This window comes from Bidens hawaiensis, unplaced genomic scaffold (genome assembly GCF_021521415.1).
Source record: "Bidens hawaiensis isolate Kalapana, Puna unplaced genomic scaffold, B.hawaiensis_p1.1 tig00016829_1, whole genome shotgun sequence".
Taxonomy (NCBI): Eukaryota; Viridiplantae; Streptophyta; class Magnoliopsida; order Asterales; family Asteraceae; genus Bidens; species Bidens hawaiensis.
In genome coordinates this window covers 494080-558486 of record NW_027492551.1, presented here as the reverse complement: position 1 = coordinate 558486, position 64407 = coordinate 494080, and the positions used below count along the sequence as shown (strand labels likewise).

At 39.9% G+C, this 64407-nt stretch overlaps 3 protein-coding genes across 4 annotated transcripts; 1 reads left to right on the top strand and 2 right to left on the bottom strand.

The window, feature by feature from the left end:
• Positions 1 to 22043: 22043 nt before the first annotated feature.
• LOC143552250 (putative glycerol-3-phosphate transporter 1) lies at positions 22044 to 25675 on the bottom strand. Of its 2 annotated transcripts, XM_077042519.1 has the most exons (3): positions 25586 to 25675; positions 23481 to 24470; positions 22044 to 22746 (listed from the first exon to the last, which is right to left on the bottom strand). In XM_077042519.1, exons 2-3 carry the CDS (start codon positions 24451 to 24453, stop codon positions 22187 to 22189), a joined length of 1533 nt encoding a protein of 510 aa, XP_076898634.1. In that variant the 5' UTR covers positions 24454 to 24470; positions 25586 to 25675; the 3' UTR covers positions 22044 to 22186. The 2 variants fall into 2 exon arrangements, with proteins under 2 accessions (XP_076898634.1, XP_076898635.1); XM_077042520.1 differs by lacking the exon at positions 25586 to 25675 and having other exon boundaries at positions 23481 to 24487.
• A 10770-nt stretch (positions 25676 to 36445) lies between these two features.
• LOC143552248 (conserved oligomeric Golgi complex subunit 7-like) lies at positions 36446 to 42174 on the top strand. Its single transcript, XM_077042518.1, has 10 exons — positions 36446 to 36734; positions 37851 to 37940; positions 38055 to 38174; positions 38265 to 38366; positions 38444 to 38721; positions 38859 to 39004; positions 39130 to 39328; positions 39417 to 40080; positions 41135 to 41467; positions 41768 to 42174. Exons 1-10 carry the CDS (start codon positions 36450 to 36452, stop codon positions 42041 to 42043), a joined length of 2493 nt encoding a protein of 830 aa, XP_076898633.1. The 5' UTR covers positions 36446 to 36449; the 3' UTR covers positions 42044 to 42174.
• A 13178-nt stretch (positions 42175 to 55352) lies between these two features.
• On the bottom strand, positions 55353 to 59731 carry LOC143552247 (uncharacterized). The gene is made up of 7 exons (XM_077042517.1): positions 59603 to 59731; positions 58227 to 58355; positions 58115 to 58154; positions 57556 to 57631; positions 57009 to 57209; positions 56715 to 56927; positions 55353 to 55840 (listed from the first exon to the last, which is right to left on the bottom strand). Exons 1-7 carry the CDS (start codon positions 59643 to 59645, stop codon positions 55478 to 55480), a joined length of 1065 nt encoding a protein of 354 aa, XP_076898632.1. The 5' UTR covers positions 59646 to 59731; the 3' UTR covers positions 55353 to 55477.
• Positions 59732 to 64407: the final 4676 nt, after the last annotated feature.

Genomic DNA, 64407 nt, shown 5'->3' with positions numbered 1-64407 from the left:
AAACAGTTATACTATCAGTTATAGCATGGGAATCATAACAAACAGTTTTCCATTCTTGCTCGGAGCGATCTGTGGCGTATACATTGCTCAGGAGTATAACGTTCCGAACTTTCACAAGCCTAAGAAGCCCGACGACGACTTTTAGTATTAGGTACAGGATTATTGACAAGGAGAATACATGCAGTTTTGTTGATGTTAAGTTATTCAATTGGATATCAATTTCTGGCAGAATAAATTGTGTATTTGATGCATAAATAGTTGCATAGTAGTATGACACTGGACATGTGACTTTCAAGGGGTTTAAACTTAAAAGGCACAAATCAACGGAAACTAGATTCGAACTTGAGATCTCTACAATCCCTTCTAGCCAACGAGTTCGAGTCCAACTTCTTCAACATATTTTCTGTATGGACCACTTGAGTGCCACCTGCCTAGCGTAAGCTGCGTCTACCTGGTCCCACTAGTTAGCAGAGTATTGGTGGGACCCGTGAGTTTCCCTGGCAGGTTCTCATGGTCAACCAGAGGTAAAATGGTTCCTAAATATTTAGTGATTCTCATTTGAACCTGCTAGTATATACGAGTCGTGTATACGCAAAGTCATAACTCATAAAAACAAGCCTGAAGAAACACTAAGTGACCCGGTACAGATTATAGATAATCTGGGGGTTAAGTAATGTTTCCCACGGATGAGATCTAGCTGAGAAGGTTGTTCTTCAGGAGACCTGCAAAACAAACACCGTAAGCTCGTCACTGAGAAGGGGGGGTTCCTCCTTGTGACCACCCTCCGGCGTGAGAATCAGACTAGGTTGCTCTGAATATAAGTGTATATTAAGAGATTGCTAGATAACTGGATAGCAGATGATTTTACCATTCCAAGATGTTGGAGTATTTATAGCCGAAGGTAGGTTTCCTAGAAGGTACAGCCGGCTGAATAGTATTCCTGTTCTACTAACAGTGGACTATGCACAGGCCATACTGGTTGGTGGGTAGGTTACGGCCAACAGTAACAAAGTCGGCTGCACTATTCCACCGACTGTAGACTATGCACGTCCCACCTACTGTGGATTGTACGCAGGCCATGCTGGTTGGTGAATAGGTTACGGCCAACAGTAACACTATTCCACCAACTGTAGGCTGCGCATGCCCCACAGTAAGGGTTGGTGAGTAGGCAAGCGGCTAATAGTGACAAACAGTACTAGAGGGTGCTCCTCCTCGCACTGTTGTCGGTGAGCTGTCACCCTGTGATTGGCTCATGGGCTGTTCTGGTCAGATCGTCTGTCCTATCCATACCTTGGTAGGTATAGTACAAAAGATCTTTCAGAATCATACAGACTGGCTCATTTAGGCGAGATTGTTCCCCGCCTTGCTCATTCCTTCATGTGACTACTGAAGTATCTAGTGTCTTGTGCGTGTAGCCCTGCTGTCTGCGGGTAGCCTTCCCTGATGGCTTGTATCCGCAACTGCGGGAACAGGCGGGGTACTTTACCATTGGGAGGGCTTTCCCTGCGTGTACAGCTTGCGTACTGCGCGTAAGGTTCTCTGAGCATGGTGGGTCCTGCGGGAGCAGATGGCCTTTGCGCAGACGTCCCTGTTCAAGGTGAGTCTTGCGGGACCAACTGGGCTCTGCTGGGACCTACCTCTTCAAGTCCCCCCAGTCCAATGTTCTTCTCATGAATGTTCAATAAAGTGAGGTGAACTTTTGGACTTTGAGCAAGGGGTTTTGAAAAGGTTTTTAGTTTTAAGGTTCTCCGTGGGGATTCTTCCGCGGGTTTCCTAATGTCACTTGCAAAAATTCCCGATTTTTTTGCTTGATCTTTGGGTATGATGCGGGTAGGTATGTAATCTTCTCGCAAGTCAGGAGCGTTGAGTCTCACTTGTGTGGATTCTCCTTGAGGTTTTAGTGGTTTTGAACATAGTGATCAATTATGTTTAAACCACCAATTCCATCCTGGAGCCTCAAACAATGTAGTTCTCGACGTTCCCGCTATGCGGGGATGTTATTTCCGTTTCCACAAGCATTGCCCAAAAGATCCTTCTTGGTTTCAATTCCCTGCGGAGCGCTAGGTATGTGAAGGGTTTTGCCTTAACACTGTACCCGCGCTCGTCTTACAGTTACTTTACTTTCAAGGTACCCCTGGCGTCAATTCCCTGCAGGTGCTAGGTATGTGAAGGGTTTTGCCTTAACACTGTACCCGCACCCGCCTTATAGTTACTTTGTTGCCGGGGTTTTCTTGGCTTCAATTCCCTGCGGGTGCTAGGTATGTGAAGGGTTTTGCCTTAACACTGTACCCGCATCCGTCTTATGGTTACTTGGTTGCCAAGGTAAGGGGTATTTTCCCGCTTACTTTTGAATCTTTTTGAATTTTGAATTTTGAAATTCGAAAGGTTGGTAAGGATAAGAACAGTCCAAACATCTGAAACGTCGTGCGACGGTTTCTTCTGACTGTGTCAGGACGTGCAGGAAGTTATGGTGACATGACAGTACATGGTCATTCCAGACGCTTTTTCAGGCGCGTGGGCGCGATTTTTCGGGCGCGTGGCCGCGAAATTACTGGCACGCGTCCTTTTGACAGCTGTTGCCAGGTTGCTTTTTGCCACGCGTCATAGTTTCATTGCACCTTCAATTTCTCTCTCCTCCGCATTAAATTCACCGCATAATTGCGATTAGTATATAAAGGGGGTGGAGGATCCTTTCCAATTCATACTTTCACATTTTCTCTTCATCTTTACAGCGATTTCCGGTGAATACTCTAATTAGTCGAGCATTCCCCCTGAAATCGTTTTCTTCTTCTTTTGCAAGATGTCTTCACATGATTTCGAGCCTACGACCGATGATAGGAGTACTGCTGGCGAGTGCCAGTGTGCTCTGCCCGGCGATCAGTACCGGTATGTTGTTACGGAAGTTCATGCTCGATCCTCTCGAGCCTGAGTTTCCTGAATCCCACCAGACCGTGTACGATGCCCCCAGAGGCAAGATCGGGGTTTATGCAGCATTCTTTGTCTATGGGAATCTTAGGTTCCCATTGACAAAGTTTGTTTACCGTGTCCTTGAGAGGCACGGTGTTCATTTGACCGAGCTGCACCCTATGGCGGTCGCCAAGATTCGCCACTTCGAGTGGGTGTGCGGATTCTGGGCATCGAGCCCCATGTGGACCGCCTGATGACCTTCTATACTTGGAGGTGCATCCAGGGGTGGTACACCCTGACAACCCGTATCAAGGGTTTAAAGATTTGTGCGACCGAGCGCAGTCTCCGATCGTGGAAGCGGGAGTTCTTCTACATATCCGCCCGCGCCGTCCCCCTTGCCATGAAGTTTAAAAAATGGCCAAGCAATTCCGAGCCTTCACGCCCCCAACTACCAGGAGGCGGAATGGTTCTCGAAGATATCCCTGGTCCAATCTCCGGTTTACCGGTTTGCGGAGTCCGGGATGGTGATGCTGGGGATGAGCCGGGTGTGGAAGGAGGCGTCTTAGGTTCCCATCCTTCTCGAATACGGTTTGAACTCTACTCCTTATGGTATGTCTTGTCTTTCTTGCTGATATGAGTTTGTCTTCTAACTGTTTCTTTTCTTTCAGAGGGGAACAATTTGGAGTCGCTCTTGTACACGCGGGAAGCTGACGATCCTGTGCGGATGGGTACTCGTGCTCTTGATGAGAACGAGTTGCCCATCCTGGAGCAAACAGCGGATCGGTTTGTGGAGGTTTATCCGCTGGGCCACGAGATCCTGAGCCACCGGCGGCCAGGTAAGGCGTTATTCTCCCCTCCACCCCTCAGTGCTGTACCCGCTGCTGGAATTCCTTACACCCTGTCTTCTTCTGAGGAATCCGCAGATGGTCCTTCGTTAGTGCGGAAGAAGCGGGCTGCCGGCGGGAAAGGGAAGGAGAAGGCGGCCTCCACAGCCGATCCAGTGCTCCTATCTGACACTGAGTCAGATAGTGAAGAGGCGGGGGGGAAGCCCGGTGGTGAGAAGACCACTGTTCCGGAGGCTACAACTGTTACCTCTGGAGAACCAATGACGACGACGGTAACCGGCATCAAGAGACCGGCTCCATCGGGTTCGTCCCCGCCAGTCCGTACGTTCAAGCTGAAGAAACCCTGTAAGTACAACTCTCTTAGCTTTTATCTACGTAGTTTAATCTTCAAGTCTTTTTAACACTTTTCTTCTTTACGCAGGCGTGGATGTTGGCGCATTCCAGGGTGAGGGGCCGAGTACAACCTCTCCGCCAATGACGGTAGGCTTGGTCAGCCTACCTGAGGCGTCGACCCAGGCGCCTGCGCCTGCTTCCGCTGGTTCAGTTGCTCATTCTGAGCCGACTGTTCCAGCCGAGATGACGTCATCGCCGGCTGTGAGTGCAATTTTTACAGCATCCTTCACAGAGCCGGCGGTTACTTTTGCCGCGGATTCTGCGGCAGCGACCACGGCGGCGACTACGGCGGCTGCTACCATGCCCCCGTCATCGGCAACGACGGCCGGTCCTTCAGGTACGCGTGGGGCTTCTCGCATCTTTCCGCCACCTTCCCATCTGCCTGACCTCTTGGATGGATTTCCATTGGGTTCAGGTGATGGGTTCGGCGGCTATCGGCCTGTAATTGACCCTACAGGTGCGTAGGGTTCCTTTGGCCCTTTTTTACTTATATATTTTATCATCTTTTCCTAACTGCTTTTTGTTTTCTGCAGTTTCGGATTCCAATGAAGTGTATGTTCCTCGATGGAACATATGCCGAGGAACAACCCTTCGTACCCCTGTGGAGTGCGTGGAATGGGCTCGCCACGCTGCTCCCCATGGTGCGTTGGGGGAAGCCATGGCTAGCTACCAGGAGGGTAGGCTAACCAACGAGCTTCGAGTTCTCCAAGCCCAGATGCAGCCGCGCGTCGAGCTGCTTTGTCGTGAAAATGACAAGTTGAAAGCAGCTCGCGCCAAGGAAGTATCCCAAGCGCGGGCTCTTCGGGAGGAGAACCAAAAGCTGTCCGCAGCTGCTGCGGAAAAGGAGAAGGCCTTCAAGGCCCTCGAGGTTGAGGTTCAAGCGCCACTCGAGGCCCGCTCCAAGGCTGCCCAAGCTGTTAACGAACAGCTTCGGCTAGCTAAGGAGACTGCGAGGAACGCGACCGAGAGGGCCACCAAGGCTGAAGCCGTTGCTGAGCCTTTACGCGTGGAGAACGAGGAGCTCAAGGCCAAATTAGAGGCTCTCCAACGCGCTCATGATGCCTTGGCGATGGAAGATGCCAAGAAGCTCCAGGAGATCTTGGACCAGAGGGGCGTGCTTGACCATACAGAGCGGAAGCTTAAGGGCGTCGAAGAGGCTGCCGCAAAGGAAGTGCTACTTGCCAACCTTAACAAAAGCGAAGCCGAACGCGCCTGCACCCAAGCTCAAGCCGCCCTTAAAGAAGCTCTGGTTGCCAAGGAATGGCTTCTTCGAAAAGCGTTGTCTCAGGTAAGTCTATCTTCATGTCTTCACGCTTTTCTTTGTAGATAGGGTGTTGACACTTGTATATTTTCTTATGCAGGTTGTGCATCGGGTCTTTTCAGAGACATCTTACGACGATGCTATGAGCGCAGCCCTCAACGCTTCTCATGAGGATGGGGAACGGACCGGCTTCCTGCTTGGTCTAGGGTTTGCTGAGAAAGGCGTCCCGCCTTCCAACTTCCCTTTGTATAATGTGGATACCGAAACTATTTATGACCAAGCAGTGAACCAGTATGCTGCCTTCCCGCATCCGGTTGTGGAGAAGGTAAATGAAATTGCTGCTGCTGATGACGGGCTACCTATCCTTAAGGCTTATCTTGAACAGCCACGCTATACTGACGGCGTTGGTCCAAGTGGAAGTGGCCCTGAAGCCTGATCCTGAAGATCCCTTCCCGCTACTAGGATAGATTTAGTTTGTATAGATTTACTTTCTTGTAGGCGGGTAGTTACCCGGCCATTCTTGTAACGAATATTTATGAAATGTAAATCTTTGCGCGGCTAAGACCGCTTGATTCATTGGATTCCTTGCTTTATAAACGTTATATGACTGACATACTTAAGTTTAAATTAGCAATTTTCCAAGTGTTTAGAATAAGTTAACCTTTGAACGTGGTAGATAGGTGTGAAGTTTTGCTTCCTCTTCCGTGATTGTGCGGGTAGGACCGTCACTTGCACGTAGTAGGATGGCTAAACTTTACCATCTGACCTGCGTCTACGTTTACCTTATTTGAGGATAAGTTAACCTTTGAACGTGGTAGATAATAGGTGTGAAGTTTTGCTTCCTCTTTTGTGATTGTGCGGGTATGACCGTCACTTGCACTTAGTAGGATGGCTAAACTTTAACCATATCTGACCTGCGTGTAGGTTTTCCTCATTTGAGGATAAGTTAACCTTTGAACGTGGTAGATAATAGGTGTGAAGTTTTGCTTCCTCTTTTGTGATTGTGCGGGTATGACCGTCACTTGCACTTAGTAGGATGGCTAAACTTTACCCATATCTGACCTGCGTGTAGGTTTTCCTCATTTTTTTTTTTTTTTTTAGGATAACCTTTGAACGTGGTAGATGATAGGTTGAAGTTTTGCTTCTTTGTTCGTGATTGTGCGGGTAGGACCGTCACTTGCACTTACAAGGATGGCTAAACTTTACTTACATCATACCTGCGTGTAGGTTTCCCTTAACGTTGTGTTTATGCGGGTTTTGCCGCCTTACACGCGTAATGACTTACTTCTCCCCGTTTATGCGGTAAATACCGGCACTAGTGGGAAGTTCATAAGGATAAAGGTAAACACATTATGAAAGGAGAATCATTTCCATTAGAAGTGGCTCTAGGCCTTTTCTTTACAAGTTTTGGAATTGATCTACATATAACATTTGCGTAATTGAGCTCCATTCCATGTTCTTGGGATGGGAGTGCCATCGAGCCTTTCGAGCCGGTATGCGCCCTTTCCCAGGACTTCTTTGATAATGTATGGCCCTTCCCAAACCGGGGCCAGCTTTCCCGGGCGCTCTTGGTTTGAAGCCTCGTTGTTACGCAGTATGTAGTCTCCTATCTTGAAGTTGCAGAGTTTTACCCGCGTGTTGTAGTACTTTTGCATTTGTCGTTTGTAGTTCTCTTCACGCACTGCGGCTAAGTCTCTGCGTTCCTCGGCTAGCATAAGGTCTAACCGTCTTTCCGCATCATTGTTTTCTGGCTGGATCAAGACCCTTGGTGAGGGTAAACCAATTTCGACTGGGACCATGGCTTCAGTGCCATAAGTGAGACTGAACGGGGTTTCTCCCGTACTGGCCTTCTTCAGCGTTCTGTTTGCCCAAAGGACGTGCGGAAGCTCGTCCACCCAGCCGGATCTGTGTTTCAAGAGTCTTTTCTTTATGCCATCGACGATGCTCTTGTTTGCTCTTTCCACCTCACCATTACCTTGCGGGTGTGCCACTGAGGTAAAGGTGTGGGTGATTTGAAGTTCTTTTAGCCACTGTTGTAGCTTCTTGTCAGCAAAGTTGGTGCCGTTATCGCTCACCAAATTCTGTGGAAGTCCAAAACGACAAATAATAAATTCCCAAATAAATTTTTTGATATGTTTTGCGGTTGTTTGGGCTAAAGGTTTTGCTTCTATCCACTTGGTGAAGTAGTCGATGGCTACCACTAGGAACTGAACATTTCCTGCTGCCGTGGGAAATGGGCCTGTCACATCGATGGCCCATTTCTGAAATGGCCATGAAGAAGTGACTGGAACAAGTTCATTCTTCGGGCGGTGCGTGTTGGGTGCGTAAAGCTGGCAAGACCTGCATTTTCTGATGTATGCCAGTGCATCCGTATGCATCCCCGGCCAAAAGTATCCCGCGTTGTTTAGCTTGGCTACAACAGCGCGGGGACCTGCGTGTACCCCACAGATGCCTTCGTGTACTTCCCTTAGGAGGTAATCAGCATCTTGGTTGTCCACGCATCTTAAGAGTGGGCCAAGAAAGTTACGTCTGTAAAGGATGTCATTGACAAGTTGATAATTTAGTGCTTTACAGCGTAGTTTTCTTGCCTGTGTTTTTGACTCTGGTAGTGTTCCTGCTGCAAGGTAATTTATTATCGGTGTCATCCACGTTTCTGTACCGGTTTGGATGACACAAATTTCCTTGTGCGGGACTGATGGTGCTTCGAGGAGTTCAATGCGGATGTCCTTTCCCAAATGGGTGAAGGCTAGTGACGCAAGCTTGCTTAACGCATCCGCAGATTTGTTTTCGCTGCGCTTGACGTGTATGACTTTACAATCATTAAAATCACGCATGAGGGTTTTTGCCTGGGCGAGGTACAGGGCCATTGTGTCGTTCACAGCCGTGTACGTCCCATTTATTTGGTTGGCCACCAGCATGGAATCCACGTGGGCTTCCAAGCTTTTCACTCCCATCTTACGCGCAATTCTCAAACCGGCCAAGAATGCTTCGTATTCGGCTTCGTTATTCGTACTTGGAAAATCCAACCGAATAGCGTAAGTATATTCTTGGCCTGCTGGGTTGGTTAATTTTAACCCTGCGCCTGAACCCTCGTTACTGGCGGCTCCATCAGTGTAGAGTCGCCAGACATCATTGATGTCCTGTGCTGGGGAGGGTTGAGCCTCCTCCTGGCACTCTTTCTCCCGCGAAGCGGGGACTTCTGCAATAAAATCGGCCAGGACCTGGCCTTTTATGGCTGGTCTTGGCTTGTACTTAATTGCATATTCTCCCAATTCAATTGCCCATTTGGCTAGACGTCCCGATAATTCGGGTTTGCCTAGAACGTTTGAGAGTTTGAAGTTGGTGAGAATGGTAATTGGGTGACCCTGGAAATATCGTCTTAACCTGCGTGAAGCGTGTAACATCTGCCCTGATCCGACCCGACCCAGGTACCCGTTTCTCTTATCCGATCTCTTTCTTTTATGATTTAATATTTATTTATACTTATATTTTACTTTTAATAATAATATATATTTTCCTTCCCGCCTCTTTCTCTCTTTTTCCTTCCGCCGTCCCGTCCCTCTCCTTCTCTCTTTCCTCCTTCTTTTCCCTCTTGTCGCCGTCCCGCCCTTAAGCCTTGTTTCCCTCTTTTTCTTCTAACTCTTTGCTTGTCCTTTGTTCCTTCCCGCCTAAGGTTGTCTGCGCAGCTCCACGCGCCAGACCCCTTACAAGGAATCCTGCGTAAAGACCACCTGTTTCAGCGATACGCGAGACGAACTCTTCTCGCAGCGCGCTAAGAATTGTAATTCTTCTCGCAGCGCGCGAAGGACGGTAGTTCTTCCCGCGACGCGCTAAGGATTTGTAGTTCTTCTCGCAGCGCGCTAAGAATCGTAGTTCATCCCTCGACGCGCGAAGAATTATAGTTCTTCCCGCGGCGCGCTAGGAATTTTAGTTCCTCCCGCGGCGCGCTAAGAAATGTGATTCTTCCCGCGGCGCGCTTAGAAATGTAGTTCTTTCCGCGACGCGTTAAGGTTAGTTCTGTCTGCCTTCGCGCTCGCGCTCTCTTGACCTTTTGTGTCAGCCTTCTCGCGCTAAACCCTTTGAGTTTTCTTCTGTTTAATCTAGCCGTTTGCTTTTGTGTTGTCTTATCTTTTGAGCTGTTGACCTAATCTGCTTTATGTCTGAAAAGTTACTTTCGGCGCAGCATGCGCACCAACCCCATTGGTTGGCAGAAAAAGTGACTGACATTATCTTTGGAGATCTGCTTTTTCCATGCCTGACCTGCACCTTTATCTGATCCGCCCATGCTTTTTACTGTTCCCTGACAGCTTTATCTTGCCTCTGCAGCTGCCATATCTTTCCATATCTTTTGCTTTTGGATTCTTATGCTTTTTGATATCTTTTGCTTGATCCTGTTAAAGATCTTTTCCCCTTTTCTATGGATTATGTCTCCTAGGGTTTTCCTATAAATAATAATAATGTTTTAACACTACACACACAAAACACTTAATCTCTCCTGTTCTCTTGCTCCTTGCTCTCTCTGCCGTCTTCCTCTCTGCCTCCGTCTTCCTCCCTGTTCTGCCCTGCTTTTCCGGTAATATATATATATTATATATAATAATTTACTTATTAATTATGCTAACTTATAATCAAGACTTAAAACAAATCATTAAAACAATAATCTTATTTATAGGTTAACTTGTGCTTGTTTAAAGTTGGTTCTTGCTTTATCTTACACCGCATCGTTTATCAAGTGAGTAATCTCGTACCTAATCCCTTTTTGCTTTTAATGTTTTGGGATGTTCATGTGTTCATACAAACTTAGAGTCTTAAACTGTTTATGAACTTTAGTCGCGCAGTATCCCATGTGTTGAGGACGTAGACTTGGCTGTTTATTTGTATGTGTGGATCATTAACCGTCTTGTCGGTCTATTCCGCAGTTTTCATGGTACCATTAGATGAACACGGGAGAACTATCGTTTATGATTTTCTCTTTTGTTTGCACATGCACAGTTTGTCTTGTTTGTGAGCTCAATTGTGAGCACTGGCAGTCTTATGAATCTTAGAGTTGGTCCCGATCAGATTACACCCTTGTTGAAAACCAGACATACACATGTTGCGCGCAGATTTATGGTTATCTATGTATTGTATTAAACTTGATTTCTCACCAACACGCAAGTGTTTGACGTTTATTTTAACACATGTTCAGGGTTGCAGTAGCTGTTTTGGAGCTTGTGGACACATAGGAAGTTTTCTTTATTTTGGACCTAGATTAAAATGTATCAAGACAAGTTATTGCTGTTCGAATATTATGATTTATAATATATTGATTTATGATGATTTATGTTATCTTACTTTTACTTTGCGCGTGCGCGAATGAATGTATTTATTAAATATTGACACCCAATAGTGTCACGAGTAATGAAACAATATGTGGCGCCCCGATGTATAATCCGCCTTTGGTCGGGGTGTTACAGATTGGTATCAGAGCTCGTTGACTTTAGGATAGGTGGTTAGACGTAACGGCCTAGAATACCTAAGAGTCCCCTCTCGCGCATGAGAGAAATCTCATGTTTGCGCGCTTATTGTTAATTACTCGTTATTTATGAATATGCTCGCGCTTGCGCAGTATATGATTTTATGTTTTATTCCGCGATATTTCGATTTTTGTTGAATTTCGATTTTTATTGATTTTCTTACATATTCGTTTGTTGGGTTTGAAAATCCGAAAAGTCATGGTGATACATGAATAGTTGATTTTCAATTTCTATTTACGATTATGTTCTGAGGTTGGAGACTTGAAAAGTCATGGTGATACATGAATTGTCAACCTCCAATACTCATTTTCTTGTATGCTTTATATTGAAGATTGAAAAGTCATGGTGATACATGAATCGTCAATCTCCAATACTCGTTTGCTCGTATATTTTAAATTGGGAATTCGGAAAGTCACGGTGATACATGAATTGTCGATTTCTGATTCGAATTTGTTACCTTTATTAAGTCTGCATTTAGGTTCATTTATTTTACTTTAACTTTTGATAAGTATCTAACTCTGCGAAACCAAGCTTTATAAAGTTATGCTTTGCGATAAAACCAAGATATTAACTAAAATTAAAACTTTTATAGAATGCCTCCGCTATCTCGCCGATTTCAGAGGAGAGAAGCCTCGCGCATGCGTAGACAGCAACGTTCCCAGGAAATGGCCGCCGCAATAGCCCAAGCTTTGAGCCAAAACAATACCAACACCTCTGGTTACAACATTAAGTCCTTTAACGCGGGTAACCCTCCAAAGTTCACAGGTCTTGAAGGAGCCACCGTGATGCTCCAGTGGCTTGAGAAAATAGAAAACGCTTTCCTCCACACCCAATGCCCCTCAGACAGACGAACCCTATATGCTTCCAGTGTCCTGGAATCTAGAGCGCTTACATGGTGGAATGGAGTAGCTCATGCGCGTGGCGCAGAAGCTGCTTCCAGCATGCTCTGGGAGGAATTTAAGGAAATTCTGACGCGAGAATTCTGCCCTCCCAACGAAGTTAAGCGCCTGGAGGAAGAATTCTGGAACTTGAAGCAATACAGCGGTGAAGCGCGCGAGTACGCGACGCGCTTCCATGAACTAAGCCTGCTTGTCCCTCACCTTGTTACCCCTTCCCGCCGAGCCATAGAGAAATTCCTTGGGGGTCTCCCCATGGAAATTCAAGATTCTGTATGGGCCAGAAACCCAGTTACCCTCTCTGACGCCATCGAGTTGGCCGCTGTGCTCAGCGACAACCATGTCAGAGCAGGAACCCTGTTCCTGCGGGGAACTGAGAAGACCAAACTCACCAAAACTGTCCATGAACCCGCAGAAACCAAACCTGAACCCTCAAACCATAACCAGAAACGTAGGCGCAGACAAGCTTACGCGCTTACCAACCCGCCCATTGTCCAGCAACCCATTTATCAACCTCCAGTTTACGCGCCTAACCCTCTGTCAGCTTACCCAACACCTCCTGTAGCCCACAACTATGCCTTAACCAATCCAGCACTCCCTGCCCCGCCAACTAAGAAACCTTACACAGGAAACCATCCCTTTTGCCCAAAGTGTAGACTCCACCACCCACCTCAAGTCCCATGTCGACTTTGTACCCGATGTGGCCGCGCTGGTCACCTTGCAGAAAACTGTAGAGTCCTTCTCGCCAATCCAATTGCGCCAACACCACCAGTCTACCCGCAGAACCCACAACTAACCTACCAAAACCCACGACCCAGATCGTGCTTTAACTGCGGTGATCCCAGTCATTTCCGGAACGCGTGCCCAAGGCTACAAGTTCAGATTACGCAAGCGAATCCGGTGAACCAGATTTCAAACCAAGTAACGCGTGGACGAGCTTTTAACATAACCGCGCACCAAGCGCAAGCGAATAATGACGTAGTTAATGGTACATTTTTGCTTAACGGATTTTATGCTTCTGTACTTTTTGATACTGGCGCCGATCGAAGTTTTATCTCTCGCGCCTTCGAGCAGAAGCTTGCGCGACCGCGCAACGATTTAAAAGAAGATTTTTCAGTTGAATTGGCTAATGGCGAAACTGTTTTAATTAACTCGGTGATTAAAGATTGCACGCTTAACTTTAACGAAAACGATTTTCTGATCGACCTCATCCCCATGCCTCTTGGGAGCTTTGATGTTATCATTGGTATGGACTGGCTCTCGAATAATCGCGCCGAAGTTATTTGCGCCAAGAAGATGATTCGCATACCTCGAGAAAATGGTGATCTTCATATTTACGGCGAGAAACCCTCCCGCGGTCTTAAACTTATGTCTTGCGCCGAAGCCCGAAGGCTCATGCGGAAGAAGTGTATTGCATTTCTAGCCCATGTGGTTAAACCTGCTGAAGAGAAGAAGCTTCGCGATATCCCTGTTGTGCGTGATTTCCCTGAAGTTTTTCCTGATGATCTTCCTGGTATCCCTCCCGCTCGTGAAGTCGAGTTCCGTATTGATCTTGTCCCTGGTGCTTCCCCCGTAGCTAAATCTCCTTACCGTCTTGCACCCGCTGAGATGCAAGAATTGGCCAGCCAACTTCAAGAGTTGACTGCTAAAGGATTCATTCGCCCTAGCTCTTCGCCCTGGGGTGCTCCGGTGTTGTTCGTTAAAAAGAAAGATGGATCGTTTCGCATGTGTATTGATTACCGCGAGTTGAACAAACTCACCATTAAAAACCGGTATCCCTTACCGCGTATTGACGACCTCTTTGATCAACTCCAAGGTGCCTCTTGTTTTTCCAAGATTGATCTCCGCTCTGGCTATCACCAGTTGCGCATCCGCGATGAAGATGTTCCGAAGACTGCTTTTCGAACTCGCTATGGCCATTTTGAATTCTTGGTCATGTCCTTCGGTTTAACCAACGCACCCGCCGTTTTCATGGATCTAATGAATCGGGTGTGTAGGCCCTTCCTGGATAAATTCGTGATTGTGTTTATCGATGATGTTCTGGTGTATTCTAAGACCAAGGCCGAGCATGAGCAACATCTTCGGTTGGTGTTGCAAAAGCTTCGAACCGAGCAGCTCTATGCTAAGCTTTCCAAGTGTTAATTTTGGTCGGATGAAGTACAGTTTCTTGGTCATGTTGTAAACAAGATGGGTATTCATGTCGACCCATCCAAGATTGAAGCAATCAAGAACTGGATTACGCCATCCTCTCCTTCTGAGATCCGTTCCTTTCTGGGCTTAGCTGGTTATTACCGGCGCTTCATTTCGAACTTCTCGAAGATCGCTTTGCCTTTAACAGCTCTAACGCACAAAGGTAAACCATATATTTGGGGCTCGAAGCAAGAAGAAGCCTTTCTAACGCTCAAGCGTTTGTTGTGTGAAGCTCCTGTTCTTGCGCTACCTGAGGGTAATGAAGATTTTGTCGTGTATTGCGATGCATCCAACCAAGGTCTCGGTTGTGTTCTTATGCAACGAGGCAAGGTTATCGCTTACGCATCAAGGCAACTTAAGGTTCATGAAAAGAATTATACAACTCACGACCTCGAACTTGGTGCAGTTGTTTTTGCCTTGAAGATCTGGAGACACTACCTTTATGGTACTAAGTGTATCCTCTACACTGACCATAAAAGCCTTCAGCATATCTTTGATCAAAAGGAACTTAACATGAGGCAACGCCGATGGAACGAACTCATCAGCGATTACGATTGTGAGATCCGGTATCATCCTGGTAAGGCTAATGTGGTAGCCGATGCGCTCAGCCGAAAACCCTGCCAGCTTAACTGTATCTTGCCGCGCACCCAGCTTCACTTCGCGCCGATTCAAAGCAACCTTGAATCGCGTATTCGTGACGCGCAGCGCGCATCCATCAGTAATGGTAATCTTCGCGCCGAGTTAGCGTGTGGCGCGGAAGCACATTTTGTCCCTAATCTGAGTGGAATTCTCTGTTATCTTAATCGCATCTGGATTCCCTTTGATGAGAATCTTCGCGCTGATATCCTGAGTGAAGCGCACAAATCTCGGTATTCTATTCATCCTGGCGCTGATAAGATGTACAAGGATTTGCGCATTACTTATTGGTGGCCCGGTATGAAAAAGGATATTGCTGTGTTCGTAGCTAGATGTCTGACTTGTTCTAAAGTAAAAGCTGAACACCAACGCCCATCTGGTTTGCTCGAACAACCTGAAATTCCTACGTGGAAATGGGAATGTGTAGCGATGGACTTTATTACCAAGTTACCTTTGACAGCAAGCAAACATGATAGCATTTGGGTAATAGTGGATCGATTGACTAAGTCTGCTCACTTTCTGCCCATTCGTGAAAACTACCGTGTTGAGCAACTCGCGCAGCTTTATGTCAAGGAAATTGTCTGCCGCCATGGTACTCCTTTGAGCATCATATCCGATCGCGATGGCCGTTTTATATCCCGCTTTTGGAAATCTCTCCAATCTGCGCTAGGAACTCGCTTGGACATGAGTACGGCATATCATCCTCAGACTGACGGACAGTCTGAGCGAACTATTCAAACTCTTGAGGATATGCTCCGATCTTGTGTTCTTGATTTTGGAGGTAATTGGGATTCCCACCTGCCTTTGATCGAGTTCTCTTATAATAACAGCTATCATTCCAGTATCGGTATGGCCCCATTTGAAGCACTTTACGGTCGTAAGTGCCGCTCCCCGATTTGTTGGAACGAAGTGGGTGAAACTCAAATCACAGGACCCGAACTTGTTCAAGAGACAACCGATAAAATCGCCAAGATCCGTGATCATCTGCTGACTGCTAGAAGCCGACAGAAGAGTTACGCAGATCGCAGACGAAAGCCACTCGAATTTCAAGTTGGTGATCTTGTTCTCCTCAAAGTGTCGCCTTGGAAGGGTGTTGTCCGCTTTGGGAAGAAAGGTAAGCTTGCTCCTCGTTATGTTGGACCATTTAAGATTCTCGCGCGTGTGGGAAAAGTTGCCTACAGACTTGACCTGCCGCCCGCGCTCAGTAATGTGCATCCAACGTTCCATGTATCCAATCTCAAGAAGTGTTTAGCTGACGAGAACCTTCACATTCCACTTGATGAAGTTCAAGTTGATGAAACTATGCATTTCGTTGAGAAGCCTGTTGAGATTATGGATCGCGAGGTAAAGCAAACCAAGCGCAGTCGTATCCCTATTGTTAAAATTCGCTGGGAGTCCAAGCGCGGAGCCGAGTTTACATGGGAAAGGGAAGATCAAATGAAGATCAAGTACCCGCACCTGTTCTCTGCGCAACCTACTTCGAGATAAATTTCGGGACGAAATTTCTAAGCGTGTATAAGTGCTAAGACTAATTTTTCGAGGGTAGAGTACCGGGTTTCTACGTCTGTTAGTACACGGCTAACATAATAGATTGGCATCTGGATGCCCTTTCGTTCTACTAGCAGGACTGCCCCGGTTGCTCTATCTGTTGCGGAAAGGTATAGGATTAACTCCTCTCCTGCTTGTGGTGCTGTAAGTGTTGGAAGTTCGATCAAGCGTGACCGAATCTCCTGAAAAGCTGCTTCCGCTTCTGGTGTCCAGCGGAAGTGCGTTTTCTTCAAGCAGTTTCTCAATGTTGACACGAAAGGAAACGACTTATCCGCATGGTTTGCCAAGAAGCGATTAAGTGCGACTAGTCGTCCATTCAGTGTCTGAGCCTGTTTGATGGTGGTAGGTGATTCCATTTTAACAATGGCTTCGACCTTTTCAGGGTTCGCTCTGAAGCCATCTTTAGTAACAATGACTCCCAAGAACTTCCCTTCTTCCATCCCAAATGAACACTTGCTCGGGTTGAGCTTCATGTTTATTTTTCGGAGCGTGTTGAAAGTTTCTTCAATGTCTTTCAACATCGCTTCTGGCTCGAGGCTTTTGATGACCAAATCATCCATATAGACTTCCAAGTTTCTCCCGATTTGGGCATGAAACTCTTTGTCCATTAGTCGTTGGTACGTGGACCCTGCATTCTTAAGTCCGAATGGCATCATTTTATAACAAAATGTACCATCGGGCGTCCGAAATGCGGTTTTGTCCTGGTCATCTATGGCCATGTGGATTTGGTGGTACCCCTTATACGCATCCAAGAAGCATTTAAGGCGAAATGGTGCCAACGAATCCACCTTGAGATCAATTTCTGGTAACGGATAACAATCTTTGGGGCATGCTTTGTTCAAATCTTTGAAATCTATGCACATGCGCCATTGTTTGTCATTCTTCGGTACCATTACGGGATTTGCAACCCATGTTTGATATCTACTAACGCGTACGATGCCTGCGTCAAGGAGTTCCTTGACTTGGGTTCTACACGCGTTAGTTTGTTCAGGCCCCATTACTCTGCGCTTTTGTACGACTGGCGTAACAGCCGGATCGCACTTGAGCTTATGCTCCGCCTTACTTCGGGGTACACCAGTCATGTCAGCTGGTGCCCACGCAAAGATGTCAGCGTTTTTCTGCAGTAAGCGTTTGAGTAATGTGCGGGTGGGATCAACGATTGTTGGTCCAATGGTAACGGCCTGGTCGGGGTATTTGCCATTGAAGGCCCATTTTTCCGGTTCAGTGATGGTTGGTTTAGCCTTTTTCGGTTTGGGTTTAGATGAGACAGATGCAATGCATACCTGGGGAATGCCAGAGATCATCGCTACACCCTCAGCTGTTGGCCATCCCATCATGCCGTGGACTGAAGATACCACGGCATTGAATCTTGCCATCCCGTCTCTTCCGAATAGGATGTCGTACGTGTGGTGTGGCTTTTTCATCACGACAAAATCCATGTCTTCTGTGCGTGAATGATTCCCATCAGTAAGAGTAACGGGGAAAGATAGGATACCCAGGGGGGTTTCTGTACTGCCGTCAATCCCTTCCATTGAAGCGTAGATCGTTTCCAAGCGTTCTTTATCTTCATCATCCAGCTTATCAAAGAACTGCCTGTACATCACTGTCGACGAAGCGCCGTTGTCAGCAAGAGTGCGGGAAGTGATGTAATGCCCCAGCTGGCTTCTGATGACGATGGGGCCTTCTTTGCTGGGGCCTCCTGGCACTCGCGGGAAGCGCACCTCAGCTTCCTTCCACGCGCATGGTTCTGTCACTCGCCTTTTTCTTCCTCTGACCTTACCATGAACCATGTTGATGCTGATGTCGACGGGCTTTCGTCCGTTACCTCTGTACCGGTTGTCATTCCTTCCTCCCTTCCTGATTGATGCCACGAGATGTGCAAGTCTTCCATCCTTGACAAATGTCTCAATAATATCCTTCAAGGATGTGCACTCTTCAGTACCATGACCCTTTGTCCCGTGGAAATCACAGGATTTGCTTTGATCCGCATTAGGTTTCTGCCGGATCAATGGGGCTTTTGGCCATGGCAATTTTTCCGTGGCAAATATCTCCGTGACGCTCTTCGTGAGTGGCGTCCACCGGTGTTTTCGGTTTGAAGGGTGTGTGTTATCCCTTCCGCCAACAAGAGGGCGAGAGCTGGATGAGGTGTCAAAGTTTACCCTTGACTGCCAAATACCTAGCCTCCTCTTTTTGTTCTGCCGGGCGATCCGGACATTGTTCTCTCTTGTCCTCTGCGTGTAGAGGTGTGTACTCTGGGGAAGATCCCTTCCCAGTTGCTTTTCCGTCTCGGCAAAGCGCTTTGCCGCCGTCATGATGGCATCCCAAGTTGATGGCATGCCATCCTTACCCGTCAATGTGCGGATAAGTTCTGGGTATTCTGCGCCTTGGATGAAGGCGGCGCGAACCAGATCCTCACTTATGTTGCCGAGACTAAGCTTTTTGGAGTTGAAGCGAGTGATGAAGTCCAGTAAAGATTCATCCTCCTCTCTCACGCAGTTGAGGATCGTCCACTGCTCTTCAGTGTACTTCCTCTGTTGGCTGAAGTGCTGGCTGAACTTGTTCTGAAAGTCCGCCCAGTCATATATGTGGTGGATCGGTAAACGATCGAACCATGCCCTGGCCGCTCCGACCAGAGTCATTTGGAACATGTAGCACCACGTGGGTTCCGTCCAGTTGCTGACGGTAGCCCCCGCAATGAACTTGTTCAAATGTTGGACATTTGTTTGGCACTTCTCGGGGCGATTGCTTCCGCAATGTCCCTTGCGAATTTTGACTTTCCTGCATTTGTAGCAGTTGGTCTAAAGGTTTTGGAGAAGTCACGCGGGTTTCTCTCCGCGATTGGTTTAAAAGCTTCCCCAAAATTCCTTTTTGGTTGGACGTCCGTTTCCTTACGCTTCCCTTTCGCCTTATGGCGAGGGTTCGCGTCGGTATCGGACTCCAACTCGTCGTCTGAGTACTCGCAGTCACTGCTCATATTGAGGTGTTGGCGAGTACTGCCGAATTCGTCGGCCTGTTGAGCTGAACGCAAGCGTTCATCCAATTCGGCTTGGAATTCTCTTTGCCCTGCTTCGGCCCACGCCTTCACTTGATCTAGTGTTTGGCGAGGGACTCTCGTTCGTTTTTCCAGCTGGGTATCGGTGAACCCCAGTGGAATATTTACTGCACTTGCCCCGGCTTGGGTAGTCGGGGTAGTGTTCGTAAGGATTGTATAACCGCCGGTGTTCCCCCCAGTTGCTGGGGTTGTTATCGGGGTTTCTTGGTCGGTTACAGGCCTTTGGACCGGAGTAACGTTAACCATTTCTTCAGAAATTGTGAAAAAACTAAAATAGTTCTAGCTTTTATGCACGGATGGCGCCAATGAAGAAACACTAAGTGACCCGGTACAGATTATAGATAATCTGGGGGTTAAGTAATGTTTCCCACGGATGAGATCTAGCTGAGAAGGTTGTTCTTCAGGAGACCTGCAAAACAAACACCGTAAGCTCGTCACTGAGAAGGGGGGGGGGGTTCCTCCTTGTGACCACCCTCCGGCGTGAGAATCAGACTAGGTTGCTCTGAATATAAGTGTATATTAAGAGATTGCTAGATAACTGGATAGCAGATGATCTTACCATTCCAAGATGTTGGAGTATTTATAGCCGAAGGTAGGTTTCCTAGAAGGTACAGCCGGCTGAATAGTATTCCTGTTCTACCAACAGTGGACTATGCACAGGCCATACTGGTTGGTGGGTAGGTTACGGCCAACAGTAACAAAGTCGGCTGCACTATTCCACCGACTGTAGACTATGCACGTCCTACCTACTGTGGATTGTACGCAGGCCATGCTGGTTGGTGAATAGGTTACGGCCAACAGTAACACTATTCCACCAACTGTAGGCTGCGCATGCCCCACAGTAAGGGTTGGTGAGTAGGCAGCGGCTAATAGTGACAAACAGTACTAGAGGGTGCTCCTCCTCGCACTGTTGTCGGTGAGCTGTCACCCTGTGATTGGCTCATGGGCTGTTCTGGTCAGATCGTCTGTCCTATCCATACCTTGGTAGGTATAGTACAAAAGATCTTTCAGAATCATACAGACTGGCTCATTTAGGCGAGATTGTTCCCGCCTTGCTCATTCCTTCATGTGACTACTGAAGTATCTAGTGTCTTGTGCGTGTAGCCCTGCTGTCTGCGGGTAGCCTTCCCTGATGGCTTGTATCCGCAACTGCGGGAACAGGCGGGGTACTTTACCATTGGGAGGCTTTCCCTGCATGTACAGCTTGCGTACTGCGCGTAAGGTTCTCTGAGCATGGTGGGTCCTGCGGGAGCAGATGGCCTTTGCGCAGACGTCCCTGTTCAAGGTGAGTCTTGCGGGACCAACTGGGCTCTGCTGGGACCTACCTCTTCAAAGCCAAACTGTCTCAAGCTTCCTTGAACATGATCATTATGCATATGTAGTAAATGGATATAGTAAATACCAGTTTATTTTTATCCTAGCAATACTATCTATTTAGGGGACTGACTCCAACTATTTTTATCACACTGTTATCATATGATGTCCAAAGCGGTTTGCGTCAAGTAGAACGCAGCTTGCGTCAGACATGTGGAGTGGATATGAATCTGTTACGGATATCTTGATGATGATGATTGTAATTTGGACTTTCTTGATTATGTTCTAGTAACAAGATGGATAATAACCATTTGTTTTTATGCGTTATTTTGGGACCCACTCGCAAAATATGCATTCGCAGTTTCTGGTGGTCGATATTCGTTTAAACGAAAAGTCACTAAAATGCATTTTTAGTGTTGGAATGTAATCCAATCTTGAAAGAGAAGTACACTTTTGTTTGTTAGTCTTCTAATTCTCTCAGCCACAAAGTATATATGAAGTTAATTGCTGCTAATTACATCTTTTTGAAAGCTGAAACCGACGTGCTCATCGATCAGGAACTCGGGATTGTTGGTCACAGTCGGTCTCCAGGCGAGTCGGTCCACTAGCCAGCCTTTTTTCACCCTAGAGTTGGATACATATCTGTTACACACTTACACCATCAATAATATGTTACTATCATCAGAACCACACTAAAGAAATAGCCCAAAAGTTGACAACTTGACAAGTTGGTAAACAACCAACTTGGTCAGCCCAGTCAACTGGTTTTGACTTTTGACCCTAACAAGTCTTGACTTTAGGCTAAACAGGGATGGCAAATTGGCAATGAAACCCGAACCCGATGAGAAAACCCGAAACGTTACATAATTGGGATTATTTTGGAAACTTTTTGTGGGTTTGGGACGGGTTTGGGATTTGTAATATACCCGGCCTGACTACCTGATAACATTGACCCATTTACCCGATTATCTACCCGATGGACCCGAAACATTTTTTTTTATATTATACACCAATACACAAACATTTATATACAGTATATTATAAATATTTTAAATATATTATTTGTCGAAACTTGTTTACGGCAATTGCAATTATCTGAGACTTTTATTTTTATGGTAATCATTATATGTAATCTTTTAGTTATATTTTTGTCAAAACCCGATAGAAGCCCGGCGGGTTTTGTGTCAGGCATACCCTTACATGTATTTTTTCAAAACCCGAAATCCGATGGGAAAACCCGAAACCCGACGGGTTTGGGACGAGCTTTATGAATCGGGTATGGGTTTGGGAATACCTAAAGCCGACCCAAACCTGACCCATTGTCATCCGGCTAAACACGAATTTCACGGGTTTGAGTTTAAGCTAAACAAGTACAGGTCAGTTTTGGGTCGAACCCACAAGCATGTTTAGATAAACCAGTCGTGTCGTGTCATGAATACTCGAATGTCCACATAATTATTGTGTTAGTCAGGTTAAAGTTTAAACACCCATTTTGCTACTTCTATCTATATTACAACATTAATGTTTAAGAGTTTATATGCATTCATCCAAAACTTTACATACAAAATTGATTTAAATACATGATACATTATGTATGTATATGCACAAGTGTAACAACATCAAAACGATCACACATTAGCTATAGGAGACCTACGGACGCTAGTAGTCCCCCGTCGCGACTCTTGCCATTTTGCACTTATTTCCGCCACCACAAGTCTCGTAAGAAACAGCCCCGCCACTAAAGCCGCAGCCATAAGCATAGTGAAAACTGCACTCCAGCTCTGGGTCGAAATGTAACCAGTAAGCAACGGTCCTATTGCAGCACCAATGGACCCGGTCCCATCAATGATTGCAGTGACAGTTGCAAGGGCCCGTGAGTTGCCTTTCAAGGACCGGTGGGTCCCGAGGTCAGCTGAAACCGCAGTGGTTATGAGTGCGTAGGGCCCGTTGACAAACACGCCGGTTACTAGCATGAGTATGATGTTTATGGTCATGGATGCATGTCCATAGTTTCGGTAGACGTATAGGGCTGGGATAGCACAATACATGAAGCTTGCAGCTGTAATGGCTCGAGCGTTTAGCCGGTCTGAAATGTGACCGGCTAGGATTCCGCCCACTACACCGCCTACGTCGAATAGTGTGGATAGATTACCGGCTGCCACGTCAGATAAGTATTCTCCATCTATGGCTGCAAAAATATCATACATCCATAGTAAAGTTTAGTATTTCAACTTTTTTATTAACTTCAACTGATTAAACCGTCTAAAACCGATTTAAGCATTTGACCCATTTTAACACGACCCATTACCATACGTTAGGGGTGGCAAATGTGACCCATGGGTTGAGTGGGTTGTATTAAAATGTATATAATGGGTCAGAATGGGTCAAACTAAAAAAAGAAAATGACTGAAACGGGTCAAAATAGGTTGACATTTCTCAAGTTGTTTATATATATATATATAGAACGAGAAAAACGGATGAAACTTTTTAGTATTTTTACTTTTTTAGATTTTGATTTATATTTTGAGTTATGATTTTTAAATTATTTTTTTTTTTTGAATTTTTAATGAGGGGTTTTTGAAATGGGTCAAAATGGGTTGAGATTTCAAAAACCCCTCAATAAAAAGTTCAAAAAAAAAATTAAAAAATCATAACTCGAAATATAAAGCAAAAACTAAAAAAGTAAAAGTATTAAAATGCTTCCTCCGTTTTTCACGTTCTATATAAAAAATATTGAGAAATGTCAACCTGTATTGACCCGTTTAATTCATTTTCTTTATTTAGTTTGACCCATTTTAACCCATTATATGCATTTTAATACAACCCATTCAACCCAATGGGCCACAATTGCCACCCCTACCATTCGTCGATCCCACCCTTTCAAAAACAAAACTAGATCAAGATTCAAGAGAACAATTTTACCTGTATGACTAATGTAAAACGGGAGCCAATACAAAAACGTATACGCAACCAACTTCGCAAAAAACAGGCAAAACGCAAACGGTGCAACCCCGGGTATCTTCCACGCTTCTATAAACCCGACCGGTGATTCTTTCTCATCCTTACTATTCAAACCCAAAAGAGGCTTAGTAACTTCAGCCCCAATCTTTTCAGACAAAACCGGGCTATCCCCATCTTTACTAACCCCTGCTGATTCGGGATCAACCGGTAAAAACATAAAAAGCACCAACCCAACAAAAATAATCCCCAAGCCCGGAACAACCATAGACCAACCCCATCCATATTTCAAATAATAAGAAGCTATCAAAGAGCCCGAAATATTCCCAACCGACGTATGCGCGTTCCAAACGCCCATAACGAGCCCACGGTTACCTTTTTCAAACCATTTCCCGATCACTGCAACCACCGAAGGCCAGCCCGTTGACTGAAACAACCCGGCCAGCATTTGAACTATCAAATAATAATAAAACATATGAATGTTGGCCCAATATCCGACTCCAAATAATGAAGTGAATAAACCAGTTCCCATCATTCCAATGGTTAAAAATATCCTTAGGTTCATTCGGTCTCCAATATGGCCCGAGAAGAACATACCGATAGAGTACACGAATAAGAAAGCTAAGTCTAGGTCTCCGAGTAATGCAGTCCCGTTTGATCCGTTAAACGGGGCCCACCCGGTTCCTAGTAACCATGAAAGTGTTTTGCAACTTAGTAAAGACGAGTTTTCTAGTGTTTGAGGGTCGAGTGAGCTTTTTATAATGCTGGTGGTTTTACGAGTCGCGTGGTAGCTTGCGTATGCTAAGAATGTGATGATGAGGACTATGGCTTGGTGTGTTTTGAATGAGAGGCTTGATTTTTTTATGTATTCCAAGAATCGGATTCCGGGTGGTTTCGTGTTGGTGTGTGTGGTTTCGGGGTATGAGATTGAACCCATGGATGAAGAACAGCAAGCTGAAATACAAGAACAGTTGAGATCAGTTAATAAGTGGATGAAGGATTAACTTTATGACTTATGAATACATGATTACATAAAATTAGTTCATGAGGTATAAGACAAAATTCCATAAAAGGAATCAAATCCAACTTGTTAGATTATGTTGTCTTGCAGTTTATAGTAGCATTTTAATAAATTAAACCAATATCAAGTTTGAAATCAGGGTGGCCATGGTATATTAAGGGGTGCAAACGAGCCGAATCCGAGTTTGACTAGGCTTAAGCTCGGCTCATTTTGATCTATGGGAGCTCGAGCTTGGTTCGCTTCAAGCTGTTTTCTAACGCTCGAGCTCGTAACTCAGTTTGTGAATGGCTTGGCTCGTTTGTTATTTATTAATTACTCTACATGCGATTTTAGTTATTTAACTTATTTTTGTATACTTTTAATGTATATTATTATTATTATTTTATATATATCTAATACATTAAATAAAAGTTATATAAATAATAGGCTTATCTAGGCTCACGAGCTAACCCAATCTTAATAAATGAAGCTCGGGATTGGGCTCGTTTATTAAACAAGCTTATTTTAAGGCTCGAGCTTGTTTAAGCTGGGCTCGATTCGAGCTTTTAACGAGCCAATCTCAAGTAGCTCACAAGCCAACTCTGCTCAATTGCACCCCACAAATGGCTAATACTGATCTGGAAAACTTTCATAAAGCCATAAATTGAAACAATATGACAAATTAACTGAACAGAACCACTGCAAAACTAATAAGATGATGAGGAAGAACAATTTGAGGCTTAAAACAATTAGTTCAAAACTAATCGTTCGTCTTCTTCATCATCTCCTTAGTTTTGCAGTCATTTTGTTCGGTTGATTTCCACATATGGTTTCAATCAGTGGCGTAAAGGAAGTTTTCTAGATTCGTCTTCTATTAGTAATAACTAGTTCTCCGTAATAAAAACAGAAGATGGATCTGGAAAACTTCCTTAAAGTCACGGATTGGAACAATATGTGGAAATTAACCGAACAAAACGACTGCAAAGCTAAGAAGGAGATGACAAAGACTAGTCTAACTGTGAATATCATAAAACGATGATTATTCAATGAAATAATGATCGAATTGTACCTAAATATCAGTTTCAAGTGGCGGATTGCATGCAGAAAATTGGTGGATTGAAGAATTAGTTTATTGTTTTGTTCATGTGGTATATGTGAAGCCGTGAAGGTGGTTTACTTGCTTGTTGGTGTGAGTCGTCATGAATCTCGCATGATCCGTTTTTATAAACAGCAGTTTCTTACAGATTAAGGATTACGGTATTGCCCCTTGCTTATTTTTATAATTACTTCTTTGCCTAAACTTAAATATTTCAAATGTAATAATATTTTTCTTTTTTTGATATTTCAAATGTACACGTAAGCCAAAAGAAAAGGCTAACGTGACATTTTGATGACTTACAATCTTAAGCCACTTTTCTAATTTTGAATACAATGATTAGACCTGGTTGTTTAAAACTTAAAACCGGTTTGGATTGAAATCGGTTTGGTTTGGTCAACAAAAGTCAAAATCGGTTTACGATCGGTTTTGGTTCGAGTTGAAACCGGTTTCTTAATAGATTACGATTAGTTTCTCGGTTAACTAGTTTGGAATAGGTTTCAGTGTTGAAATTATAAACCGGTTCCGAAGCTACGGTTTCAATGGTTCCAAACCGGTTTTCACATAATTGATTTCAAACCGATACAGTTTCGGTTTGATTTTCAGATCGGTTAGATTACCGGTCAAGACTGGTCACCCCTATTTTGTCAACCCAATTTTGAACCCAACTCATGTAAGTTCTTAAATTTGTCACTAAAAGGATACCTAAATTGTTGTTTTAAAGCACCAAATGCAACTTTGATCACTAAAAAGATTATGACTAATCCAACAAAAACGAGATAACCGAATTTAGGTAATTTAAGTTTGGGTATAACCATATAACCAAAACTTTCTTATTTAAACACTTGAACGGACAAATATTTAATCCCGAGCTTAAATATAACTCAAAGAAAGCTCAAATCCACCCATTTAGCCATTTTTAGGTAAATTCACCCTCAATTATCAATGTTTGCTAATTTCCTAAGCAACCCATTTTATTAATTGTTATTATGTACTAGTATGTGGTGGAGATCTTTGGCCAAATATTGCTGATCAATTGTGGGCATGTTTCGTGTTGCTTATAGTTTTGCATGGTACAGGCCATATACTGCCGCATAATGCGGGTATAATAATATCATAGTTTATTGGAAAATTGGATTGTAATAATTCAAACTTAATACAGTTGACCGATAATAATCTCAATTTTGAAAATAACTGTCACTAGTCCCAACTTTTACACTATTTGTTTTCATTGAACCTCCGTTAAAAAAAACTTAACGACGTTAAGTTTTTTCCAAATTTAAAATTGATTTTTTAGGGCTTTTGATCGGAATGAGAATGTGAATCGATTGATATAAAATTTAACTTGAAATGACGCTTCAAACAGCTTGATTTTTGTTAATTAAAAGTTTAAACAACGGAATTGAAGCATCCTTTAGTCGTTTGGACCACCGTTTGGAAGTAAATTTTACATTAATCGACTCGTATCCTCATTCCGATCAAAAGCCCTAAAATATTAATTTGAAATTTCGAAAAAACTTAACGCAGTTAAGTTTTTTTTAACGGTGGTCCAATGAAAACAAATAGGGTGAAAGTTGGGACCAGTAACAGCTATTTACAAAGTTGAGATTATTATCGGCCAAATGCATTAAGTTGGGATTATTAAAATCCAATTTTCCTAGTTTATTAATATGGTTGAACAACTCACTTATAACTTAAATTCAATCTACTACTTTAATAAAAGAATACCACTTTATGCCACTTGTCATTCTCTCAATCATCCTCACCTTTTTAAACTCATTTTGTTATTTGGATCTCATGTGGGTCATTACCTAACCCAAAATAGTCTTATTTTTATGTATATATAAAGTAAGTGTGTTAATGTTTATTTATTTCTTTTTTTTAATATTTTAACGTCATGTTTATCCTTAAGTAATAAAATGGAACAATTTATCTATAGAAAAAGAACATGTCAAATGGGATTGAAGTGGTCGTAACATTGCTTTATTATTATTATTATTATTATTATTATTATTATTATTATTATTTTAGTACTTTCAGGTATATAAAATAAAAATCAATTAAAATACTTTCTTCCTTGAAAATTTTCATTATACATATTTGACTACATTTTCATAAATTTGTTTATCGACATACTAACCATTTAAATTTATTATTTTGGTTTATTTTAGAAAGATAGATTCATGAAACTCTTTTCTTAGCTATCATATATATAACTAGCTTTTATTCCTCTTAATACGGAGTTGTTTTATATTATTCATTTCTAATATTAATATATTTTTTAGATTTAAATTTTATTTATTGTAAAAAAAATTATTAATATACTTAGGATTTGATGATAAACGGGTTTCACAAATAAATGAGATGTTATAACCCGGTTTAAAAGCTATATGAGTTTGGTGAGACCCACAACCCGCTTTTTTTTACTATAAAATTGTTTATTAATTATAAATTATATCTTAAAAAAACGGATACTATTTGTTAGTATATCTCTATTTTATAGGATTTTCATATCAAGTAGTTGAAGAGATTAATTTTTAATATATGAGAGGTTATAACCCGTTTAAAAGGTTGTCTGGTTTTGGTGAGACCCAAACCCGTGAATTCGATTTAAATGCATGAGAAACTTTCATTTACAAATGAAGCAATCTAGTGGCTTGAGAGAATCTAAGGAGACTTCGTTTATATATATATATTTAAGATAAGATTAAGATTTTAAACATAATCTTGTTTTAGTATTTATGGTTGGCTTGTACTTGAAATAACATGTGTTTTCACACGGGCATCTATACGTCGTTTTGTCAAGATTTACAGGCAGACATTAACTAAAAATTTTGATTATTGATAAACTAGGTATACTGACCAACACAACCGCAAACATAGTGTACAAGAAAATTATCTCTTATTAGTAAATATTTGTGTAATGTTTCTTTAGTAATTCCTATATTTTTAATATAAATTGTAATTTTATTAACAATAAATGATAATTGTGTTGTCGATTGTATTTTGATAAATGTTTAAAATTTTAAAATTTTCATAAATTCCCATGTAATACATGGGGCTCGAACTAGTAATCAATATTCGTCACTATTATACACAAGGTTTATGTTTATAAAAAAAGTATTAACTGTATAAAGAAATCAATAAAAGGTTTATAGTTTATAAAAATTATTAATGTATAACAGTATAACAAGCTAAATCAAGAATTTGTAAATTATTTAAAAGCTTTGTAAAATTTCAAATTACTTGTAAGTTTTATTAAATCAAGAATTTGTTTTAAACTCTATGGTAGCATACTTGCATAGACATACAAGTCGGTTGCCCAATATTTTAGTTTGTAAAAAATTTGAATAAAACTTGTGAATTGGTAAAATTAAAGAATTTATTTAAAGAGTTGTAATAAATTTAAGAATTTATAAGCTCACATGATTTTTTAAATATTACAATTAGAGCTGTCACTTTTACCCGAAACCCGAAACCCAACCCGAGAAAACACGTTCCCGAACCCGAACTAACCTGGCCCGAAAACCCGAACCAAAATAATTCGGGTTGGTTCTCGAATTTGATTTATAAGTTTCAGGTCAACCCGAATAAACTTTTAGTTTGAAATTAAATATATTTTTAGGTATTATATGTTTAGTCTTAGCCACTAATTCACGTTTTTAAAATTTGGTCTTAATCAATTGTTCTCATTACAACTATTATAGATCGAATGTTTATTGTTAATTTATGTTTTCCATTTATCACTGATAGCAACCGTAATCGAACAACCAAATCACGTCCGACTGAAGACGATTATGATTCGAGTTAGTTTTACTCTTCTTTTGGATTTTTTTATCAAGTTATGTTGGTTTATTATTTGATTATTTGCTTACGAGCAAAAAATAATATGTTGTTTTAATTTTAGCATTGTAGTTTTTTAATTTTTTTTTTGTTTTGTTTTATAGGATACTTGAAACCCAATTAACCAAACCTGAAAAAACCCGAACCCGACAAACCCGTAAGCGATTCGGGTTGGGTTTCGGGTTAAGATTTAAAACTTTAAAACCCGAAGAACCCGACCCGAAAAACCCGAAAAACGAACCCGAATAACACCCCTAATTACAATAAATAATTTGGTTTATAATGTTATAATAAAAAGTTTATGACGATAATGTTGAAAATGTAAAGATAAGTTGATGATTGGTTAATTGTTTGAAAAACAAAATTATGAGCGATTGATTTAAATGTTTCACATATATACAAAGTGATATGGTCTCTTTCATGCACATACTAGTGTTTCATATTAAAAGACAAAAAGCCTCATTCATAAAAATTCTAAAAGGTTTGAACAGCTATTCAAATTTCAGACAACTCAAATTCTCGAACGTGCTAGTTACTACACATTTCAAAACTAAATATTTCCATCTTTTTTAACTTATTGTGGTTGGGCAACTTGTTATGCCCTAGCGCCTACTACGTTAACGAGTAGGGCCGGCTTCGAGAAAGCAAAAAAAGTTTTGGGCCGAAAGCGAAAATTTTTTTTTGCCTTATATAAAAAAAATATTTTGTTGCGTTTTAACAATTTAAATTTTATATGGGTTTACTTGGTTATAATTTGGGTTGTGTAAAAAGCTTTTGTATAAAAAAGAATTAAACATGTGTCAAATGGGACTTGAACATATAACCTTTTGGTTAGGAACTTAGGAGTAATACCCTTTGCCACTAGACCAAAATATTGGTTATGTAATTATATTTAAACATTAAATATACATATTGTATTTTATAAAAATACAATATAATTAAAAAAAATAACCGGGCCAAGCGGATGTCGGGCCTGTGGCCGTCGACCACCTTGCCTCACCCCATGGCCGGCCCTGTAACGAGCCAACGAAGCGCTATGGGGTCGTCATTATGTTCATGGCGCCATGCAGGTTTGTCATGGGGGTGAGCGGGAATTTTTTAATTCTTTTTTTATACAAAGCTTTGATATAACATTAATTAGGAAATAATTGCCTGCTAGATAAATAGTCATAGCAGTATAGCACGCTACTTAAGGTATTGGCTAGCTAAAGTTCATTGTTCACGTGCCAGTGATGTGACGTTTTAACCAGCAAAACTTATTAAACTATAATAAATAGCCTTAAAGAGACTTCTCCCATTTTCAATATTTTATCCGGTATTTCACATCAACGTCAAATTAATTTTTTATAGTTTTTTTCTTAATTTCTTTTTTTTCCTCAAATATCATGGTATCATACTATCATCCCACTTTGCCAATAAAGGCCAAAACCACTTAAAAATGAAAATGTAAAAAATCGGCATGTACTTCCCAGATTCTGTGGAAAAAATATACACAGGACAAACAAACCGAGAGACGGTACTATTGACCGGCCTCGTTATTTTCCACCCTTTCCCCGGCTCTCACGGACTCCACTCCGTGTGCTCTTACGCTGTGTTCCCAAGTTAAATTAACGAAAGAATGAAAGAGAAAGAAAAGGAAAACTTTCTTTTCCTTTCCTTTCTCACATCCTATCTCTTTTACTTTATTTTCCATTTAATTCTTCCCATTTTAAAAAGAAAATTTTTACCCTTTAAAACCTTACATTTTCTCCACTTTTCGTTTGCCCTTCTCCCTTTAAATAATGAAGCTCAGTGAACTCTATCTTTCCATCAATTTCCTTTTCTTTATCCGAGAAAGAGTTACAGTGGTTGTGGTATAAATGTAGTTTGTTGGCAACAACAAGGGCATTTGGGTAAATATGGAACTTGAAGTAGCATGGCATGCTGCTGACGTGTAAAACCCTCATTGGGTCCCACAAGCTTTGTAGGATTGCTACACGTATCACCAGTTACTTGGTCATCGGCTACGTAGATGTCCTGGTCATTTCACCTGTCCAAACGGATTTATTATGTCTACATTATAATTCTTTATTAAAATACTATTAAACAAATAATTTTTTTAATTTTTTCTAATAATTCGGCATGCGTATGCAACAGAAAAAATGAATTATGTAAAGGTAAGTTCCATGGATTGAGATAAAAAAATATAATCATTATGAATGTTTTGTTTATAAATTATAATATACTAAAAATTAATATATCGACTTGTATTTATAGACGCATATATGGTATCATCAACATGAGATTAGTGACAACTTTTCTACCTATGCAACATATTATCATACGAAATGTGCCACGTCACGTGAAGACTACACGATGCTAGTTGATAAAATGATAATGATATGGTGGATAGACAAGGTAATATTTGAGTGCTAGTATACATCTATATATGTTACCATCATTCATCAAGTTAAGCGAGAATGTAACGAACCCTTGGAGTTTCTGATAAAGCGTATTTTGACAAAGTGCAAGTGAATATTGTGTCACTTTGTTCTCTTACGAAACACTCGACTAAGTGTCAAACATGCGCCTAAATATAATGTTGACCAGGAAGTGTCAATAAAGTATGTACTCGGAAAAAGTATAACCTAGTTAAATTGGTAAATATCATATCATATACCATTAACACCCGATTGAGAAAAGCGTTGTATGTCAAACATCTTGACGTCTGTATTATAGATATTTTATTTGAAAATCATATGCAAAGGTTTTTTTTAAGGAAACTAGTAATTTCTAACCAAATTTTAATGACTAATAGCGAAAACGACTAAACGTATTATAGACTATAGCTTGACAACCAATGAGCTAGTAGTGGAGTGGTAAGGGAGAGACCCGATGTTTCATGTGACTCATGTTCGATTATTGCTCCTCCGTCATTTAGTTTTGCGGACGTTGGGTGATGATAGGATACCAGCCCCCCCCCCCCCCCCCCCCGGGGGGGTCATTTGAGCGAGTGATCACAGGGGTTAACCTTAGATAAAGGATTTTCCCGGATCGAAAGTAAGAAAGTAATAATATATTTATGAAAATAATAAATAATAAATAATATGAGTATGTGTATATTATAAAGTGACAATCTAGAGATGATTATAAGTTTTAACTAGAACTAGAATGATTGAGTGGACCCTAGTGAAGATGCCGCGAAGTTTCCCTATGTTCGTTTTATTCATCTTCAACATGACAACATCCTATCCATACCTTCTTGGTCATATAGTGTACTTCGGCCAAACGTCTCCTCACGTTACATTGGGTCACATAACATTTGCTAGCTTCCATGTTTGTACTTGACATATTAATTAGTTTTACGTGTCACGAGAATATTCTCAAGGTTTGTATATCGCGATTATAAATAAAAATGACACAGATGTTAACTCATCAAGAAATGATCATTAAAGTTACCAAATTAGTCGTTATTATTGTTAGACAATGAATGATTTACGTGTTATGTGGTCGTGTAGATAGAGAGAACGGTACTATCTTGCATTGTCCATATGTGTTTTGTGTATACAAATGAAACATGATTTGTATATTATTAATACAGGGTTGTGTATGAATGGTTTTTTTAATATATTATATAACATGTACTCGGGTATAGAAATAATTATAAAAACTTTATGAGTTTAAAAGGTGTATGATATTAGGTGAAATCCGTCAGATTACCCGCATAGTGCCGCATTAAACTTAAATAATAAGTAGCATGGTACATTTGTTATAAACATGAATACAATCAGATTATAGGGTGGTTATAACTATGGTTGAGCGTTGGATATTTCAAGTTGGTTTTATAGATAAGTATATGATCGGATTTCGACTAATAGGCATCCCAATGGATAATAAGATCATAAATGAGTACATCCGATACACGCGAATCCGATAAGTAATAAGTAACAAACCTGATGGATATGAGATCCGCACGAACCACAAATTTTCTCTTATGTTATTGTATTCTAAACATATTATATTTGATTCTAATGAAGTTGAACACACATATATATATATATTTCTAAGTAGGCGGGTGTTATAGAAAGTAACTTGTACATAATTTATAAAGCTTTTTTGTAATTAGGGGTCGAAATATTTTTGCCATACTGCCATGAAAGTGAGAATCATAGGATTGAAATGAACCAGAAACTATTGGGCTTTATATGCAACAAGAAACTATTGGGCTTTATACGCAATAAGCCCATTTCTGAGCCCGGATAAAAGAAGTTAATAAGGTATTATGTACCATGAGTTATCATAGTTATGTTAAAATACAAAGTAAAAAAATTGAGAAGTGTATGAAGTAATTTAGTACATTAATTTTATATTTGAATGATTGTGATTGATTTGAGAATAAAATAAATGATAGGAATGATATATATGGAATAGCCCATATTTGTTAATTTTCTCTTTCCACATGCAATACACGAGTTAATTCTCACACCATTTTAAACGCCCGCAACCTTTTCATACGGCAATTTGTTTTAAAAAAAATTAACCATAATAACAAGCGTTTTTTTCTTTAATATGATTATCATATTGTTGTAAAAAAAATAAAAAATATAGTGAGTTTTTATACATTGTGTTATTGGTTTATCATTGGTTTTTATTTAATTGAGTTTTCTACATTGTGTTATAGGTTATGATCATTGTGTTTTACAATCGTTACACATATTAAAGATAAAATTTAAAACAAAAAATACGTCATTTTGTCTGAAACACAAATAAAAACTATTAATACTGAAAAACATAAAAGCAACCATAAAATTTGAAAACTTGCCATGCGATGAAACACAAATCTGAAAAACATAAAATTAATTTAAGAGGAATTAGCAATTCAAATAAATAACTATTATTAATACTATTAAATTTGAAATACTATTAAAGAAACAAGTTCACGAAATTCGGGATTCAAAATTTGTATTAAGAAGATTGAGGGTAGAAATTTAATTTAAATAAAAAATATATACTCTATAAAAGCAACCCTAATCTAATCAAAGAACAATATGTGTTTCATTTGCTTTGGAAGCTTTCTAAGACCATCCGTCACGATTTCTTCTTGTGCAAGTGTAGATAACTCGACCATATAATGCATTGTTAACGATATGTTGTTGACATGAATCGACTTGAAATACGATTGTGAATTTCACACCGTATAGGTTTTCAAGGTGGAGACGAAAAGTGTAAAAGAAAAAAAAATTTTTGTTATGAGGAGATGAACAAGATATTCAAAAATCTTGATCATCTTCTCGACCACAAAAGCTATTCTTTTCCACATTTCGATGTCACCTTGTAAACTAATATGGCGTGAGACGACAATCATATTTTGAGTTGATTCACATCAACAACATTTCTCACTTCCATCCAGGGGCGTAGACAGCTTTTGGGAACGGGTTTGGCCGAACTGGTATACAATTTTATTTTAGTGTTATAAATTCGTCTATTTCGACATTGCGCGTGTATAAATTTTGACAAAGAACCCGAAGAAATGTTTACACTAACCCGTAGAAACTTTGACAACGAACCTTAAATCATATTTCAATTAATTTAACTTATTTTTGCTATTTATATTATGTAACTCGACTCGAACTGCTTAAGCGGACCGGACAGAAAAAACCGAACTTTAGTGATAGACAATCAGTGATCCGTCTCTCGGAAATTTGACTAGAAAATCAATTTTTCAATAGACATAATGATTATTGGGATCATGTTAAAGATAGATTTGAATAGGAAATCATTTTTTCAACATTACGAATGTTTTTCGAACAAGAAACTCACACAAACTCTAAATCAACATTAAACCGTTTTGACCTTTTTTCTTTCTAAATCTCGAGCTCAACTCGTGTGTTGTTTTTTTACCTCGAGCTCAACCCGTGTGTTGTTTTTTAAGCTCGTGCGTTGCCTTGGGCTCGACTCTTCATTATTTTTAATTAATTTTTATATGTTTTTAATTATTTTTATATATATTGAGAAAACTATAAATGATCTTAAACTTGGCTCGAGCTCGTATAGTGCCTTAAACACTATACATTTTACAAAATAATACATTTTAATACGACATAAATAAAAATTAAAAATCCACATGGCTCGTTAATACTCAGCAAGCCTAAATAGCTTCCAATTGTTCGGGCCCGATAACTAAAAACAACTCTTTATCGATCCGAGCTCGAGTAGCCCTCGAACAACTCGACTCGTTTACATTACACCCCGAGCCCCCGACCACCCTAAAACGAGAAAACTAAAAGTAAATATCGTAACAAACCCAGAACTAAAGAACCTATACCATAAACAAGCTTAACATCCACTCGAGCTTGTATATGAAGTGAGAAATTAACTAATACATCTAAATAAAATAAAAAAATTAATTTTAAAAATACACAACACTCGTTAAGGCTCGACGAGCTTCCCATACAACGCTCGAGTTCAGACTCGATAACTAAAACGAGTGTTGTTAACGTCTTTTATCGATTCGAGCTCGATAAATCAAAAACTAGATCATCAAGTTTGCTTTAGCATTGTGAATGCTCTAAAACGCTGTGTTCCCGAGTTCATTTAAGAAAAGAAAGGCAAGGAAAAGAAAATTTTATTTTCTTATCTTTTCTTTTGGTATCCCCTCTTTTGCTTCAGCTTATTTTCCTTCCTAATCTTTCCAATTTGAAAAGATACAAATTCTTTTATTTTACTCATCATTTTCTCTCCCTCCCCTCATTTTCTTTCTTTAAATGAAACTCGGAAATACCTCTTTTAAATTTTCCTTCCTTAAATGAAACTCGATAACATGACATGTCTTTTCCATCTCTCTTTTTCCTTCCTTTTCCTTTCTTAAATGAGAAACTCGTTAACACATGTTTTTTCCGTCACTCCTTTTACTTCCTTTTCCTTTCTTAAACGAAACTCTTAACAACAACCACCACCAAATACAGTTATAGTTATTATTCTCCGTCAGTCATTCAACCGTCACCGGAAAGATAAGATGATGATAGATCTCGGCCCATTCTCCGACGACAAATTCGACGCTAAGAAATGGATAAACAGCGCGTGTCAGTCACGTCACCCTCAGGATCCGTTAGACAAGCACTTAGTGGATCTGGAAATGAAGCTTCAGATGATGTCAGAGGAGATCGCCGCTTCGTTAGAGGAACAGAGCTCCGCAGCGATCCTACGCGTGCCACGAGCCACGCGTGACGTCATCCGGTTACGAGATGACGCGGTTTCGCTCCGTCAGAACGTTGCGGCGATACTGCTTAAGCTTAAAAAAGTAAGATCGCAGTGTTTAATTTGTTATTATAAGTGTTTAATTTGTTATTATGTTTGAAATTGTTATAGGAGGCTAGTTTTGTAATGCTGTTTCAGTTATGGTGCTAAATTAGGGTTTATAGAATCAAAATGTTCTTCAGTAAGCTCAATAGTAAGATCTCAGTATAGATTGTGATATATTGTTGTTGTAGTTGTTTAATTAGGTTTTAGGTTTGGACATGTTATTGGATTGTATAGATTTGGTGTGGTTTTAGGTGTTTTGCACGGTGTTATTGTGTATAGATGCTAGTTTTGTAATGCTGTTTCGGTTTTGGTGTTAAATTAGGGTTTATAGATCTACATTTGCCAGTATTGTAGCTTTAGAGTCAAAATGTTCTTCAGTAAGCTAAAAAAGGTAAGATCTCAGTGTTTAATTTGATATTAGGTATAATATGTTTTTATTTTGCAATGCTGTTAAATTAGGGTTTATAGAATCAGTGTTGATTGCTAATATATTATTGTTGCAGTTGTTTAATTTGTTGTTAGGTTTGAAATTGTCATGGTTTGTATAGATTTGGTGTAATTTTAGGTGTTTTAGGCGGTGATTTTGTAGATAGATGCTAGTTTTGTAATGCTGTTTCAGTTTTAGGTGTTTGGGTTTATAGAATCAAAATGTTCTTCAGTAAGCTTAACAGTAAGATCTTAGTGTTAATTGTTGATATATTGTTGTTGTAATTGTTTAATTTTTAATTTGTAGTTAGGTTTGAAATTGTATTGGATTATTATATAGATTTGGTGTGGTTTTATGTATCTCACACAGTGCTTTTGTAGAGAGATGCTGATTTTGCAATGCTGTTTCATTTTGCTGTTAAATTAGGGTCTATATATTTGTGAATGTACTAATCACCTTACAGTTTGTATTGTAGCTTTTGAATCAAAATGTCATTCAGTAAAGCATTATTTGTGCATTTAGGTTGATGTATGATAAAAGACATTTGGTATGATCATCATTGTAACTAATTAAAACTTTTAATAAATTGAGCAAGTATAAGTTAAAGTATAGCAATTGAGTTCAATGTCAGATATATCTAACATTTCTTAGTGAGTAATACTGTAACTCTTATTGTGATATCTATAGGCTGAGGGTTCAGCAGCAGAATCGATAGCCACCCTTGCTAAAGTTGATACTGTGAAGCAGAGAATGGAAGCTGCCTATGAAACACTGCAGGTTGAGTTATTGATCATTCATTTGAATTTATCAGCTACTTTTCCTTAATTTTGTGTTTTGTTTTATTATTTTGTCACTATAATATTTCAGAATTTTGATTTTCTTTATTTATAGGATGCTGCAGGGCTGACTCAATTAAGCTCCACTGTGGAGGACGTTTTTGCAAGTAATGATCTTCCCCGTGCAGCAGAAACATTGGCCAACATGAGGCGTTGCTTGAATGCTGTCGGGGAGGTAAATATCAACTCACTGCACATATATCATTTTATATTATAGGTCCCAATATTTATTAATATGGTTTTACTTTATCTTTTTTTCTTTCAGGTTGCTGAATTTGCCAATATTAGAAAGCAGCTTGAAGTCTTGGAGGACAGACTGGACTCAATGGTTCAACCCCGCCTAACAGATGCAATAACTAATTGCAAGGTGTAATTCAAAAATTCAAGTTTTTGAATAAAAGTTATAATGTGGCACCTATATTTATTTGTTTTTCCTGTTTTTAGGTTAATACTGCCCAAGATTTGAGGGAAATTCTCATTCGGATCGGAAGATACAAGTCATTGGAGAATCACTATACCAAAGTTCACTTAAAGTTTATAAGGAAGCTATGGGAAGATTATGAGCTAAAACAACGTACTAAGACTGGAAGCGAAAGGAATCAAGCTGAAAGTATTTCAAGTTCCCATGATTATCAACCAAGTTTGCCTACAGTTACATTTCCCAGCTGGCTGCCGAGTTTTTATGATGAATTGTTACTTTATCTTGAACAAGAATGGAAATGGTAAAGGTTTTCTTCTTCATTCTTGATTTCAGCATACTAAATTTGTCCTGATATCAGTTTTTAGGATTATGGTATACACGTTGACTATTTTATGGTCAAAGCTTGACTTGTATGACTAATTTTGTTATACTTTTCAGGTCTATGCTTGCGTTTCCAGACGATTACAAGACTCTTGTCCCAAAGCTATTAATTGAAGCAATGGTGGCCATTGGTGCTAGTTTTGTTTCCCGCATCAACCTTGCAACAGGAGATGTAGTCCCTGAAACCAAAGCATTAGGAAAAGGTTGCAATCTGAAAATCTTTTTGATGTTTAAGTTTGTATACATCACATGCAATATGTTACTATTCATATCGTAAACTAAAATATGCTGCATTATCACAATCTTAGCTTTCATGTTATTGTTTCAGGTGTATTGGATATCTTATCTGGGGACATGCCAAAAGGTGTTAAAGTGCAGACAAAGCATTTAGATGCATTAATTGATTTACACAACATGACAGGCAGTTTTGCGAGAAATGTACAACACCTTTTTGGGGAATCGGATCTTAACGTTTTGAGGGACACCCTTAAGGCAATCTACCTCCCTTATGAATCATACAAGCAAAGGTAAATTCCCACATCCCTTTACTATATTGTTCCACATTTTAACTATCATATGTTTATGTTTCTGTTTATGTTTATGTTCATGTTCTAGATATGGACAAATGGAGCGTGTTACCCTCTCAGCAGAGATCTCAGCCATTGATCTGAGAGGAGCAGTTACTCGTGGTGTTGGTGCACAAGGCATTGAACTCAGTGAAACCGTTAGAAGAATGGAAGAATCAATCCCACAAGTCATTGTACTTCTAGAAGCATCGGTTGACAGATGCATCAGCTTTACTGGTGGCTCAGAAGCTGATGAGCTCGTTCTAGCCCTTGATGATGTCATGCTACAGTTCATTTCAACCCTACAAGAAATCCTAAAAACCCTAAGAGTTGTATGTGGTGTTGATGTCGCCCCGGATAGTTTAAAGAAGGAAGCAGGCTCTGAGAAAAGAGACGGGGCCCGCAAGTTTGAGTTGTCAAGTGAGGAAGAATGGTCTTATGTTCAAAGTGCATTGCAAATATTAACGGTTGCGGATTGTTTGTCGAGCCGATCTGCGGTTTTTGAAGCTTCATTGAGAGCTATACTTGCTAGATTGAATACAAATTTGTCTTCTGCTGTGTTCGGGACAAGTATTAACCCGAATTCTACACATGAGACTCTTGATGGACATGGAGATTTATCTATGGCAGGAAGGGCTGCGTTAGATGTGGCTGCATTAAGGCTGTTTGATGCTCCAGAGAAAGCACAAAAGCTTTTTAATTTGTTGGAGCAGGTACACACTTTTACTTTTTATAATTGTTGTTGAGGTGGCAAGATGAGTGGGTTTGTTGGGTTGGGTGCCGAGGAGGCTTGTAAACGACCTGAGCAAACACGAACACGACATATTTGTGATGGTTGGTTTATTAAGAAAACGTGCGTGTTCGTGTTCGTATATTAAAAAAATGTGTGTTCATGTTCGTTTGTTTTTTAAATAAACGAACATAAATGAATCAACATAACTAGACATAGATGAACAAGAGCGAACACCAACTAAAAATTGAACGCAAACATCAATCTGCCGGGCCTAAAAATTCAGAAAACTAGACTAAATTGTATTGGGTAGTACTGGTATATAAATGCAAGAAACTGAACGGACTTAAACACACGCAAACTAACGAACATAACGAGCGTAACGGAATGAACATAAACGAATGTTCACGAACATTAATGAACGAATGTGGCATGTTCATGTTTATTCATTTAACTAAATGATCAAAAAATCTTGTTTCGTGTCTGTTCGGCTATTAAATAAGCGAAATTCCCACCGAACAGTTCATGAAAGGTTCGCTAAACGTTCGGTTTGTTTACAAGCCTAGTGATGAGTCAAAACGGGCTCAGATTCTGTCTAATTTTACTTTTTTCTTTATAAATATTTTTCGTATTAGTTTTGATTGCTAAAACAATATTATTACAGTAATAATATAAATCTTTAGTTTAAACAATTTAGGTGATTGTATGGATTAGAATAAAACAGGTTCAGATCAGTTTAGATAATTTTGTACCCGCTGGATTGAGTTTGGCCAAAAAAAATGTTCTATTTATAATTTTTTTCTTGTATATATTGTGTCAACATGGCTACATAAAATATATTATTTTAATAAGAAACTAAGTTCTCTAGTAGTATGATCGAGTAGGTTACATTAAAAACACACTTTGGAGTTTTGGGCGACTTTTCACCCATTTGATATACTTCCTTTTAAGCTCGGTTTTTCCATTTTAATCTGCATTTGTTTCTAACTATGCATATATTTGATATACAAAAAATAACATATTTTATATTTCAACAGTCGAAAGATCCACGGTTCCATGCACTTCCAGTTGCATCTCAAAGAGTTTCAGCATTTGTGGACACAGTAAATGAACTTGTATACGACGTGCTAATATCCAAAGTAAGAAAGCAGTTTAACGGTGTAGCAAATCTGCCCATTTGGTCATCTGTAGAAGAACAAACCGCTTTTCACCTACCAAGCTTTAGCGCATACGCTCAATCATATGTCACAACTGTTGGTGAATACCTTCTCACTTTACCCCAACAGTTAGAGCCACTCGCTGAAACCATTTCTAACAACGATGCCAATGCTGAGGAGGCACAGTTCTTTGCAACAGAATGGATGTTTAAGGTAACACTCATTTTCTTATTTGTTTGGTATACGCATAAAATATTAAATAATGTTTACCATAGTACCAGACTTGATCAAATAAAAGTTACAAACATAAAGTTGCGAGTTACTACTTCAGTACCACTAGTGAACTATCTCGTGTAGCCCAGAAAGTTCATAATATTAAATGGTTACACACATATTATTTACAGTATAAGGGGTGAACTTGGAACTAAAAAAATCATTTATTAATATTATTTTTGTACTGACAATGAATAGAAGTTTAATTCACATAACCAACACTACTCTATATTAATGTAGGTTGCTGAAGGAGCTGCGGCTTTATTTATGGAGCAACTACGAGGTATCCAATATATAACCGATCGTGGAGCACAACAGCTGTCGGTGGATATTGAGTACTTGAGTAATGTATTGTCGGCGTTGTCAATGCCAATTCCTCTGATTTTGGCCACATTTCACACTTGCTTATCAACCTCACGAGATCAACTCAAAGATGTCATTAAAAATGATTCAGAAAGTCTTCATATCCCCACGGCTAATCTTGTTTTCAAGATGCGACGTGTGAATCTCGAGTGAGAACAGATTAAGAAACTGTTTTGTTTGTTACCGAACAATGTAATTTTGCGTATGACATTAAACATTTACAGTGTATTTGATGAGGTTTTTACATACATCGTATATCGTTAGTGATAACAATTTGTTGACACATTAATCATATGCATAAGACGTAGTGTTTGTAATTTGTGTTAGAATAAAAAGGTGATCGATGCCAATGAGAATTTTATTAACGACACTGATGTGTTTTAGATACCGAATTTATGGAGTTCAAAAGAAACGAGCTTCCGGAGCCTAGAGGTTGTTTTGATTTCCTTAGCTTAGAATATTTTTGTGGCCCGAAACCAAAATCGAACTCTAGCTCGGTTCAGTTTTCACATCAAAAACCCATCGCTTATCGGTTTTGATTTTGAGTTCTTGGTTTAGTTCCTCGGTTCGATAATGGCTAAATGTTTAATTGTTTGACCAAATGGAAAAATTGATAACCCAATCTCTCTATAAACAGACTATCGTGATGAACGTTAGTGAGTGAAAAAGTGTGTTACGTCACTGCCTACGAGGCGGTGGGACTCTAAGTGACTCATTAAAAGCGTGTAGGCTGTAACGGACTAATGGTTTAGTTAAAACAATATAAATAAAGTAAAAACGGAAACAAAGGAGGGTATGGTGTGTAATTGTTTGATTGGCTACAAAAATCAAACTAACTCGCTCACACTTGTTACCAAGGCAACGCCCCCTTCAATGATTGGTTGATGTGGAAGTTGTGACATCTGCCCTGATCCGACCCGACCCAGGTACCCGTTTCTCTTATCCGATCTCTTTCTTTTATGATTTAATATTTATTTATACTTATATTTTACTTTTAATAATAATATATATATATTTTCCTTCCCGCCTCTCTCTCTCTTTCTTTCCGCCGTCCCATCCCTCTTCTCTCTTTCCGCCTTCTGTTCCCTCTTGTCGCTGTCCCGCCCTTAAGCCTTGTTTCCTCTTTTTCTTCTAACTCTTTGCTTGTCCTTTGGTTCTTCCCGCCTAAGGATGTCTGCAGCTCCACGCGCCAGACTCCTTACATAGGAAGCCTGCGTGAAGACATCTTGTTCCTGCGATGCGTGAAGAGAACTCTTCTCGCAGCGCGCTAAGAATGCATGTTCTTCCCGCAATGCGCTAAGAATGTATGTTCTTCCCGCGATGCGCTTAGAATTCTTGTTCTTCACGCAGCACGCGAAGGATTTGTGATTCTTCCCGCAGTGCGCTAAGGATTGTTGTGCCAGCCTTCGCGCTCGCGCACTCAGCCTTCCCGCGCTTAACCCTTTGAGTTTTTCTTCTGTTTAATCTAGCCGTTTGCTTTTGTGTTGTCTTATCTTTTGTGTTGTTGACCTAATCTGCTTTATGTCTGAATAGTTACTTTCGGCGCAGCATGCGCACCAACCCCATTGGTTGGCAGATAAAGTGACTGACATTATCTTTTGAGATCTGCTTTTGCCATGCTTGACCAGTACCTTTATCTGACCTGCCCATGCCTTTTTACTGTTCGCTGTCAGCTTTATCTTGCCCTCTGCAGCTGCCATATCTTTTGATATCTTTACTTTTCAGAACTTTTTACCGTTGATATCTTTTCTTTTACTTTTTGAAATCTTTTCCCCTTTTTCTAGGGTTTATGTCTCCTAGGGTTTTCCTATAAATAATAATAATATTTTCATAACACATCACACACAAACACTTAATCTCTCTTATTATCTCTTCCTCCCTTTTTGCTCTCTGCCGTTGTCCTCCTGCCGTCTCCTCTCTTGCCTCCGTCTTCCTCCCTGTTCTTCCCTGCTTTTCCGGTAATATATATATATTATATAATAATTTACTTATTAATTATGCTAACTTATTATCTAGACTTAAAACAGATCATTAAAACAACAATCTTATTTATAGGTTAACTTGTGCTTGTTTAAAGTTGGTTCTTGCTTTATCTTACACCGCATCGTTTATCAAGTGAGTTATCTCGTATCTAATCCCTTTTTATTTTAAATGCTTTGGGATGTTCATGTGTTCATACAAAACTTGAGTCTTAAACTGTTTATGAACTTTAGTCGCGCAGTATCCCATGTGTTGAGGACGTAGACTTGGCTGTTTATTTGTATGTGTGGATCATTAACCGTATTGACGGTCTATTCCGCAGTTTTCATGGTACCATTAGATGAACACGGGAGAACTATCGTTTATGATTTTCTCTTTTGTATACACATGCACAGTTAGTCTTGTTTGTGAGCTCAATTGTGAGCACTGGCAGTCTTGTCTCTTAGAGTTGGTCCCGATCAGATTACACCCTTGTTGAAAACCAGACATACACATGTTGCGCGCAGATTTATTGTTATCTATGTATTGTATTAAACTTGATTTCTCACCAACACGCAAGTGTTTGACGTTTATTTTAACACATGTTCAGGTTTGCAGTAGCTGTTTTGGAGCTTGTGGACACGTAGGACGTTTTTACTTTTGGACCTAAAATTAAAATGTATCAAGACAAGTTAATGTTGTTTGAATGTTATAATTTATAATATATTGATTTATGTTTGATTTATGTTCTTTATTTTCCCCGCTGCGCGTGCGCGATAAAATGTGTATTAATAAATATTGACACCAATAGTGTCACGAGTAATGAAACAATATGTGGCGCCCCGATGTATAATCCGCCTTTGGTCGGGGTGTTACAGATTGGTATCAGAGCTCGTTGACTTTAGGATAGGTGGTTAGACGTAACGGCCTAGAATACCTAAGAGTCCCTTCTCGCGCATGAGAGAAATCTCATGTTTGCGCGCTTATTGTTAATTACTCGTTATTTATGAATATGCTCGCACTTGCGCAGTATATGATTTTATGTTTTATTCCGCGATATTTCGATTTTTGTGAATTTCGATTTTTATTGATTTTACTTACATATTCGTTTGTTGGGATTGAAAATCCGAAAAGTCATGGTGATACATGAATAGTTGATTTTCAATTTCCATTTACGATTATGTTCTGAGGTTGGAGACTTGAAAAGTCATGGTGATACATGAATTGTCAACCTCCAATACTCATTTTCTTGTATATTTTATATTGAAGATTGGAAAGTCATGGTGATACATGAATCGTCAATCTCCAATACTCGTTTACTCGTATATTTTAAATTGGGAATTCGGAAAGTCATGGTGATACATGAATTGTCGATTTCTGATTCGAATTTGTTACCTTTATTAAGTCTGCATTTAGGGTCATTTATTTTACTTTAACTTTTGATAGTATCTAACTCCGTGAAACCAAGCTTTTCGAGGTTAAACTTTGTGCTAAAACTAAGATATTAACTAAAATTAAAATTTTTATAGAATGCCTCCGCTATCTCGCCGATTTCAGAGAAGAGAAGCCTCGCGCATGCGTAGACAGCAACGTTCCCAGGAAATGGCCGCCGCAATAGCCCAAGCCTTGAGCCAAAACAATACCAATACCTCCAGTTATAACATTAAATCCTTCAACGCGGGTAACCCTCCAAAGTTCACAGGTCTCGAAGGAGCCACCGTGATGCTCCAGTGGCTCGAGAAGATAGAAAACACTTTCCTTCACACCCAATGCCCCTCAGAAAGACGAACCCTATATGCTTCCAGTGTCCTGGAATCCAGAGCGCTTACATGGTGGAATGGAGTAGCCCATGCGCGTGGCGCAGAAGCTGCTTCTAGCATGACATGGGAGGAATTCAAGGAAATTCTTACGCGAGAATTCTGCCCTCCCAACGAAATTAAGCGCCTGGAGGAAGAATTCTGGAACTTGAAGCAATACAGCGGTGAAGCGCGCGAGTACGCGACGCGCTTCCACGAGCTAAGCTTACTGGTCCCTCACCTTGTTACCCCTTCACGCCGAGCAATCGAGAAATTCCTTGGGGGTCTCCCCATGGAAATTCAAGATTCTGTATGGGCCAGAAACCCAGTTACCCTCTCTGACGCCATTGAGTTGGCCGCTGTGCTCAGCGACAACCATGTCAGAGCAGGAACCCTGTTCCTGCGGGGATCTGAGAAGACCAAACCCACCAAAACTGCCCCTGAACCCGCAGAAACCAAACCTGAACCCTCAAACCGTAACAACCTCAAGCGCAGGCGCAAGGCCTATGCGCTTACCAACCCGCCCATTGTCCAGCAACCCGCATACCAACCCCCAGTTTACGCGCCTAACCCTCTGTCAGCCTACCCAACTCCCCCTGTAGTTCACAACTATGCCCTAACCAATCCAGCACTCCCTGCCCCGCCTCCTAAGAAACCTTACACAGGAAACCATCCCTTTTGCCCAACCTGTAGATTTCACCACCCAACCCAAACCCCGTGTCGACTTTGTAACCGATGTGGCCGTACTGGTCACACTGCTGAGAACTGTAGAGTCCTTCTCGCCAATCCGATTGCGCCAACACCACCAGTCTACCCGCAGAACCCACAACCAACCTACCAAAACCCACGACCCAGATCGTGCTTTAACTGCGGTGATCCCAGTCATTTCCGGAACGCGTGCCCGAGACTGCAAGTGCAAATCACACAAGCGAATCCGGTGAACCAGATTTCGAACCAAGTGACGCGTGGACGAGCTTTTAACATAACCGCGCACCAAGCGCAAGCGAATAATGACGTAGTTAATGGTACATTTTTACTTAACGGATTTTATGCTTCTGTACTTTTTGATACTGGCGCCGATCGAAGCTTTATCTCTCGCGCCTTCGAGCAGAAGCTTGCGCGACCGCGCAACGATTTAAAAGAAGATTTTTCAGTTGAATTGGCTAACGGTGAAACTGTTTTAATTAACTCGGTGATTAAAGATTGTACGCTTAATCTTAACGAAAACGATTTTCTGATCGACCTCATCCCTATGCCTCTTGGAAGCTTTGATGTTATTATTGGTATGGACTGGCTCTCGAAGAATCGCGCCGAAGTTAATTGCGCCAAGAAGTTGATTCGCATTCCTCGAGAAAATGGTGACCTTCACATCTACGGCGAAAAACCCTCCAGTGGTCTTAAACTTATGTCTTGCGCCGAAGCCCAAAGACTCTTGCGGAAGAAGTGTATTGCATTTCTAGCCCATGTGGTTAATCCTGCTGAAGAGAAGAAGCTTCGCGATATCCCTGTTGTGCGTGATTTCCCTGAAGTTTTTCCTGATGATCTTCCTGGTATCCCTCCCGCTCGTGAAGTCGAGTTTCGTATTGATCTTGTCCCTGGCGCTTCCCCCGTGGCTAAATCTCCTTATCGTCTTGCACCCGCTGAGATGCAAGAATTGGCAAGCCAACTTCAAGAGTTGACTGCTAAAGGATTCATTCGCCCTAGCTCTTCGCCCTGGGGTGCTCCGGTGTTGTTCGTTAAAAAGAAAGATGGATCGTTTCGCATGTGTATTGATTACCGCGAGTTGAACAAACTCACCATTAAAAACCGGTATCCCTTACCGCGTATTGACGACCTCTTTGATCAACTCCAAGGTGCCTCTTGTTTCTCGAAGATTGATCTCCGCTCTGGCTATCATCAGTTGCGCATCCGCGATGAAGATGTTCCGAAAACTGCTTTTCGAACTCGTTATGGCCATTTTGAATTCTTGGTCATGTCCTTCGGTCTAACCAACGCACCCGCCGTTTTCATGGATCTTATGAATCGGGTGTGTAGGCCTTTCTTGGATAAATTCGTGATCGTGTTTATCGATGATGTTCTGGTGTATTCTAAGACCAAGGCCGAGCACGAGCAACATCTTCGGTTGGTGTTGCAAAAGCTCCGAACCGAGCAGCTCTATGCTAAGCTTTCCAAGTGTGAATTTTGGTCGGATGAAGTACAGTTTCTTGGCCATGTTGTTAACAAGATGGGTATTCATGTTGACCCATCCAAAATTGAAGCAATCAAGAACTGGATTACGCCATCCTCTCCTTCTGAGATCCGTTCCTTTCTGGGCTTAGCTGGTTATTACCGGCGCTTCATTTCGAACTTCTCGAAGATCGCTTTGCCTTTAACAGCTCTGACGCACAAAGGTAAACCGTATATTTGGGGCTCGAAGCAAGAAGAAGCCTTTCTAACGCTCAAGCGTTTGTTGTGTGAAGCTCCTGTTCTTGCACTACCTGAGGGTAATGATGATTTTGTCGTGTACTGCGATGCCTCCAACCAAGGTCTCGGTTGTGTTCTTATGCAACGAGGCAAGGTTATCGCTTACGCATCGAGGCAACTCAAGGTTCACGAGAAGAATTATACAACTCACGACCTCGAACTTGGTGCAGTTGTTTTTGCCTTGAAGATCTGGAGACACTACCTTTATGGTACTAAGTGTATCCTCTACACTGACCATAAAAGCCTTCAGCATATCTTTGATCAAAAGGAACTTAACATGAGACAACGCCGATGGAACGAACTCATCAGCGATTACGATTGTGAGATCCGGTATCATCCTGGTAAGGCTAATGTGGTAGCCGATGCGCTCAGCCGAAAACCCTGCCAGCTTAACTGTATTTTGCCGCGCACGCATCTTCACTTCGCGCCGATTCAAAGCAACCTTGAATCGCGTATTCGTGACGCGCAGCGCGCATCCATCAGTAATGGTAATCTTCGCGCCGAGTTAGCGTGTGGCGCGGAAGCACTCTTTGTCCCTAATCTGAGTGGAATTCTCTGCTATCTTAATCGCATCTGGATTCCCTTTGATGAGAATCTTCGCGCTGATATCCTGTGTGAAGCGCACAAATCTCGGTATTCTATTCATCCCGGCGCTGATAAGATGTACAAGGATTTGCGCATAACTTATTGGTGGCCCGGTATGAAAAAGGATATTGCTGTGTTCGTAGCTAAGTGCCTGACTTGTTCTAAAGTTAAAGCTGAACACCAACGCCCATCTGGTTTGCTCGAACAACCAGAAATTCCTACGTGGAAATGGGAATGTGTAGCGATGGACTTTATTACCAAGTTACCTTTGACAGCAAGCAAACATGATAGCATTTGGGTAATAGTGGATCGATTGACTAAGTCTGCTCACTTCCTGCCCATTCGTGAAAACTACCGTGTTGAGCAACTCGCGCAGCTTTATGTCAAGGATATTGTCTGCCGCCATGGTACTCCTTTGAGCATCATATCCGATCGCGATGGCCGTTTTATATCTCGCTTTTGGAAATCTCTCCAATCTGCGCTAGGAACTCGCTTGGACATGAGTACGGCATATCATCCTCAGACTGACGGTCAGTCTGAGCGAACTATTCAAACTCTTGAGGATATGCTCCGATCTTGTGTTCTTGATTTTGGAGGTAATTGGGATTCGCACCTGCCTTTGATCGAGTTCTCTTATAATAACAGCTATCATTCCAGTATTGGTATGGCCCCATTTGAAGCACTTTACGGTCGTAAGTGCCGCTCCCCGATTTGTTGGAGCGAAGTGGGTGAAGCTCAAATCACAGGACCCGAACTTGTTCAAGAGACAACCGATAAAATCGCCAAGATCCGTGATCATCTGCTGACTGCCCGAAGCCGACAGAAGAGTTACGCAGATCGTAGGCGAAAGCCTCTCGAATTTCAAGTTGGTGATCTTGTTCTCCTCAAGGTGTCGCCTTGGAAAGGTGTTGTCCGCTTTGGGAAGAAGGGTAAGCTTGCTCCTCGTTATGTTGGTCCATTCAAGATTCTCGCGCGTGTGGGAAAAGTTGCCTACAGACTTGACCTGCCGCCCGCGCTCAGTAATGTGCATCCAACGTTCCATGTATCCAATCTCAAGAAGTGTTTAGCTGACGAGAACCTTCACATTCCACTTGATGAAGTTCAAATTGATGAATCTATGCATTTCGTTGAGAAGCCTGTTGAGATTATGGATCGCGAGGTTAAGCAAACCAAGCGCAGTCGTATCCCTATCGTGAAAGTTCGTTGGGAGTCCAAGCGCGGAGCCGAGTTTACATGGGAAAGGGAAGATCAAATGAAGATCAAGTACCCGCACCTGTTCTCTGCGCAACCTACTTCGAGATAAATTTCGGGACGAAATTTCTTAAAGTAGGGGAGACTGTGACATCTGCCCTGATCCGACCCGACCCAGGTACCCGTTTCTCTTATCCGATCTCTTTCTTTTATGATTTAATATTTATTTATACTTATATTTTACTTTTAATAATAATATATATATATTTTCCTTCCCGCCTCTCTCTCTCTTTCTTTCCGCCGTCCCATCCCTCTTCTCTCTTTCCGCCTTCTGTTCCCTCTTGTCGCTGTCCCGCCCTTAAGCCTTGTTTCCTCTTTTTCTTCTAACTCTTTGCTTGTCCTTTGGTTCTTCCCGCCTAAGGATGTCTGCAGCTCCACGCGCCAGACTCCTTACATAGGAAGCCTGCGTGAAGACATCTTGTTCCTGCGATGCGTGAAGAGAACTCTTCTCGCAGCGCGCTAAGAATGCATGTTCTTCCCGCAATGCGCTAAGAATGTATGTTCTTCCCGCGATGCGCTTAGAATTCTTGTTCTTCACGCAGCACGCGAAGGATTTGTGATTCTTCCCGCAGTGCGCTAAGGATTGTTGTGCCAGCCTTCGCGCTCGCGCACTCAGCCTTCCCGCGCTTAACCCTTTGAGTTTTTCTTCTGTTTAATCTAGCCGTTTGCTTTTGTGTTGTCTTATCTTTTGTGTTGTTGACCTAATCTGCTTTATGTCTGAATAGTTACTTTCGGCGCAGCATGCGCACCAACCCCATTGGTTGGCAGATAAAGTGACTGACATTATCTTTTGAGATCTGCTTTTGCCATGCTTGACCAGTACCTTTATCTGACCTGCCCATGCCTTTTTACTGTTCGCTGTCAGCTTTATCTTGCCCTCTGCAGCTGCCATATCTTTTGATATCTTTACTTTTCAGAACTTTTTACCGTTGATATCTTTTCTTTTACTTTTTGAAATCTTTTCCCCTTTTTCTAGGGTTTATGTCTCCTAGGGTTTTCCTATAAATAATAATAATATTTTCATAACACATCACACACAAACACTTAATCTCTCTTATTATCTCTTCCTCCCTTTTTGCTCTCTGCCGTTGTCCTCCTGCCGTCTCCTCTCTTGCCTCCGTCTTCCTCCCTGTTCTTCCCTGCTTTTCCGGTAATATATATATATTATATAATAATTTACTTATTAATTATGCTAACTTATTATCTAGACTTAAAACAGATCATTAAAACAACAATCTTATTTATAGGTTAACTTGTGCTTGTTTAAAGTTGGTTCTTGCTTTATCTTACACCGCATCGTTTATCAAGTGAGTTATCTCGTATCTAATCCCTTTTTATTTTAAATGCTTTGGGATGTTCATGTGTTCATACAAAACTTGAGTCTTAAACTGTTTATGAACTTTAGTCGCGCAGTATCCCATGTGTTGAGGACGTAGACTTGGCTGTTTATTTGTATGTGTGGATCATTAACCGTATTGACGGTCTATTCCGCAGTTTTCATGGTACCATTAGATGAACACGGGAGAACTATCGTTTATGATTTTCTCTTTTGTATACACATGCACAGTTAGTCTTGTTTGTGAGCTCAATTGTGAGCACTGGCAGTCTTGTCTCTTAGAGTTGGTCCCGATCAGATTACACCCTTGTTGAAAACCAGACATACACATGTTGCGCGCAGATTTATTGTTATCTATGTATTGTATTAAACTTGATTTCTCACCAACACGCAAGTGTTTGACGTTTATTTTAACACATGTTCAGGTTTGCAGTAGCTGTTTTGGAGCTTGTGGACACGTAGGACGTTTTTACTTTTGGACCTAGAATTAAAATGTATCAAGACAAGTTAATGTTGTTTGAATGTTATAATTTATAATATATTGATTTATGTTTGATTTATGTTCTTTATTTTCCCCGCTGCGCGTGCGCGATAAAATGTGTATTAATAAATATTGACACCAATAGTGTCACGAGTAATGAAACAATATGTGGCGCCCCGATGTATAATCCGCCTTTGGTCGGGGTGTTACAGAAGTGGGGTAACGCCGACTACACATGGTCTTTTTTAAGTTTTTGTATCGAGCTTTCTAAAACAAATGAGCTTCGTTTTGGCATCAAACTGAACCATAAACCCAAATTAAGTTTTCTAAAACCATCTTTTTTTTACAGAACCACACTCTCTGCTCTACTACTCTAACGCCAATTACCGTACTCGCTTTTGGTTTCAAACTGAGCCATAAAAGATTATGCAATTCGGTCAAGTAATCAGCGTTAAACCGAATATTGAAGAAGCTAGTTATAACAAAGTCATGGCTTCCTATTCGGTCATTCTTTTGCTACTTCAGCAACTTCACTAGAGGTTAAGCTTCTCAAGTCACATTTTCGCTTCTTTGATTAGTATACTTATTCTATTTAGAATTAAACATTCACAACGATCTCCTATATAAAAGATTAATGACAAATCGTTACTTTAATCGCAAATTTAATCTTTTTATATAATTGAAGTGTTAAAAAGAATACAAACTATATAAGTTTTCTAATAAGGTTATTTACATCTAGAGATGATCAAAAAAACCGGTTCCTGGAACCGAACCGGAACCGAACCGGTTCCTACCCGTTTTTTGTAGGAACCGGACCCTATCTGATTCAACCCGATGATCCGTGACCGGTTCTTGCATTTCTGAGTGGGGGCGGGTAGGAACCGGAACCGAACCGGAACCGGTTAGGAACCAGTTCTAGCCGTTGGATCGAGTATAGCCGTTGGAAATCGTTTTTTTTGGCCGTTTTTTTGACCGTTGGGGTCAAAAATAGCCGTTTTTTGGCTCCCCCAAGCACCCCACTACTAGTATAAATAGGTATTTGGTGTCATGGGTTCATCACAACACTCAAAACGCAAACCCGAACGCAAAAAAATACAAAAAAACGCTATTACAACGTTTTGAGTTCTCTAATCTCTTGTTTTCTCTTCTTCTATATTCATATTTGTTGTTATGGCTGCCTCACAATCATCGGTTGGTCAAGGTTCCAACGCCGAACCAAGTTTCGTTCGTATTGTACCTCATAATCGTAATCAAGAGATTTGGTGCAATTGGGATTTGGTTGAATTGAGTGACCATTCATTGAAGGCTCGGTGCAAGTTTTGTGGGGTTTATTTAAACCCACTTTCGAATTCAAATTTGAAGAAACATATCGAAAAACCGTATTGCAAAGCGTTGAAAAAGAACGTCGATTCGCAACAAACGCAAATGGATAGTGAAGGCGGAATATTTACATACCAAATTGATCGAGTTCAAGATCGTATGGCGAAGTTTGTGATTCAAGAAGCTTTGCCGTTTAGCCACTTCGACAACCCTCGCTTAACCGCCATGATTCGAGATACGCTTCAACCACAATACACTCACGTAAGTCGTCATACTCTTAAACGTTATTGTTTAAAATTGTGGAAGAAGGCCAAAGAGGTACTAATTGCATATTTTGAAAATATAAATACGGAATAAACTTAACTAGTGATGTTTGGTCGGCTCCACATGGTCTACCCGAATATTATCTTTGTGTCACCGCTCATTGGATAGACCCGTCATCGTGGGAAATGATGAAACGCACCATTGCTTTCGAACTCTTTGAGTATCCACATACGGGAGATAATTTGTTTGAAATTTTAGATTATGTTATAAAAACTTATAAACTAGAAAATAAAATATTTTCAATGGCATTTGATAACGCGTCGAATAATACATCGGCGGTTGATAAATTAAAATTAAAATATACGCCGATTTGCAATGGTGTATTTTTTCACTCAAGGTGTGTTGCACATATCATTAATTTAATCGTGCAAGACGGAGTTGCTTCGGATGAGGTTACATCGGTTATAAACGATTTTAGACTAATGATACATGAAGTTTTTAAGAAAAGTAAAAAAAGACAAATGGATTATAGAAAATTTTGTAAAGATACGGGAAGAAAAGCTTTGGGAGCTAATTGGGATGTACCTCATCGATGGAATTTCACTTGCATAATGTTTCAAAGTGCTTTGGAACAAAGAGAAACTTTACAAATGTTTCATTCTAGTCTTGCCGAGAATGATTTGGCAATCCCCTTTTCAAATGAGAAATGAGAAATTATCAATGACTTATCGATTTTTCTTGAAGTTTTTAAAACATCAACTACGAAACTATCGGGAACGTATTATTCGACAAGTCCCTTGGTTCTTTCGGAGTTATTTTTAATGGTTAACAATCTTAAAGAATTTGAATATAAAAGTCCAATGTTTTCAAACATCATATTACCAATGAAGTTTAAATTAAAAAAATACTTTCTTGAATTGCCACCGGTTTTTACTTGCGCCGCCGCTTTAAACCCAATGTTAAATGTTACGGGGGTTGAATGTGTGATAGACGAAATTTTTTCAGCCTTAGATATGCATGAAGTTGACCCAAACTTTTCAGCCTTAAATAAGGGTTTGTATTTTCACTAACAAAACATCAGCATGTTACCAATTTAGCTTTCTTTTAGTTCTTCGAGAACCAGGAGTTGACTCGACACTATATGGTACAAAAAACCAACACATAAAATTCAACTTCTGAGGCTGCTTATCGCCTTTTTGCATAACATGAAACCTGCAACACATTTTTAGGAAATACCTGCTTCCCATTCTTCGTTTAGCGTGTAAACTATTAGTAGAAGGCTTAGAGGGTGTTGAAAGTCGATGACTTTCTAACGTCAGGCGGGTCCGTCTTGGAAAACCGACCTCAAAACAAGATTATCATGCGTGACATCATTTGTAAACCTCATAAAATATAATCAGAAATAAAACCCGAAAAAGTATGCAGAGATACGGTACCTCAACCAACAAGGATTCAAGATTTACGTGTTAACGTGGAAAACCATGGCTTTCAGCAGCGGGAATATTAATTTGTATAAACCATATCTGTGTTCTAAATAAACTCAAGACTCTTTAGAACATATAGTTCAACCGAATGTTGAAACAAATAGACATAAGCAACTAGCAGGTAATAATAATAAGGTATATTGTTTTTTATTAATTCCAACTATCATCTTTTGGTCGCTACTGGTCCCAACTAACGAATTGGCTGCTAACGGTCCCTTCTTTTAACGTATTTGTTCACAACGATCTGCGACTAATAGAAATGGTTGCTGACATTAGGATTTGGTTAGTCGCGGACCGTTGGAAACATATACGTTAAAAGATGGGACCGTCAGCAACCAATTCGTTAGTTGGGATGACCAGTGACCAAATATAGGTGGGATTAATAAAAACCGAGACACCTAATAATAATAATAACACCTACCTCAGATTCTTTTCTCCTTAGTTATATTGAATTGATTGATAGAAGAGATTAGTAGTCTCAACAAAGCTGTGAGAACAAAAAACGCGGTTCGGTTCACTCATGAAAAAAAACATTATATAACTTTCAGACTCCAAACACACATTCATATAGAATGTTAACAAACTATAACAAAAAAAAGTCTACCTCGTCCGACTTCAAATCCATCGAAACTTATCTACAGAAACCGACTAATACGGACTTCTGGACGACCTCTTTCTCCCATGATGCCTGACAGGCGAACGCGATCTGCTGCGGTAACCTCCACGGTTGTATCGATCCCTGTTCATCACACCTCCATTTCTATAATTAGTATGATTATTGTTATTGTACCTACGATCCGATGCTCTTCCTGTATCACGGTTGTTTCTATTGTTTCGGTCTCTGGACCTGTCGCGGTCCCGCCTGTCACGATCACGATTCTTGTCCAGGTCAGCAGACCCACTTGGGCTTCGGTGTCTTCCTTCGTTTTCGGTTTCTCGTTTCTTCCTTCGTTCTTCGGCTTCTTTCTCCCTTGCTAACCTTTCCTCTTCTCTTGCCTTCTCTCTCGCCTCCTGGTAATTAATTACAAATTATGTTTTCGTCAAATAAAACCTCTAAAAAGTTGAATATTTGCATTGGTGACACAATGATCGTGTCAAGCGAAAACAAGCTTAATTATTAATATAAACTTATATGACCAAAAAAAAAAATCTTTAAATGAAACAAACACAGCCCCTTTGACCCGGTTGACTCGTTCAAGACTAGGGCTGTAAACGAGGCGAGCCGAGTCAAGTCGAGCCAGAGTGTGCTCGAGCTGGCTCAAGCTCGGCTCGTTTTCTTTATCGAACTGAAAAATCGAGCTCAACCAGCCGGGCTCCTTTAAATTTTTAATTTTTTATTTATTATTATTTTTATTTTATATTTTACAAATGTTGGTATATAAAAGACAAAAAATATAATTTTAACATACATATTATATAAAATTTATAAACTAGAGAAGTTATAACTTTATATGTTTTTTTTAGTTATTCTGTTATAAGGGTTTAGGTATCGAGTGACATAATATATGTATAATCTTTATTTATTTATTTCTTGGTATGCTATTATTATATATAGATATTAAAATTTAGGGTTTAGTCTAAACAAGCCAACGAGCCGAGCTAACGAGTCAAACCAAGACCGAGCCAAGAGCCGAACAGACCCTGGCTCGAGCTCGGCTCGTTTAGAAATCGAGCCGAGCTCATTTAGAATCGAGCTTTTTCTAGCCGAGCTTTTGTCGAGCTATTTTCGAGCGAGCCACGGGATTTTTGAACAGCCCTATTCAAGACAAAAGACGACCCATGTCAACCCATTTGACCCGTCAAAATAAAACATGACTCATTTGACCCGTTCCGAATAAAACAAGCCCATTTGACCCGTTTATATTTATACAGAACAAAATGGTACCTTGTACTCGGAGAGGAAATCTCTGACCAAGCCATAACCAATATGCTGCTTTCCAGAGACATGCGACTGAGTTCTTTCAAGAGCATCGTTTGCTATCAGAAACGAACCACATGTCTCACAAAGAGCCATCTTCTTTTCTTGTGCAATCATTGTAACATTCCCGTTTTGTGGCTGCAAAGTCAACGCAGTCTTCTCAATGTTGAGCAAATCCACCTGTGCAAGCAAATGCCAATTAATAACCAAATAAATAATTAAATCTATACGCTATACAAAAAAGTAAAAAAAAATTAATACCTTCTTCATGAGTGCCCCAGCCTCATCCACTTTTCCAGCTTCTCCAAGAGCCTCCACCGACTCTAAAAGGTTCTTGATTTTCTCTTCTAGAACAGATAACTGTTCGGATTTTTCAACCGGTACAGGTGGCGGTGGAGGAACTTCAACTTCTTGGGCCAGACGCTCACGTCCCCGCCTAACTCTCCTATCCAAATCCATCACCTAAAGAAAATAATTGTGAAAAAAACAATAAATGCAAGAACTTTATTACCATACTATGATGTTAAATCTTTTAACTTGATATGCAATGCAACAAGCTTCCTTCAAAACGGATCATTTAACACACATCAGGTTCGACTTGACGCAACACTTTTTTAGCCAGTTAATATTTTTTAAAGATAGTTGATATTATTACAGAAAGTTGAAAACATTCATTTAACACATTGAGTGACTTAAAACCCGATTGACCAGTTTCGACTTTTGCAACTTAAGTTTGTCCTGTTTGACCCATTGGAGTAAATAATAACCAAAATAGATCATATTTTAGAAAAAAGTAAAAGTGACTTACCAATCTTTCACAGAAATTAGCCAAATCTGCTTCGAATCTTGGCACATAGGAATCATGCCTTGGAGATCTCTCAAAGCTAGAATAAGCAGCAAAAACAAAAAAAAATACAAAAAAAATGTTAAAACTCTCATGAACGATATAGAAAATGCAGAAAGAGATGGCTACGATGATAAAAATAAACTTCCACAATAAGCACATAAGCAGATAAACCTTCAATGTAACTAAAAGTAGAAGTACGAGTTTCAAGCAGCTTCAAATAAACTTTAGCTTATTTATGGAAAAATAATAAATGAAAGAAACGATTTTGATATACGAAATGTACGCCTCAATTCTACATATATTCCATGATATACCATACTTGTAAAGCAAATTAATAAAAACAATGTACATTCACGCAATCGTACGCAAAATGCGTGACTAGATTCATATTCACAAATAAGTGAACATCTATACAATCTCATCGTCAAGGATAATTAAGTTACAAAGTATAACATCTTAGACAAGTATTAAATAAACATTTGGTCTATCTACCGATAACTTCAAGAGTTCATTTCGTTACCTTTCTTTCAACTTCGGATCATGGATTTTCGGGCACGGACCTGAAATAAAAACAATGCACGGTCATATATTAGTTAAATCTTCCAGGTGAACATAAACAATACAATACTCACCGAGATCACTTCGAGTGTTCACAAACAGATCATGAGGGCAAAACTTCACCATGTAAAAGCTACATACTTCCTTGTCATCCCAAGTAATCTCTCGGTGTCCCCTCCTCTCTTCTTCCGTCAAATTGCGAGCTGAAAACACACCGTCACCAATAAATTAAACACAAACAAACGCATCAAATTACAAAACTTTAACTGCAATTTACTTAAAATTAAACCAAATCTAGCATCGAAAAACTAAAATCCAAACAGAGTCAATTAAACATAAATAAACACATTAATTTACAAAATTAAGGTCTCGAATCTAAATTCACTTGAAATTAACTCAAATCTTGCATCGAAAAAGTAAAAACCAGAAAAATCAATTAAACATAAATAAACACATTAATTTACAAAGTTAGGGTCTCGAATCTAAATTCACTTGAAATTAACTCAAATCTAGCATCGAAAAAGTAAAAGCCAGAAAACTCAATTAAACATAAATAAACACATTAATTTACAAAAATAGAATTTCAAATCTAAATTCACTTGAAATTAACTCGAATCAAGGATCAGAAAACTAAAAGCCAAAAAAATCAATTAAACGTAAATAAACGCATCGAGTTTCGAATTACAATTCACTTGAAATTAAACCAAATCCAGATTCTAAAACCTAAAATTCACACAAAATCAATTAAACATGTTTAACACATCAAATTACAAAATTAGAGTTTCGAACTGCAATTCACTTGAAAGTTGAAACTAAACCAGATCCAGATCCTAAAAACCTAAAATTGAAACAAAATCAATTAAACATAAATTAACACATCAAATTACAAAACTAGGGTTTCTAATTACAATTCAATTATAATTGGACAAAACCCAGATTCAAAAACCTCAAATTCACACAGAATCAGTTAAACACAAATTAACCCATCAAATTACAATAAATTAAACCAAACCAGATTCAAAAACCAAAAATTCACACAAAATCAACATAAACTTACCCATCAAATTACAAGATTAGGGTTTCTAATTGCAACTCAATTAAAATTAGACCAAACCCAGATTCAAAAACCTAAAATTTCAAACAAAATCAATTAAACATAAATTACTTGCAATTCACTTGAATACAACCAAACCCAGATTCAAAAACCTAAATTAACCCATCAAATTACAAGATTAGGGTTTCTAATTGCAATTCACTTAAAATTAAACCAAACCCAGATTCAAAAACCAAATCAATTAAACATAAATAAACCCATCAAATTACAAAATTAGGGTTTCGAATTGCAATTAACTTGAAACCAAACCAAACCCAGATTCAAAAACCTAAACTTTAAACAAAATTAAACCAAACCCAGATTCAAGAACGAATCGAATTGCATAAAAGAACGAACCTGAACCCATGAGCTCATCTAGCAATGCTCGTTGGGCGTCCATGGATGAATGAAATTGAATGCAATCAGATGGATGGTGTTTGAAACCCTAATAATTGGTTTTCTTAATCCAAGGGTTTATGTCTATGACGATATCGATTTTAAGGTGTATACGAGGTCGACTCTAGTTGTTTAGGCTTGTTAATATTTTTCTATATATGTTGTTTTTTTTAATAAAATCTTTTCTATAAATGTATAAAGATAATTAAAATCGTATTAAAACTAATTAATAAATAAATAAATGGGTTGAGTCTGGGTTTGGGTTTGGGTTTGGAAAAAGACACACGAGCTGAGCTTAAACTTTAGTAAAAGAGTTTGAAATGAGCTGAGCTCGAGCTATTGTAAGTCAAAACGAATCGTACTCGGACTTGTTTTTGGCTGGTTAATGTTTTTCTCTGTATATCGTTCAAAAAAGTTAAAGTTTTTCTATAAATGTATAAAAATAATTAAAAAGTTATTTAAATTAATTTATAAATAATAAACGGGTTGAGTCTGGGTTTGAAAAATGACTCACGGATTAAACTTAAACTTTAGTAATAGAGCTTGAAATAAGTTGAGCTTGAGCTCTAGTAAGTCAAAACAAGCCGTGCTTGAGACTAGTCGAGCTTAGGCTTGACTCGACTTGTTTACACGTGTTGTTTAAAATTTTATGAAAGTGATAAAAATAGTCCCCATATTTGGTTGCAATGTTTTATAACTTGAATGGTGAAAGTAGTAAATGATATATTAAGTTTGTTCATATTTTGTTCTCTTTTTATAAGTGTCATGTTTTCAAAACATGTTGCCTATGAACATTAAAAACTCTATTATGATGTTTCCATTTGCCAAAACCCTATCCAAAGTGTTTGTTCTTTTTTTTTCTTTATATTCATGTGTGTGGTTTGCTTAATTAGAGTATGAAGATCTAGATTTAGAGATGGACATGATCATATTTTTGACAAAAATGGTAGATTTTGTTGATTTGCTTGATACGTAGAGTTGTTAAATTTTAAAAATCTACGCGTAAATCTGTTTTAAACGAATACATATCAAATATGGATAGCAAGTTATAATGTAAGACATGAGGTTGTTATGAAGTGTATAAAGTTAATATGATGGATTCATTAGTGCATCTAAACATATACATAGATAGATCGTTATGCATCGATAGATTCGTGTTTTTCTTAATGACTGATAGAATCACGATAGCAAATGGTTGGTATTAATGCATTTGTTGTCTTCTCGTCTCATTGATATTGTGCAAACCTAGTGTATAGTAAAGCAAACAAACAAACGTGCGGTAATCTTTAATGCTTTACAATTTTATATGAGTGGTTGGCTTGTTAGATCAATCTTACGAGTAGGTAGACGAGCCTCTTTAACTACTCAATAACTACGTGATAAACATGAACGATTCTATAGTGTTGGTAAGAGTCTACATTGATGTATAAGGGCAATGATAATAGAATAGATATCCTTTTACGCCGAGGATCGATTTTATCAACGACCAACATATAGTGGTATTATGCAATGTTCTCAGCTACGATAGTCTTTAAATGATATGATGTCTTTGACGTTCTCTTTCCTTTTGATCTCGTGTGTTGTTGTTGTGCTTTGGTAGAATGACAAGGATTGAATGGTTGTATTAGGTTGTGACGGTAGAAACTGTTAACAGTACTGGAGGTAATAGTGCAATCTTGTATAGGTTCATATATGTCTTTTATGTTGCAATTAATTAAATTGAGCAATACGAAAACACCGATAATTTTATGATAACTCACCACAACTCTTTAAGTATTATTACGAACGAAATTCACACTAAAAAATAACCCTAAACCATTTGCATGTACTAAAACTCTAACTTACTCACCAAGACTTATAACTAGAGTAAAACTATGTGTATCCTTAACTTATCTTAAAGATTCTTATCTTAAAGATTTATCTCTTCACATAATTTTATCTATGACCTTATCTTTTCTCGGTTTAACGATTAGCTCGTTCATTTGTGCATCGTTAGAATGAACCCTTCTTTTTTTAGTGTTCTTTTCACAAGTATCTGTCCTCTTTCTCTTGTGGATAGCAATCGATGAATTCAAGGTGACAGATTTATGAAAACAAAAATATTGAAAACAGTAAGGGAGACTAGCAAATGTTAGTGCATAAAGTTACATAGTCACCATCTACAAATTAAAAAAAGGATATCATATTATATAAGCAACTCATACACCCAACAATGGTTTCGTAGCACCGGAGGATGTTGAATATTTGAACATGGTTTAGAGGATCGTGTATAGTAATTTTTCAGTCTCTAAAACTCAAAACTCTGTTTTTACTTTTTATTATAATCGATTTTGCTATCGAGGTTGTGGCGCAACTTGTTGTCTTGTCAAATGCCATTGAGTTGTAACCTATTTGATGCATCTTTATTATTTATCTATTTATATTGTATCAAATTGTAAACAATTTATTCCCTACATACTGTTGGTTTCAGGTGTATAAATTGTATCTTGTGTTTAGAAAAAGAAAATTTGTTTTGATTCCGCTGATTTGTCATTTTGTCTATTTAAACAACATATGAAAATTTTAAACAAAATGGTAATGGAATAACAGTGGGGGCGTCACTATCATCCACGTCGGCTATCGACCATAACGTTGCCCTTTCCGCCTCTTCCATAGCTATCCTATTACCGCTCCCATAATGCCCCTTTAACCTCCCTGGTACGGTATTTAGGGCGTTTTCTAGTTGTTGGGTCGGATAACTCCACCGTTAGCCCACAATGATTAGCCTAAGTAAAGATACGTTATACTTATACCATAACAAACATGACAACATTATCATGTATTATACATAGAGAATGTAAGTCACACATACATGACATAAACATTGCTTTTTATGAGTTTTAAAGTATCATATTTAAATAAAAGGAGACACAATGAAAATTTTATGTACATCATGACTATAAACGTTATTTCTCTATAACATGACTATAAGCACATAACCAATAAAATCACTAACCGAGCTCGAATAAGCTCGAGCTATTTTTCTAAAGCTCGAGTCTAGCTCGTAAGTTAATTTTTCACTGTTGGGGCTCAACTTGTCTATTTATTAATTAATTTATATACATTTTTAACTATTTGTTATATATATATATATATATTGCAAAAGAACTAAAACGAGTTTAAGCTTGTCTCAGTCTTGTGTACTAGTCAATGCTCGGTTCTAGCTCAACTATATAGTGTGAAATTAATACATAGAAGTCCAAAAGAGACGAAAGTTAAGAGCACGTAAGGCTCGACGAGGCTAGACGAACTTACCATATAAGACTTGAACTTTGGCTCGATAACAAAATGAGCTTTATTTAAGGCTCGAGCTCAACTCATTTCAAGTTACTTCCCTTGATGATGATGATGATGGCGTGTGAGAGTTGGCGATTGTGTCAAAGTGTATGTAGTTATCTTATTAGACCATGTGTAGTCATTTAGACCATGTGTAGTCATAAAGCTCCACTACCAGGGGTTATGCGCCACGTGGCGCCCAGTCAGAGTTATGGTTTTGTACAAAAACAGGCTGTAGTCATAACTCTCCACTACCAGGGATTATGCGTCACGTGGCGCCCAGTCACGTTTACACTTTTTTGCACCCACCACCGGATCCAATTATTCCGACCACCACGAAACCCACCGGATCCAACTATTCCGGCCACCGGATCCAATCACGAACAGTTTACTAAACACTTAACCTCACAGATATTTAAAACCCAGTATTTTAAAACCCACAAAACCATTATTATCAAAACATGTACAAGATAATTTTTTTAATTTGTATATCATTTACCATTTTCTTGGTACACTCCGCCCCTGAAAATGCTGCAGTTACTCAACTTCCTGGGTTTAGTGGAACTCTACCGTCCAAACACTATGCTGGGTAATCTTGTTCTTCACTTTGTTGTTGATGTTTTCATGCAAAGATTTGATTTTTATTGATGGGTTTGTTGTAGTTACTGTTCAGCAGGGGTTAACATCTTCTGGATATTTATTGGCCATTGCTGATAATGGTGAGATGTATGAGCTTCATTCAGATGGCAATAGTTTTGACTTTTTCCGGCCACCATGAAACCCACCGGATCCATTATTCCGGCCACCATAAAAACCACCGGATTCATTATTCCCACCACCGGATCCATGCAACCAACGGCCATTTTTTGATTTGTGTGCCATTCCTGCGCGTTTTGTATACAACGCACCAAAAAAAAGCTTCAACATAACGCGGGGGGGGGGGGGGGGGCGGTGTACCCCCGCGTTTTCCATGTTAAAGCAACCCAAAACGCGCCCAGTACGGGTGGTCTTAATTTGTATTTTCCAAATTAAGTATATGTGTCTATCACACACTTTGTCACAACCACCCAAAAAATATGTTTATGTTATTTACAAACATAAATGACAATTAGGGCTATCACTTTTACGTGAAACCTGAAACCCGACCAAAAAAACCTGTACCCGAACCCGAACTAACCCGACTCGAAGAACCCGAACCCGAACCGAAGTAATTTGGGTTGGTTCTCGGGTTTGATTTAGAAGATTTGGGTCAACCCGAAAAACCCGAATAAACTTTTAGTTTTGAAATTAAATATATTTTTATGTATAATAGGTTAAGTCTTAGTCACTAAAGGTTATCAGAATCTAACTCTAATCGACTGTTGTCATTCTAACTATTCTGGATCGATTGGTTATTAAAAATTTATGAATTCCGTTTATTACTAATAGCAACCATAATCGAACAACCAAAT

Coding starts and splice junctions, on each gene's coding strand:
- LOC143552250 (XM_077042519.1), bottom strand. CDS start 24,453: ATGGGTTCAATCTCATACCCCGAAACCACACACACCAACACGAAACCA. Junction 22,747..23,480: donor GTTTTACATTAGTCATACAG/GTAAAATTGTTC, acceptor ATATTTTTGCAG/CCATAGATGGAGAATACTTA.
- LOC143552248 (XM_077042518.1), top strand. CDS start 36,450: ATGATGATAGATCTCGGCCCATTCTCCGACGACAAATTCGACGCTAAG. Junction 37,941..38,054: donor CTGCCTATGAAACACTGCAG/GTTGAGTTATTG, acceptor CTTTATTTATAG/GATGCTGCAGGGCTGACTCA. Junction 41,468..41,767: donor CAACAGAATGGATGTTTAAG/GTAACACTCATT, acceptor ATATTAATGTAG/GTTGCTGAAGGAGCTGCGGC.
- LOC143552247 (XM_077042517.1), bottom strand. CDS start 59,645: ATGGACGCCCAACGAGCATTGCTAGATGAGCTCATGGGTTCAG. Junction 57,632..58,114: donor GATCCGAAGTTGAAAGAAAG/GTAACGAAATGA, acceptor TGCTTATTCTAG/CTTTGAGAGATCTCCAAGGC. Junction 57,210..57,555: donor CTAATTTCTGTGAAAGATTG/GTAAGTCACTTT, acceptor TATTTTCTTTAG/GTGATGGATTTGGATAGGAG.